This window comes from Antechinus flavipes, chromosome 4 (genome assembly GCF_016432865.1).
Source record: "Antechinus flavipes isolate AdamAnt ecotype Samford, QLD, Australia chromosome 4, AdamAnt_v2, whole genome shotgun sequence".
In the NCBI taxonomy this organism is placed as follows: domain Eukaryota; kingdom Metazoa; phylum Chordata; class Mammalia; order Dasyuromorphia; family Dasyuridae; genus Antechinus; species Antechinus flavipes.
In genome coordinates, this window is record NC_067401.1 from 28,633,428 (window position 1) to 28,698,784 (window position 65,357).

Here is a 65,357-nt window from a genome sequence, read left to right on the forward strand (position 1 = left end):
CTCTTTTACCTTGACCTCTTGAAAGCCTAGTCCACTTTAATGCTCAGCTCAAAGACCACTTCCTTCAAGAGGCTTTTCCTGACTTCCAAAGCAGTAAGTTCTGCTCCTCTCCCTTCCAAATATTTTGTTTTCATTTTGTAGCTATTCTGTACTTACCTACTGTTTTTCCCAAGGAAAAAGTAAGCTCCTTAAGGGCTTTTCTCACTCTTGTACTTGTGTCCAGTGGTTAGCACAACATCTGGCACTTAGCAAATGTTGGCTGCCTCATCAGAGTCAGCATCCAAAATGGCCTGGATAGGCTAGAATACTGGGCTGAATCCAGGACAGGGATAGCTACCATACCTGTGAATTCACTGGCATTTCAGGCTTGAAAGAAGAAATTCCCTCTGCCAATACAGATCAGTATCCTGAGAATTGCCTACGCCACCAGTAGGAAGATTTGCCCAGGGTCATTCAACTGGGATGTGCCAGAATTAGGATTTAAATTCAGGTATCCTTTCTCAGAGATCAGTTCTCTATCCATAAATCCATGCTGCCTTTCACGGGGGCTAAAGCTAATGAGATGAAATTTAAAGGGACAAATCAATGTTAAGGCTTAGGAGCAGTTGAAGAATTGGCATTTATATAGCACTGTGTATCAGGCCCTAGGCTAAGCACTTTAAAAATATCTCATGTGATTCTTACAACAATCCTGTGCTATTATTATTGCCATTTTACAGTTGAGGAAAATGAAGTAGATAAGAGATGAAATGATTTGCCCAGGGTCACACAATTACTAAGTGTCTAAGGATGAATTTGAATTTAAGTCTTCCTCATTCCAGGTTCAGCTCTCTATCCATTTTACCAACTAGTTATTCTTACACTGGATCAAAATAGCACCACAAATACAATATGGGGAAGATATGACTAGTCTAGAAAGATCTGGTGGATTAATGGACTGAAAGGTCAATAGTTTAAAAATATAGGATGGCATACCCCTATAATAGGGTATGATGGTATACCCCTATAATAATGTATAATAGGATACTCCTATAATAATGTAGGATGGTGTGCCCCTATAATAATGTAGGATGGTATACCCCTATAATAATGTATGCTGGTATATCCCTATAATAATGTACGATGGTATACTCCTATAATATATGATGGTATACTCCTATAATAATGTAAGATGATATACCCCATAATAATGTAAGACGATATACCCCTATAATAGTGTGTGATGGTATACCCCTATAATCAATTCCTTATGCTAGAAAAGACTGGAATAGGCTTGATCTTAGGAGTTCAGAGCCGCAGTCAAGCTAAATGCAATTGTGTATCCAAACCAAGTCCCGGGGAGATAGGGGAAGGCCACTAAGAGGCATGAACCAGTCAGATAAGAAAGGGGCAGGCCAAAGTTTGAGTGTTTATCAACAGGGAGAGGGGCTCAGATTCATGAGTGGACATTGCATTTCCAGCTGGGTGATAAAAGGAGACTTGTGTATGAGGGTGTAGTTCGTATATATTTGTGCATTTATATATATGTATATATATATGCATATATATGTATATGTATACATATACACAGACACAAATAAATGAATGAAAGCTAATGTGATCTCAGGCTAGACTGAAAGACACAGCTTCCGGGAATCAAGAGGTGATCAACCATTTGTAATTTGCCCCAGCCATGTCATTCTGGAGAGCTGTGTTAGTTCTGGGCTCCACAGCTTTAGAGCTAGCTAGCATCCAAGTAGGGTGACTAATTTGGTGAAGAGTCTTGAGTGAAGGGGTAGAGATGTTTAGCCTGCAAAAGAGATGACTCAAGGGAGAAAAGAGCAATTTTCAAATATTTGTATGGTCAGGAACATAGAATTATCTCTACTTTATCCAGGGCAAAATTGGGAACCATGAGTGGATTTGGACAGAGTAAAATTTAGGCTTGATCTCAGGAGAAACTTCATAATTGTGTGAGCCATCTAAAAGCAAAGGGACTGTCTGGGAGAATGGTAGGTTCCTTCTGAGTGAAAGGCTTCAAGCAGAAGCTGGATCATGAGTTGGAACTATTGTTCAGAAATGACTTGGACTGTACGATCACCAAGGCCCCTTCCAACTCAGAGACAGAGTCTGTGGTACTGCTAAATAATGTCTACACAAATAAGCCAGCCTACAGAATGAAGGTCATAAGATATTGGTTCTAAAGCTGGTAGTTATCTAATCCCATCTCCTATCCCCACCCTCCTGAGAACTGGCTTCAAATATGGATTACACTTATTAGTTGTTTGATCTTGGGCAAATCTCAACCTTTCTGAGCCTTATATTGTCTATTAATTGAGGATAATACTATACTCCCTCCCTCAAAATATACAAGTTCTGTATGAGAACCAAATGAGATGATAACTATAAAAGTCTTGAGTGCTATATAAATGTCAGTTGTTAATAAAATGTAAATAGACATTATTACAGGGTTGTGTTTCTGGTAGTCAGATAAAAGCTATTAGTTTGAAAAAAAAAAAAAAGATCATTAAATAGTGAGTAAAATGAGATCAAATGGACCAGAAAACATACTATGTATCTGGAATCTCCTCTTCCCATCCTTCTCCAAGGAAGATTTTGATTCCCGCCAAGAGGAAAGCAGAAGACTGGGCCCATGAAGCTGGCTATGCTGCTCCCTTCAGAAAATTAAATGTATTTGGAAATCTTGGGACAGAAGAAGGACAAGGTAGAGACAAGTTTATAGTATCACAGGATTCTGAGCTAGAGAAGATTTGGGGAGTATTTCCCCTGGGCCTCATAGATCAAAAACTGAAAATTGACTCAAAAATCATCAACTCTTTTATTGTATAGATGAGAAAACTGAGATCCAAAGAAGAGGGTTAAGATTCACTTAAGGGAAAAAGTTGGATTATAGTGGTATAGAGTATTCCCATTTGGATTAAGGATGATCTGAATTCAAAACATGTCTCAGATGCTTAATAGCTGGACAAATCTCGATCTATTTCTTCAAAATGGAACCTATTAATCCCATTCCTATAAAATAGGGATAGCAGTAGCTAGTGGTGCAGTGGGTAGAGCACCAGCCCTGAAGTCAGGAGGACCCGAGTTCAAATCTGACCTCAGACACTTAAAACTTCCTGGCTGTGTGACTATGGGCACATTACTTAACCCCAATTGCCTCAGCAAAATAAAATTTAAAAAAAAAGTAAAATTAAAAAATGAAGAGCTAAAATGGGGATAATGGCACCTGCTTTCTAGAGGTATTATGAGAATCAAACAAGCTCATATATGTAAGGCACTTTACAAGTCTTAAGTAGTTATGTAAATGTTTATTGAATAATCATGTCTGACTCTTAGTAACCCCATTTGGCGTTTTCTTTGCAGAGACATTGGAATGGTTGGCTCATTTGACAGATGAGGAAACTGAGGCAAACAGGGTTAAGTGACTTGCCCAAAGTCACCAGATTTGAATTCAGGTTTTCCAGATTCCAGAGCAGGCACATGTAAATATCGGCTATCATGTTTTGCTGATGGAGAATCATCAGTCCCCTTGAGCCCTGCCCTCCACATTTCACTGATAGGAGCCCAGGCCTCCTGAGGAGCCTTGGTTTTGTAGCTTAGTTCAGTGACAAGAGGGCTGAATTTGGAGGCTGACGAACACAGATTCAGCTCATGGCTCTGTCACTATATAAGCTCTGTGACCCTGAGCAAGGCCTCTTCTGTAAAATGAGAAGGTTGGATTAAACGAGTTTTTAGCTCTCTCCACCTCTAGTTCTATGCCCCTTAAAGGACTAAAAAACCAACTGAGATGGGCAAGTGTTATTTCAGGAGGCTTCCTGCCAGGAGTGTGCTAGTAAATATTTAACAAGTGGGTTCTCAAAAAAAAAAAAAAAAAAAGCATGCTGGAACACACTTTTAATTGAATCTTTTTTTTCTCCATCAGTTTAAGTTTTGATAATCAACAGTTAACCAAACCTTTTAAAGATGTAATCAACAAATATAAAAATCTAAATCCAGTCTGTTCTCTGTCTCTACACTTTGTTGTAGTTGTGCCCAACTTTGTGACCCCATTAGGAACTTTCGTGGTGATCTGTCAGTGCTCTTCCTCAGCTCATTTTACATATGAAGAAACTGAGGCATACAGGATTAAGTTACTTGTCCAGGGTCACAGCTACTAAGTGTCTGAGGCTGGATTTAGACTTATGAAGATGAGTCTTCCTGATTTCAAGCTCAGTGCTCTAGCCACTGCACCACCAAGCTGCCCCATATACCACCTGTCCTGTAAAATTAAGAAACCAATTTAACAATCATTAAATGACTTCTGTGTGCTTGGCATTAAAGATACAAAGATATAACAACACAGCTGAAGATGAGTTCCTTGTTATAAAAACAACACAGCTGAAGATGAGTGAGTCCCTTGTCATTTCAAATCTTCAAGGAGAGGCTGAGTGACTGATCCTTATCAGGGAGAATCACAAAAGGAATATTTATTCAGGTGTGGAATGGATTTAGAGGCTTCCGAGGTCCTCAAAAATGCTGGAATTTTGTGATAAACCTAAGTTTGCTCACAATGAGGGGAAATGGGAGAGAATTTAGTAGCTCAGGACAAATTTTGAAGGATTTCATTTGGCCTACAGTGGGCTCTAATTACCAGTTATCTCCAACTTTTATTGACATTATTCAGTTTTTATAGCACCTTCATGCTCAAATATATGCCTGACAGATCACTTGTGCAAGTGTAGCTTAGTCTAGGTGGAGCCTCTGAGATCCTTCCAACTCGGAGATTCTCTAATTTGCAGATCTGGTCCATACACTTCTTTTTACAGATAAGGGAATGGAGGAACCAGGAAAGATCATTGCTTTGCTCAAAGTAATAGAGAGACTAAACAGCAGAGCTGACATTCAAGGCCAAGTCTCCCGTCCACAATTCTAGGGTTTCTAAGGGACCCCTTGAAAAGTCAGTCTCAGAATCATACATAGAGCTAGAAATGACCTTAAGAGACCATTGGGTCCAAACTTCTCATTTTAGAGATGAGGAAATTGACTAAGGTCACAGAGCTAGTAGCAGAACCATGTTTTGAACCCAGGTCATCAGGTTACAAATGCCTCATAGTTTCCTATTTCACCTTCCCTGGGTAGGTTATCTGTTCCAGATGAGACTTGCCCCATTTGGGGGCAATGATGAGAAGAGAGATTGGGTGGCTCACTGGGTAGGGCTTCTGGGGTAGACCCAACAGGAAAACATCTGTCTTCAGCACCTGGCTTACGAGAAGGCAAAGACGGGCGTGTGCTATTCAGTGTCAGATTTCTTCTGAGGGTGCCACCCTCTGAATGAGGGCAAAGTAGGAGAGAAATATGACAAGGTCCAGGTGATAGGAATCTGGGCATTGGGTGGAGAGATATGAGAACAGAGGAATGAAAAGGGTGGCAGGGTGTAGGGCTGCCCAAGGATGACTGATCTGGGAATCATTTTATTTTTGGTTTTGATTTGATTTTTTGTTTTTGACATCACATTCCTTTCTGAATAAGCCATCCTTTTCCCTACCAATCTAGCCTTCCTTCTTAACAAAGATTAAAAAAAGGTGAAGCCTCAGCAAAACAAACTGACTTCTTGACCTTTTGGCAGCATAAGCAACCACACCCATGGTTTCCTACCCCTGAGATGAAGGGAGGGAGAATTTTCTCAACTCTTCTCCAAGGCCAAGTTAGATCATCACAATTATACAAGGCTCCATTTTGGGGGAGGTCTTTGTACTTATATACTGTTGTTGCCGTGTATATTGTTCTCTTGGAATCTGGTGCTCTACATCAGTTCAATGTTTCGCTAAATTTTTCATCTTCATTTCTGATAGCACAGTGATATTCCATTATATTCATTTATCATAATTTTACTAGCCACATCTCAAACTATGGGCACCTTTATTTGATTTTGTTTTTGTTAACATTAAAAAGTGTTGCAATTAATATTTTGATATATATAAAACCTTCCTTTCTGCCCTTAATTTCTTTGGAGACAAACAATGGGATCTCTAGATCCACGGATGTGGACATTTTACTCACCTCCTCCCCATCCATTTTTAAACATTTGTATTTAAAACTTTGAGTTCCAAACTTAATCTCTCCCTCCCTCACTTTTCCCCCCTCTCTAAGAAAGTAAGCAATCAGATATAGATTATACATGTGTGCAAAACATGTCCTCATTAGTTATTTTGTACAAGAAAATTCAAATAAAAAAATGAAAAAAAAAAAAAGCAAGTGAAAATAGCTTACTTCAGTCTGTATTCAATCAACATCAGTTCTTTTTCTGAAGAAGGATAGGGTGCTTCATCATTAGTCTTTGAAGACTGTTTTGGATCATTGTATTGTTGAGAATAGCTAAGTCATTCATGGTTTTTCATTGGACAGTATTACTTTTATTGGGTACAAAAAGACTCTAAATCACTACTGACTAGATAAATGCAAATTAAAACAATTCTGAGATACTACTTTACACCTATCAGATCCACAAAAAAGGAAAATGACAAAATCTCTTGCTCTTGTTCACTTCACTATGCATCAGTTCATATAAGTCTTTGGGGGTTTTTCTGAATATATCCTGCTTGTCATTTCTTTTTTTTTTAATAACTTTTTATTGACAGAACCCATGCCAGGGTAATTTTTTACAGCATTATCCCTTGCACTCACTTCTGTTCCGATTTTTCCCCTCCCTCCTTCCACCCCCTCCCCCAGATGGCAAGCAGTCCTTTACATGTTAAATATGTTGCAGTATATCCTAGATACAATATATGTTTGCAGAACTGAATCTCTTGTTGCACAGGGAGAATTGGATTCAGAAGGTATAAATAACCCGGGAAGAAAAACAAAAATGCACTGTTTGTCATTTCTTAACACAACAATATTTCATTATAATCATATACCACAGCTTGTTTAATTATTCCCCAATAGATGGGCATCCTGTTGATTTTCAATTTTTAGCCACTACAAAAAGAGCTGCTATAAATATTTTTGTACAAATTAAGTTCTTTCCCCTTTTTTGGGATGTCTTTGGGATATAGACCTAGCAATGATTTCTGGATCAAAGCACGCACTTTCTTGTTTTTAATAGGAAAGGGTCCTGTATTTTGTCAAAGGCTTTTTTTCTGCATCTACTAAGGTAATCATATGATTTCTGTTGACTTTGTTATTGATATGGTCAATTATGCTGATAGTTTTCCTAATACTGAACCAGCTCTACATTCCTAATATAAATCCCACTTGGTCATAGTATATGATCCCTGTAATCTCTTTGCTGGTATTTTAAAGTTTTTGTATCAATATTCATTAGGAAAAATTGGTCTATTATTTTCTTTCTGCTTTATTTTTTCCTTGTTTGGGTATCAGCACCATGTTTGTATTGTAAAAGGAATTGGTAGGACTTCTTTGTCTATTTTTTCAAATAGCTTATCTAGTGTTGGGATTAATTATACGTTAAGTGTGTGGTAGACAATCAGACTCCCAAGAAACTATTTTAATGACCTAGAAAAAAATAACAAAATTCATCTGAAGAACAAAAGGTCAAGAATTTCAAGAGAACTAATAGAAAAAAAAATCAAATGAAGGTGGTCTAGCTATACCTGATCTAAAACTATAGTATAAAGCAGCTGTCACCAAAACCATTTGATATTGGCTAAGAAATAGAGTAATTGATCAGTGGGATAGGTTAAGTTCACAGAACAAAATAGTCAATAACGATAGCAATCTAGTGTTTGACAAACCCAATGACCCCAGCTTTTGGGATAAGAATTCACGATTTGACAAAAACTGCTAGAAAAATTGGAAATTAGTATGGCATAAACTAGGCATGGACCCACACAACACTGTACACCAAGATAAGATCAAAATGGGTTCATGATTTAGGCATAAAGAATGAGATTATAAATAAAATAGGATAGTTTACTTCTCAGATCTGTGAAAAGGGAAGGAATTTGTGACCAAAGAAGAACTAGAGATTACTGATCACAAAATAGAAAATTTTGATGATATGAAGTTAAAAAGCTTTTGTATAAATAAAACTAAAGCAGACAAGATTAGAAGGGAAGAAATAAATTGGGAAAACATCTTTACAGCTAAAGTTAGAGGTTCTGATAAAGGCCTCATTTCCAAAATATATAAGAGACTGATGGAAGTGGATTTCTTTGACAAAGAGACCTAACTCAGTTTCAATTGATAAATGATGGACAGAAGCAGCTACATCCAAAAAAAGAACACTGGGAAATGAATGTGAACTATTTGCATTTTTGTTTTTCTTTCTAGGTTATTTTTACCTTCTGAATCCAATTCTCCCTGTGCAACAAGAGAACTGTTCGGTTCTGCAAACATATATTGTATCTAGGATATACTGCAACATATCTAACATATATAGGACTGCTTGCCATCTGGGGGAGGGGATGGAGGGAAGGAGGAGAAAAATCGGAACAGAAATGAGTGCAAGGGAAAATGTTGTAAAAAAAATTATCCTGGCATGGATTCTGTCAATATAAAGTTATTATAAAATAAAATAAAATATTTAATAAAATATATACATAAGAGAATTGTATCAAATTTATAAGAAACCAAGCCATTCTCCAATTGATAAAATGGTCAAAGGATATGAACAATTTTCAGATGATGAAATTAAAACTATTACTACCCATGTTTCCAAATCATCATTGACCAGAGAAATGCAAATTAAGACAACTTTGAGATACATCTACACATCTCTCAGATTGGCTAAGATGACAGGAAAAGATAATGCTGAATGTTGGAGGGGATGTGGGAAAACTGGGACACTGACACATTGTTGGTGGAGTTGTAAATACATCCAAGCCATTCTGGAGAGCAATTTGGAACTATACTCAAAAAGTTGTCAAACTATGCATACTCTTTAATCCAGCAGTGTTATTACCGGACTTATATCCCAAAGAAATACTAAAGAAGGGAAAGGGACCTGCATGTCCCAAAATGTTTGTGGCAGTTCTTTTTGTAGTGCCTAGAAACTAGAAATTGAATGGATGCTCATCAGTGGGAGAATGGTCGGGTAAATTGTGGTATATGAATGTTATGGAATATTATTGTTCTATAAGGAATGACCAGCAGGATGAATACAGAGAGACTTACATGAACTGATGCTGAGTGAAATGAGCAGAACTAGGAGATCATTATACATTTCAACAACAATACTATATGAGGATCAATTCTGATGGACATGGCGGATTCAAATCAGTTCCAATTGATCAGTGATGAACAGAATCAGCTACACGCAGTGAGAGAACACTGGGAAATGAGTGTGGACCACAACATAGCATCTATACTATTATTGTTTGCTTGCATTTTTGTCTTTCTTTCCAGGTTATTTTTACCTTCTTTCTAAATTCAATTTTTCTTGTGTAGCAAGACAACTGTATAAATATCTATACATATATTGAATTTAACATATACTTTAACATATTTAACATGTATGGGACGACTACCTGCCTGCCATCTTCGGGAGGGAAGGAAGGGAAAAGTTGGTACAAGTTTTTGCAAGGGTCAATAATGAAAAATTGCCCATGCATGTGTTTTGTCAATAAAAAGCTATAATTTTTTTTTTAATGTGTGGTAGAATTTGCTTGTGAATTCATCTCATCCTGGGGATTTTTTCTAAGGAAACTGATTATTTGGTCAATTTCTTTTTCTAAGATTGGATTACTTATTTCTTGTCCTATTAAACAGGGTGATTTTTTTTTAATCAATATCCATTTCATTTAGATCATCAAATTTGTTGGAATATCATTGAGAAACATTGCTTCTCTCACAGTTGTTTTGATTTGCACTTTATTGGTAGTAAATTCACTTCTTAATACTGATATTTTTCTTCTTTGCTTTTAAAAATCAAATTAACCAATGGCTTGTCTAATTTTTTTTGTTTTTTCCCCATAAAGTTAGCTTATTTTATTAGTTCAATTTTTTTTTCACTTCAAATTTTCTCTTCTTTGATTTTCAGGATTTTTAATTTGGTGTTTAACTAGTATTTTTAATGGTTTTTTTTTTTAATTGTGTGCCCAATTCATTGATTTTTTGTTTTATTGATGTAAGCAACTGGAAGATATAAATTTTCCTCTCTTTACTGCTTTGGCTACACACCATAAATTCTGATATATTGTCTCATTGTAATTTTCTTTAATGAAATTGTTCCTATGATTTGTCCTATGTAATTTTTATTACATTATGATCTGAAAAGTTGTGTTTACTATTTCTGCTTTTTTGCATTTGTGAGGTTTTTATGTTCTAATGTATGGTGAATTTTTGTATAGATGACATATAATGCTGAGTAAAAAGTATAATACTTTCTATTCCCATTCAATTTTCTGCAGAGATCTATCATATCTAACTTTTCAAGAATTTTATTCACCTCTAACTTCTTTCTTGATTACTTTTTGGTGAGATTTATCTAATTTTGGGAGGTTAAAGTTGAAGTCCTGTACTAGTAGAGTTTTATTATCTATTCCCTCCTGTAACTCATTCAACTTCTCTTTCAAAAATTTATGTCATACCATTTGATGTGACTTAATTATCTATGGTACCTCATCAATATAGTTTCCATATCTCTTTTAATTTTTGATTCTTCTTTGTCTGAGATCATGAATGTTACCCCCTCCCCTTCACTTTCTTTCCTTCTGCTGAAACATACTGGATTCTGTTCCAACTCCTTACTTTTACCCTGTGTGTATCTCTCTGCTTCAAATGTGTTTCCTGTAAATATATTCTGTTTTCTTTTCTGTTTTTTAAATTCATTCTGCTACTTGTTTCCATTTTCTAGGTGAGTTAAGCAATTCACATTTAAAGTTATGATAACTGAGTATTTTTCCCTCCATGCTATTTTACCTGCCCTGTCCCCAAGACAGCAATATGTGATATTATACATATACAATCATTTTAAAATATAGTTCTATATTATGTTATGAAAGAAAAATCAGAAAGGGGTAAAACCCCAAAAAAAGTAAACAAACAAAAAAGGTGAAAATAGTATGCTTTTATCTGAATTCAGTCTCCATAGTTTTCTCTCAAGATGTGGGTGGCATTTTTTTGTCATAAGTCTATTGGAATTGTCTTGGATCATTGTATTGCTGAGAAGAGCTAAGTCTATCATAGTTGATTCATCACAAGATCTTGCTGTATAATGTTTTCCTACTTCTGCTCACTTCATTCAGCAACAGTTCATTTAAGTCTTTCCAGGATTTTCTGAAATCAACCTGTTCATCATTTCTTACAAAACAATGGTATTCCATTCTGTTCATATACCACAACTTATTCAGCCATTCCCCAATTTATGGGCATCCACTCAATTTCCAATTCCTTGCCACCCTCCCCCCATACACACAAAGCTGTTACATTTTTGCACCTATGGGTCCTTTTCTCTTTTACAGATGCAGTAGTGACATTAATGGATCGAAGGGTATACACAATTTTATAGCCCTTTGCACATAGTTCCAAATTGTTCTCCATAATGACTGGATTAGTTCACAATTCCAACAATGAAGTTTTCCCTCAACATGTATCTATTCTTGTCATTTTAGTTAATCTGATAGGTGTAAAGTGGTACTTCAGAATTGTTTTAATTGGCATTTGTCTAATCAGGAATGATTTAGAGCATTTTTTTCCATGACTACAAATGGCTCCAATTTCTTCGTCTGAAAATTGTTCATATCTTTTGACCACTTAGCAATTGGGGAATGAATTGTATTCTTATAAATTTGACTTGAAATCTGTACATATTTGGGAAAAGAAGCCTTTATCAGAAACACTGGCTATAAAAATTCTTTCCTAGCTTTCTGCTTCCCTTCAAATTCTGGCTGCATTGGTTTTGTGAAAATCCTTTTTAATTTAATCAAAATTATCCATTTTGCATTTCATGCTTTCTCTTTCTTGTTAAGTCAAATTCTTCTCTTCCCCAACGATCTAAGAGATAAGCTATCCCTTGCTTTCCTAATTTGCTTATAGCATCACCATTTTTGTCTAAATCATGAAGTCATTTCTATCTTATCTTGGTACAGGGTGTGAAATATTGGTCTATGCTTAGTTTCTGCCATACCGTTTTCCAGTTTTCCCAGAAATTTTTGTCAAATAATAATAATGAGTTCTTATCCCAGAAATTAGATCTTAGATTTATCAAACACTAGATTACTAAAGTCATTGACTATTGTATCTCGTGTACCTAACCTATTCCACTGATCCACCACTATTTCTTAGGCAGTACCAAATGGTTTTGATGACTGTGGCTTTATAATAATATAATTTTAGGTATGATATGGCTAGGCCACCTTCCTTTGCATTTTTCATTAATTCTCTTGGTATTCTTGCTATTTTGTTCTTCCAAATAAATTGCTATTTTCCCCAGCCCTATGAAATAGTTTGACAGTTTTATTAATAGTCTCAATTTTCCCACTTCCCCACCAACATTTCTTATTTTCCTCTTCTGTCATAGCTAATCTGATAGGTATGAGTTGGTATGAGATTTATTTTAATTGGCATTTTTCCTAATCAATTGTCAGGGCATTTTTATATGATTATAGATATCTTTGATTAATTACTTTGTTTGAAAACTGCCTGTTTTATCTTTTCATCACTTATCAACTGGGGAATAACATGTGTGTTCTTATAAATTTGACTCAGTTTTTTGTGTTTTTGAAAAATGAGGCCGTCATCAGAAAAACAGGTAAAAAAAAATTATTTCACACGTATGATTACAAAAGTGTTTTGCTTCTGACCATTGCCTCTCCCAATCAGCCCTTCCTGCTTATCTATCCCCTTCCCTTTCTTCTTCCCAGTAAGGATAAGATAGACTTTTATCTCCATCAGTGTGTATATTGTTGCCTCTTTGGGTCAATTCTCATGAGAGAAAGTTCACTCACTCCCTAACCCCAACCTTTTCCATCTTCCCTTCCATGCTAAAAATTCTTTAATGTGAAATGTTATAACTTTTCCTCTCCATTTCCCATGCATTGCTCTCACCTATTAATTTTTTTTAACATAATCTCATCAAATTCAACTCACATCTATGTTCCCTAAGTATATTTCTTCTACCTGCTCCAATAATGAGAAAGTTAATGAGAAGTTAGGAGTTACAAGTATCAACTTCCCATTTAGGAATGTAAACAGTTTAATCTTTTTGAATTTCTTATACTTTCTCTTTCCTTCTCCCAGATTTTGTATTTGAAAGTCAAATTTTCTATTTACCTCTGGGATTTTCATTACTTTTCCTAACTCTTTCTCACTTTTTTCCTCCACTCCCAGCAGTTGGTGACCTTTTCACCTCTAGTAATACGCGTATTTACTTTGCATATATATTCTATTCATTTATACAGAATGTCCTAGAAGTCTTAGTCCAAGATGTAAGCTTATTTTAATAGTTTAAAGCTTTAATAAGGTTTTGTTCTAGTGGGGGGAAACATATAGAGTATCCTAAAAGCTTAGTGAAGTTCTAAACTAGCTTAAAACTGAAGCTAGTTTATAGCTGGGGCAGCTATATGTTATGGTAGAGGGAGTACTGAAACTGAAAAACTTGAGTTTAAAGACAAAACTTGAGTTTAAAGACACTGTGTAACCCTGGTTAAGTAAACCAGCTTGCCTCTGTTTTCTCATCTATAAATGAGCTGGAGAAGAAAATGGCAAATCATTCCAGTTTCTTTGCCAAGAAAACTCCAAATAGGGATGACAATAAGTTAGACACAAGTGAATAACAAATTTTTAACTAGCTTAAACTGTGCTTAAGACTTTGGGGACACCCAATACTTCTTGTTTTCTCACTAGAACAACAAAAAGCTCTTTGCAGGCATGAATATTTTAATTTTGCCTCAGTGGCTTATTGGTAGCCTCTAGCACAGAGCACAGGCTCCTAACAGATGTTTAATAAATGCTTCTTGAATAAATGAACAAATGAATAAATGAGAACATTAGGTCTAGAAGACATGAGTGTATTGGTTCTGAATTATAGCTGTTACTTTGGAACAAAAAGTGTCAGTTTTCTCATGTGTAAATAGGAACAATTTCTTGTACTATATTTAACAAGGAGTTGTTGTGAAGATCAAAGGAGAGAAACTCATGTTAAGATGTTTGATAAACAGGAAATTTTTATATGACTTTATTGCCCACGTGGTCAGTTATTGTCAATTAGAGTAGGCATCCCAGGCTTCTGCAGACCTGTTCTTAGCCTAAATCTTTTCCTTTGTCCAAGTCAAATATCATTGGGGTAATGGGAAGAAATTCTGCATTCCAGGGACAGCCAGACGCTGCTCCAGATTTTATGACACTCCTTAATTCTAGGACAGGGATTGCCCATTTTGATCCCACTGTAGGTACGTACAGTCAATACTAAATGTCCACTCCTTAATTCTAGGACAGGGATTGCCCATTTTGATCCCACTGTAGGTACAGTCAATACTAAATATCAGAAACAGTTCGACTTTTTTTCCTAAGGTTTTATAGGGCACATTATAAAGGACACTCTAGATTGGAAATCAAAGGATCTTTGATCCAAATGACAATTTGACTTCTTGTTTGATGGATGACACTGGGTATGCTAGCCTGATACCTTCTCTTTGTTTCTGTTTGTTTCCTCCTTCACAATCTAAGGTCCAATTTCTAAGATCTCTTCCAATTCTGAGTTATATGAACTTGGAACTTAGAAGGGTCTGATAATTATAATTGGATGGCCATGCTGAGGCCCTATGGGAAAATAGTTTAAGTCTCAGGATAAATTACAAGACCCTGGCAGCCCAAATCATCCCCTTCTTTTGCAGATGATTCAACTTCAGTGACATTAACCTTCACTTCAAGTTCTCTTCAAGTTCATCAAAAAGTTTTGAAGGATCATTTCCATTTCACCAGATCAGATTTGGGCCCATTAGAGCAAAAACCTAAGAGACCCTTCTTGGAGAAGACTGGGTATATGTAAGCAAAAGTCCCAGCAACCCTTTTTTTTTTTGGGGGGGGGGGGAGGGCATCTTAGAGAGATCATCACAAGTAACTATCTCATTTTACAGATGTGGAAACCCAAATATAGCAAAGTTCACACAGGGAACCTCAAAGTAAATTTGAGCCAAGTCCCCTGATTCCAAAGCCATTATTTTTTTAATCAATTTTTTTTTTCAATTAACAAGCATTTCAAGTGGGATTCAGATGGAGAGATATATAAGAAGGCACTCCCAACCTACCCCTTCATACAGGTGGTCATATTCAGTCCTGACTCTTCAGGACCCCATTTGGGGTTTTCTGGGCAAAGATCCTGAACGGTTTGTCATTCCTTCTCCTGTGGATTAAGACAAACAGAGTTTAAGTTACTTGCCCACAGTGTGTGAATAGCTGAGGCGAACTATGAACTCAGGTCTTGACTTCAGGCTCCACTGAGCCAGGCAGCCTCAGGTGCTACACAATGCATATGCTTCTGGACTTTTAAAAAAGGTAACACAGTTAAAAGCGGGAGAGGAAAAGGAACACAAATTGTGTTCTATCTGAATGAAAAGGAGGGGGAGAAAGAAAAAGAACAATTAAGGAGGGGGAAGAAAAGAAAGAAGAGAGGGAGGGAAGAAAGAAAGGGAGGAAGAAAGTTAAGAGGAAGAGAAAGGAAGGAAAGAGGAAAGGAGGGAAGGAGGAAAGAAGGGGGAAAGAGGAAGGGAGAAAGGAAGGAATGAAAGGGAGAGAGGGAGAAGAAGGAAGGGAAAGAGGAATAGAAGGAAGGAGGAAAAGAAGGGAGGAAAGGAAGGGGGAAGGGAGAGAGGGAGGAAGAAGGAAGGGGGGAGAGGTAGCTAAGAAGAAAAGGAAGAAGGGAGGAAGAAGGAGCACACGGCCCGTAGTGCCTATATCGCTTATAGCATGTGGTGTGTATTAAAGGGAACCCTCACATTTTCCATGTCCAGTGGGTGCGGGTCTGGAGTCCATCCCCTGGGTCGGGAGATCCCTCTTTCCCCGGGCCCTCAGGGCTGCCCCGGATCAGCAGCTGGGCCAGAGCCGGATTCCCCGTGGGGGGCTCTCCCCCTCCCCTGCCCCGTAATGGGTGTCCCCAAAGTCTTGGTGCAGTTCGAAGGGGGCGGGGAGGAGGGATCTCGGCACTGTGGGGTCACAATGTGACCTTGGGCAAATCAGCCCCGAGCGTTCCTCCTCGGTAAAACGTGGGGGTGGGAGCGGCAGGGCTCTGGGGCCCCGTCCAGCCCTCCATCCAAGGGCTTTCTTGGGACCCGTTCCCTCGGGCACACAGTAGGCGCTTAATGCTTCCTGGCCGGGGGGATGGGTTGATAACGGAGTGAGTGACCGTTGCGGCCTCGCTCCCTCAGCAGCCCGGGACCCGGGTGGTTTGGGAGACGGGGTGGGGGTAAAAGGAGAGGTGGGGGTGGGGGTAAAGGGAGGGGTTGGGGTGGGGAGGGGCCCTGGAAGCACCGCCGCCGCCGGCGTCGTCGTCGTCACGGAGCCGGCCTGCCCCGCCCCCAGGCGGGGCCAGCTCCCCCGACGGCGCTGACTCAGCAACGCGAGGGGCGAGGTTTGTCCCTCGGCGGACCCCGTTTATCCCTCCCGGCCTCGCCGGGGCCGAGTCCGTTTCCTCTTTCCGGCGCTCCAGGTGTCCGCGAGCCCTATTCCGCCGCTACCCCCGCTCGCCCCGGCCCTGCCTCACTCGACCCCGGCAGCTGCCCCCGCCCGCCGGACCCAGACCCAGACCGGACCCGGATTCGGCCCGGCCGTCGCCAGCGCCGCCCCCGACCCTTTTTCGGACCCCAAACAGCAACCGTTACGAGGCCGCGCGCGCGCCGCCGTCGCCATGAACGACGCGAGTGAGAGCCGGGAAGGGGGAGCGTTGTGTGGAGGGGAGGGGGTCGGGACCTCGCGTGCGCGCGCACCCCGCTGCGTACGCGTGCTCAGCGCCCCCCCACCCCGGAAGTAAGGGAGGAAGGACCCCCCCTCCTCCCGGGCTCCGGCCCTGCTAAGACTGGACGGGGAAACTGAGGCCCGGGGTGGAGTTGGGGGACATGAGATCCCAGCTTCAGAGCTGGGAGAGTCCGCTGAGGCAATCGAATCTCCCCACTTCAATGGACAAGACTGGGAAACTGAGCCGGGAAGGGAGGGGAGAAGCGTCTCACAATCACCTAGCAGACAAGTGGTTGGGCCGGGCTCGTTGGATCAGAGATCCACAGGTAGAAGGGACTTTGGACGTTGTCTCGTCTCACCCCCTTATTTGACAAGACAGGGAAACTGAGGCAAGGGGGGGCGCCCTAGGTCATCTGGCTAGATGAGTGACCTTTGGGGGAGGGTCCTAGGTCAGAGGTCTCGAGTTGTGCCCTCTACTATTTCGGTGATGAAGGGGCTAGGTGGTTGGGAGACCCCAGAGGGAACAGCCCCTGACTGCGGTCCGTGTCTGTTGCAGTGTGTGACCGGCCTGTGGGCCTGAACCTCAAGAAGGTGGCCGCTGTGATCCAGAAGCTGAACAACGACCCCCTGTTCTCCCTGGCCCAGAATGTGGGCAGTACCCACGACCTGCTGGACGTGTGCCTGCGGCGCTCCACCGTGCAGGACACACAGCACGTCTTCCAGCACGCCGTGCCCCAGGAGGGCAAGCCCGTCACCAACCAGAAGAACTCAGGTACGGGCACTTCGGCCTCCGAGGGGGCCGCGGGAGAGGGTCCGGACGGGGCCGCGGGGGCCCGGCGGCAGTGCTGCTGTGGTTCCTGCTGCCGCTGTTCTCTCCCCCCTCAGACACTGGTCTGCCGGGGCCCACCCGGAGACCATCCGCTTGGGGGGGGGATCCTGGGGAAGAGACCGAGGTCGGGGCCTTGGACGCTGGCCTTTTGAGATGGGAAAAATGTCTCAAATATATGGCTGGGGGCGGTTTTATTTCCAGCAAATTCATTTGAGAAAGGGGCTTAGGGTTAAGGCAGGAGTTCTAATTCAAGATCAGAACCTGGGGGGGAGGGGAGGAGAAATTACATCTTTATTTTCACCTTTAACATAATCTTAACATGACTTTTCAACTGTGAATTAAAGAAAACCAAATCATATCGATTCCATGGCGCACAAGTCTAAGGTACGGCCAGAGGTACGTACGTGAAGTAGACTGGAGCCAGAAGTCCTGGAGTTGGGGAGGGCCGGCACCTGGAGCCCAAGGTTTCTGAGGGGTTGTAGGTTGGATGGGAGGTGGCTGATCTGGAGATTAAACTTAATCGGGATTAGGGAGATGGCCAGAACAAGGTAGAGCAGCTGTAAAGGAAGAGAGGCGATGGCTGAGTGATGGTGTCCAAGGGAGGGCCTGAGCGAGGCCTTGGGAGGTGAGGGGTAAACACCAGCCTTGGGGAGGAGCCAAGAGATGTGGTGTCTTCATGGGAACGTGAGGTTTCCGTGAGCTCCAGAATGGGGAAGGAGATGTGTGAGAGGAAGGGGCTTCAGAATGAGTTCCGAGGGCATCATGGCACGGGAGAGCGGGGGATAGGAGGGGTTAGAGAGGGATGAGGGCGGTTTGTGTCCCACTTTTGCCCGTGACTTCCCCCTACGCCTCCCCAGGGAGTCTGAGTATCCTGAGTGATTTAGATCAGGGCTTCTTAAAACTCTGCACTCGCAACCCCGTTTTGTCCGAGAAATTTTTTCATGACCCCAAGTATATAGTATATGAATGAGGCATAAAAATCAACATTTATTGATAATCTTAATTTTACAACCCTCACATTCAGCTTTGAGACATCCATCTGGGGTTGTGAACCGCAGTTTGAGAAGCTGGGATTTTGATCAATTGTCCTCCTGGAAATACAAAGAAAGCCAGTGAGCTTAGATTCTCATGGTGAGATGGGCATAGAACACCATCCAGCCTAACTGACTATAAAGTAAAACAGTTCAGATGTCTACAAAGTCGCTAAATACTAGGCGGGTCGGTGGGGTGGGAAGGGACTCGGTGCAGAAGGTGGTACTTGGATGGCATCCGAGAGGCAGAGAGGGACCCCGAGGCAGCGTAAGGAGGGGTATTGGGGAACAGTGAAAGGGCTGTGCACAGGCCCAGAGGTGGAGGAACAGCAAGGTCAGTTTGGCCAGATTGGAGAGTAAAGGGCTCTAAGTGCTGAAGAGTGGAGTTTATATTTGATTCCAAGCAGTAGGAAGCTACTGAAGTTTGAGTCATAAGAGGTTACATGGTAAGTTCTCTGCTAAAGGAAAATTACTTTGGCAGCAAATGAATGCTGGACTGGGGTAGGGAGAGGCTGAAGGCAGGGAGACCAATAAGGAGGCTGCTGGAATGCCCTGGAGAAGAGGTGATGGGGCACTGAACGCAGGTGATGGATGTGGGAGTGGAGAGGAGGGGTTGGGTGCAAGAAATGGGAAGGGAGCAACAGGATGTGGCAGCTGATTGCTTTGTGGGTTATTGGGGTGGGAAAGGCAGGAGAACACCTGTGGCAGAGAGTAAAAGGTTTGGAAGTGGGGAAGTATTTGCAGGGCAAGATATGGGGGCACTCCCACACAAAGGAGGAACCCAGGAGAGGAGAGATGCCAAGGGACTAGGGGGCATGGGAGGGAGAGGCAGCCTGAAGGCTCTGGCTGACTTCCAGTGCTGGCCTGGTTTCTGGAAGTAGGAAGGCCCCAGGTGCATTTGCATTAAAATGTTACATTTTGGGGCTTAAGTGAGCCAAGATTTGGCTTCAGTTGTCACATGCGCCAGTTAACTTCCAACAGAGCAAACTATTGAAAGCTCCCAATCAGAGCTAGAACTATTTGGTTGCTTAATTGGTGTCTCTCATTCCCATATGGAAAAAATAAAGACACTTGGACTCAGGTTCCCTAGACTGTTCCATGTATTCTCAAGTAATTTTAAAGTTTGTATTACTTACCCTTAAGATAAGCAGGATTAATTTTTGTTTTGGTTTTCTTACCCATCTCCCAACCCCATCAACATTTGAGGGATCCAGGTCTACAAAGTAAAATTATACAATAAAGAGAAAGACCACCAGATATACACACACAGACACACTCTGCTAGGGACAGATAGAAAACATTTAGAAATGTACTGGTTCCCAGACCATGGTTTATGGGAATTATGTTTTTATAATTGTTGGTTCTTATAACACAATAATAATGTTCAATTACATTTACTTGTCATTTATTTAGCTGTTTCCCCATAAATGGGAATATATTTTTAGTTCTTTCTTATTACAAAAAGTGGTGATATGCATATTCAAGTATAGATAAGATCTTTCTGGTTGAAACTTCCTTGAGGTAAATGCTTAGCAGAAGGTCTTGGTCAAAGGTATGGATGTTTTAGTCACTTATTATTACTACAGATTGCTTTCCAGATTTATTGGAACCAATCCATAGCTTCACTAGTAATGCCCTAGAGTGCCTGCCTCTCTTTGCACAAAGCTCTTCAACTCGTGATTTTTACAATTTTTTTGATATTTTACAATTTGCTGGGAATGATGTAAAACTTTAGAGGGGTCTCCATGCACATTTCTCTCATTGATAATTTAAAACAGCTTTCATATGGATGTTAATAGTTTTCAGATCTTTTGAGGAGCTGTGTATGTGGTCATTTTGATCTGCTTCTGTCTCTTTTCTTAAGCTAAGACTGTGATGTGATGCCCATCAGAGTGCAATTATGTGTTATACAATCAGACAACTACAATGACTTCGGGTTTCTGTTTCCTTTTGTTTTTATAGGGAGATGCTGGATCTTTTCATGTTTGAACGTTATGAGACTTCCTTTCATGAAAAAGTTAAATATTGAAGAATTTGAATTCAGTCAGTCTTATCTGTTTTTCTGGGACAAGGTACGGAAGTGAACTCCTTTCAGTCTCGTTTCCCTTGCATTGTCACCCACAGCTTCTTGGCAGGGACCTCCTCTTCAGAGCTTGCGTTTCCAGTCCAAGGTCACCCCTAGTCCTGTAGGTGACACCCCATTGTTGTGCTCTCTGAGGTATTATACATCCTCCTCCTACAAAGGCACAGTCATTAGCAGGTGGCAGGGTAGTCCCCTCATTGTACCATTGCCTGCCTCCTCTTTACCTGTTGGTAAAGGATCCTGCTGCTAGATTATTTAGATTCCTTAGCCTTTGTAAGACTACATCCCCAACTCCATCCATGGAGCACTTGACTAAGAAACAAGCTTGGTCTGTGTCCTCAGGGAAAAGAGTAATGCTTCAAAAGCTCACCTCCTGGGTTGGAAGCCGTCTCATTCAACTTTTACCTGAAGTAAAAAAATAGAATCAACTAGAATGTATTACAGTGGGACTAAGGCCTCCCTTGTTCTTGTGTCTGTACTTCTATTAATGTAGTGCAGAATCGATCATTATATGAATACTCCTATTCAGTCTGTACTCAAGTACATGAAGAAATAGTTAACCAGTGTTAGATTCTTGAAAGCATTCAGGAACCAGACTAAATGAGAAATAAAATATTTTTATTTGGTTGCTTAATTGGTGTCTCTTGACTAACTTCATATAGCATATCTACTGGATTTTCTCTTCACCTTTGTCTGACTTGCCTTATTATGTTCCAGGTTGAACGCTGTTATTTCTTTTTGAATGCATTTGTTGAAACGGCCGAGGAACCCGAGGATGGAAGACTGGTGCAGTACTTACTTACTAATCCTGCAAACGATGGTGGACAATGGGATATGTTAGTCAATATTGTTGGTAAGATATTATTTCCTAGAGTGTTGATTGATTAAAGGCACAGAAATTAAAGGCCCAGGGCTCACATGTTCAACACTTAATTAGTAACTAATTCAAGACATACATTTGATCTGACAGAAGGCTCGGGAAACTTAATTCAGCTTTGTTCTTCACCTTCCTTCATTCCTTCCTCACATACCTTCTATTTTGTTGATGATCTTCACTTCTATTAATTAATGCAACACAGGATAAATCATTTTGTTTTGGATAGGCTATTAAATTTGTACCCGTGTTTAGGAAGAAGAGGCAGTTAAACAAATGATAGGGTCTTGAAAGCCATGTTGACTTCAATCACAGATGAGTTACTATCTGAGGAGGGAGGTGAAGATGTGTGTAGGCAGAAACAGAATGGATGATGGTACAGAGCCATCTTTCTGGACAGAAAGAGGAGGTAGATAAAGCCAGAAAGCAATTCACTAACTTGATAAGGGAGAGCATGATAGAGTATCATAGGAGACATTATTCACTTATCTCTCTGCCCAAGACAGAATCACTTCTAACTTTTCGGTTTTCCTTAATAATAAGTATTTATTATTATTAAAATAAAAAGTAGAGAAACCAACGAGGGGAAGTTCTGTTAGGTTAACTCTCACCCACAAGGTGGAACTAGTTGCAGAGACAGAAACAGTAAGGAGAAGCCAAATCCTCGGGTCTTTATGAGGCACCTGTTGTGGGCCAGGCACTGTGCCAAGCACTGCCCACCCAGCTAGCATACAAAAGGAAGGCAGTTCCGCCCTCGAGAGAAGCTCATGGGATAATGGGAAGGACAATGTGAACATCTGGGTATGGACAAGTTATTACTAGGCCCACATTTAGGAAGTTGAAATTGAATAGGGGTAAATGTGAAATTTTACGTTTGAATTAAAAAAAAATCAGCCTCCCCAAGTACAAGATGGGGGGTGGAGGGGGAGACATGGTATTGTGTAGCAGCTCATTTGAAAAAATATCTGGTTGTTTGGATGGACCACCAGCTAAATGTACTCTGCCAGGATGATTTGATAATAGTTGTGCTCTTTGTCCTGGCCGACTCCATCTGAATAAATGGATTTGACTCCAGGCTTCCCTTTTAGGAAGGATATTGATAAATGGGAGAACTTCGTGGGTGTGGAGGTTCGAGATTATGCAGAAAGAACAAGAGTTATAGGCCCAGGGGCTCGCCTTTGTCCACTAACCTTGTGGTGAGAGACAAGGAAATACCCTTTTTTCATTGTGTCCTCAGGCCGTGACTAGGAACAGTGGGTGGGCTCAAAGAGGTAAAGGTAGGTTTCTCCTCATGACAATTAGTGTAGGGACCTTCTGGTGAAAAAAGTCGTTCTGCCAACGCAGAGTGAGAGAGCCTGGCACACTGGGAGAGGGAGCAGCATGCCCAGGATGCAGCAGAGTAGGGCTTGAACCCGGCCCAGCTCTTTTGAGGTGGCATTCTGTCCCCTAGGCCACGGTGCTTGGCTCCCCCTCTCAAGAAGTCTTCCGATTGAGGTGCAGGGGCATCACCTGGAGCTGTTGTCGAGAAGATTCTTGCACAGGTGTCCCTGATGAGCTCCGAGTCTGTTCTACCTTAGGGGAGGTCTTGGCTCTTCTCTCCCTATCTCCCTTCTATCCAAGTTCTAGAGTCAGGCTGGACAGGTGATGGGATGTATCTAGTTCAACCTGTGGCCTGAGGGTACCTGGCCTGCTCCTTTTATAGGTCAAGACAAGTCAAGAGCATGATGGGCTAAGGATTCAGCCCAACATTGGGGTTTAATCAGAAAGGTGAGCAAGCTCAGGAAAGTTCAGAGGCCCAAAGAAGGAGGAAAGCTTTCCTGCTTTCTGACTTGTGTCCCTTCCCATAGTAGTCATCAAGAGACAGGCTGTGACTGGAGGCTCTTGTCACGACTCGGTCTCGAGTTTGTGTGGGCCTTTCCTCTCAAATGGCATAGCCTCGCTGTGGACCTCACCGTTCTGCTCAGGTTCTGCTTCTCCCTCTGGAGTCTAACTTTTGGAACTTTAGCTGTTGACTTAGATAGCCCCAGAGTCAGAGCAGAGAGTCCATCACATGAACCTGCACTGAATTCTTCCTTTTTTTTCTGGCAAGCATTTTTTGGGAAATACACAGGATAAGCAGCAGAAAGCAGTTTATTGTCTGATCTGGCTTAGGGCAAGGTGACGCTTTTCAAAATAGTTTGCGATGTAACTTGTACGCATTAATTGAGTGATTGGTTATTTTTGACTCTTGCTCTGTAATTGTAGCTCGCATTACTCTTTCCCCCCAATTTCAGGAAGCCTGACTTTTCTTTGACACACAAGGGCATATGTTAAAAGCCCATATTCAGTGCCTAGGCCTGAACCATTCAACATGTGTTTAGTTAAAGATGGAGCTCACTAAGGGCAGGGCTGCTTTTCCTGGTTCGGTGGGTTTGGCAGTCTCTAAATACCCAAAGTCATTCTCCTCGGGCTTCTCGTTGTTGTAGTTTTCTTGCCTGATAATTTGTGGAGGGTGATTTATAGACTGACAACACCTTTAAAGCTGAGTGATTGGTTTCTAACAGTTGGATCAGCTTATTCCAAGGACCTGTCAGTTAATCACATAGACACCTAATTGGTGATTGGGATAGAGCCTCGGCCTCTGATGGCACCAGGCCAGAGGGCTGCCTCGGTGAGGAGATTCCCTTCACCAAGACAGGTTGGCACTACCTCGAGACTTGACAGTGGAGGGATTTGCCCAGACCTCTATGGCCAGGATGGCTCAGAGAGGCGGGTGTTATATCCTGCTTTCTAGAGCTCCCTGTTGGGGTGAAAAACGTACTTTCTAGAGTCCCCACGCCGGGGTGATTAGAATATCCTGTATTCTAGAGCCCCCAAGTTGGGGTGACAAAAATGTACCATTGCTTTCTAGAGCTCCCACATCGGGGTAATTATATTTTAATCATTTAATCAATTTAATTTATAATATGTTAAATATATAATAAATTAATATTTAATCAATTTAAAATATACTTTCCTAGTGGAGAAGTGATGAGACAGGACTCCTGAGGAGGGTGGAAAAAAGGGCTTTCTCTTTTTGATAATGTGACAAAAACAACACTGAGCACATGGGACCACATAAACAACTTGATATTGTATGTAGTTTGCCATATATACTCTTGTACCTGCCATCACTCTGCCTCAATCTCAACACAGGTGGTCACTGCCCCCTGACTTCTCAGGAAGGCCGAGAGCCCTTAGGGGAGATGGGGAGCCGAACCAGGCATTGTCAGCAGGTTCCCTCTGGCTGAAGGGTCTTAAACCTCACCCAGAGTTCCCTCACTGGCTGTGACCCTCTACAGGTGGGACTAGAACCTGGGTCTTTGCCGTCTACTAAGTCATGCTGCCTCTTAGGAGGCTTATATTTTCCTAGAAGCTCCTTAATTTTCTCCAGAAGCAAATCAGAATCACAGATTGATCTGAAAATGTTGCTTATATAGCCCAACTAGAAAGGGTTTTCTTAAAAAAATCACCAGTCACTTTACTCAGTTATCTTTGGGGACTTTGTGAAGTGAGTTAAAACAAATTGACCTCCCTCTCATCATCATCTAATGTGAGACTGAAAAATATACAGCTGAATCATCTACATGTTGGAAAATGCCCCTGACTTGTTAACTCTTCTGAAGACGAATGGCTGGGGGAATGGACAAGAGGGAGATGTGGAGTCAGGAAGTCTGCTTTCTACTGCTTGTACTTCTCCTTAGATACTGCTTAATCTGAAGAAAGTCCCCTAATTGCTGAGCCTATTTCATCAGCTCTAAAATGGGGGTACCAGTGCTTTCACCACCTCCCCTGAAGAGTCCTTGTTCCGGTGGTTTACAAAATGTTCGGTAGGGCTTCTTTGGGGGTGCAACATCCTTAATTCTGGATTGATTGTGTTGGAATTTTTTTGAAGAATAGACTTTTTTTTTATTTTTAGAAAAATATGGGGTTGTCCCCAAGAAGTGTTTCCCTGAGTCTCATACAACAGAAGCATCTAGAAGAATGAATGACATTCTGAATCACAAGGTAAGAGATGTGGGGAGATGTGTTCATGTATGTGTCCCTCAGTGTCCATATATCTTCCTGACTGAAGTGCCCATGGGCAGCTGTTCTCAGGCCTAGGACCTTTAGCCTCAGTATCCCAGAGTCCCGTGAGGGCAGCGCATCTCATGCTTAACTCCCTGGCTTGCAATGTCCTTAGGGCCAGCATTTTTTTCCATTTTCCATTTTTGGGCAAAATGATCTTTTTTCTTAGCATATTTCATGACTGATGTTGCTTTTTTGTGTTTCTGATGTGCATGCATACAAATATTAGAGTGTTTTTGCTCATTTCTTTCTTGATCTCTTTCTTAACTAGAAAGCTTATGATTTCCTTAGTGTAAGGAGCTCCCCTCTACCAAAATGGATTTGTTACTTTCTGCTCTGCAACTTGTAGTTTTGGAGAGTGGCCTGGGGCACTGAGAGAGGAAGAAGTAATTTGTCCAGGTTCCCACGGCCAGGATGGATTCGAGGCGGGACTCTACCCAGCTGACTCTGAAGCTAGCTTTCGTTCCCTTTTGCCCGGCTCTCATTTCATTAATGTCATGAAATAAACTGCTGGGTGACTGATCCCAGGTTGACTTCTGTGGACTGGGATAGATGTGGGTTAGAATTTCTGAAGGAAGTTGTAGGTCAGGCCACTGTTATTAACCTGTCTTTCAAGCTGACCTGCCTGAGGAGAAGCTGCTTTGTCAATCTGAGGCCTTGGGCCTCAGAGTTACAAGGCTATAATTTGCTGCAGTAAACCAAAGGATTCTACTTGGCTTTGCTATTCACTGGAGATAGACTTAAAATTTAAATGGCTTACCATTAGATGAGTTTCTCATCAGTGGAAGTGAGCCAGAACTTTTCATCTGTGGACAGCACAGTGCCCTGTACTTCAATATAATCAGGGTATCTCCCGTGTTTCTGCCCCAGAGGTCTATGATAAGCAAGCCCATGATTCAGTCATTTCCAAAGTGGCAGTGCTTTGGAAAAAAGCTTTTTCTGTGCTACTTGAAACAATGTGACCCACCCCTGTATTTGCCCATAAATGGGACCACTTTCTTTCCTTAGGTATTAGCAGTGTTTTTCATAACTGTTCAAGGGAAGAAGTTACTAACAAGTAAAATTAAGAAGAGATCAGATTTATGTCGGTGGTCCTTAGAAATGTGGGTCCCTGGCCATAGGGTAGGAAGTGTCATGGAGTCACCCATGTCTGTTGGTTTCTTCCGCACCCAGTTTGTTTTTAAAGCAGCTTTTTCCTTAGCACGTTTTAGTTGCAGTCATGGTTAATTCTCATGAAAAGATTAAATTTAAATGGATCCATTGGGAGAAGAGTTAAGTAGAGTCAGGAGCAAGTTTATGCATGTTGCTTTCAGCACTATGTTGCATGAGTTAGTGGACCACTGACAGTTGAAGTTGATTTAGGACATGCTCTCATGATCAACATTTTCTTTTTACAGATGAGAGAATATTGTATACGACTAAGAAATTTGGTAAAAAGTGGAGCAACAGAAGAAGACATCTGTTTCACCCAGGACACCATGATGGAAGAGGTAATAATAGTGATTTGATTGTCATTAACACTCTCTTTCACAAAAAGCTCCAAGGACATTGACATTTGTTTCATTGTTTTTTCCATTTTACAACTGGAGAGACTGATACAAAATGTAATCCTGGATTTGGGACTAAAATCCGGATCTCCAGATCTTGGATCTCCCACTACAGTATTTACTTGTACTTTATGTATACATTTTCTCTGTGGCCTTGGTCACTGTGACCAGATCAAATTCAAGATCCCTGTTATTCTAAAGACAAGATTATTTGATTAAAAATAACATTAATGTGAAGGATGAAAAGTTTGATTATACTGAAAAAAGCATTTTCTCATATTTATGTTGTTTCCATTCTCAAGATACACTACTAAATCACCATTTTATGGTGCTCAATTTAGAGCATATGCTTAATGAAAAAGAGGTAAAATTATGTTTGAATTCTGTTGGCCCTTCACTTAAGAACACCTACCATGGCACATGGATGTCTAAGATTTAATCAGTTAAACACAATATTAGCTTTTTTGCTTCTAGATCGTTATTTAATTTACACTGGTGTTGTCTGCCTCTGATTTTGGTCTGACAAATAGATGAACAGGTTTGCTGCCTTCCTTGGGAGGTAGTGTGAAGACTGAGCATTGGAAAAGCATTTTAAACCTTGAATAGTTAGAAGGATGTGTGGATACCATATTGGGTTTGCTTGCCCATCCATTAAGAGATTTATCATTTTGTGTTGTATTGTTTTGAAAATCCAAGTGACGTGACCTTTGATTCTTGTTATCATTTCCATTACCAACTCTGCTTTGTAGCAAGGCGTTCTGTGAAACTAAACCAACCCACTGACCACATCTGACACTGTTTCTTTGCTTACTTGCTGTCATCCATCCTCTGGGAGTCTCCAGTGATCTCACACTGCTTCAGGCTCTTTGCCTTTTGCTGTGTTTCTCTTTACATTATTGTGGTCGTGCTGCTAAGAGATGATAGTTGTGAGTGTTCGGGATATACAGAGTGACCTCTGGCCTGAGACTCAGGATCTGTCCAGCCCAGTCTTGTCTCTAACAGTGGCTCCAGGTGACACTCTTGGCTGCCGTGACATCTGGATGGTGTCACTGCTTTTCTTCTGACTCTAGTTTTCTGTAAAGTGGGCAAGAGCTAGTCTCTGGAGGTACCTTTTTGTTCTGGTTTGATGGTTCTCCAAATCCTTCCATTCAATTCAGCAAATACTAGACATCTGTACCTGCCGTGAGTCAGTGTTCTGGGTGTGGGCCATTCAAACTCAGGAGTGAATTAGGCTCCGTGTTCAACTTTTACCATCTCATGTGCTCATGACAGTCTTGGAAACGCTAATGAGACTCCCCCAAGAGTCTCTGGGGTGAATTACTTCCATCCAACCTCCATGCTGATTCCTTCTCTTCCCTCTTGAGCTGGTTTAAATTTAAAAAAATTTTAAAACCCCCAGGGTTCTGTGCAGCCTCTGGCAACCGCAATTATCTGTGAGTGCCTGTGGTGGTCTGTAGGATCAGAGGTGGTGCTGTGAACCCTTTTATTTTGTGGATTGAGGTGTGTGTGTGTGTGTGTGTGTGTGTGTGCTGGTCACTTCCAGCTTGTAGGAAGGATCTGTTCAAGCTCGCTCTTAGGGGTTAGGTTTAGGATATGGTTAAAAAATAGGCGTACCATATGACCTAGCCATTAGTGGATCTTAACTTGAAGATGCAGAAGTCACTTTGGAGCCTTGAAAGGGCCTCAAGATTGTCATGAATTTTCCTTTTTATCCTTGTAAATACAATAATAGTATCATAAACTGTGCAGAGAAGTTGATTGATAGTTTTTGGTTGATAACAAAATGACATTTGTAAAGCACATAACAGTTCTTGGCATGTAGTAGGAACTTAATAAATGCTTGTTCCCTTCCCCTTTGAGAAGAAAGGCAGAAAATATTTTTATTTCTTATTTAAAAAAAAAAAAATTACTCTGTTCAAGCTTTAGAGGGCACTCTCTCATTGATCTATTCTGAGACATAGTGAACAAAATAATGTTTATTATGCATTTCTTTTAGGCTGGATCAACTTCTATGTCCCACTTTCTTTTTTATTTTATGAAAAATTTAAAAATGTTAATAGTAAATAGAATCTTGTTTTCTTTTAGCATTTGGGTAATAAAACAACCTTGGGGAGAGGTCCAAAGTACACTTCACACTGAATTCGCCTCGTGGCAAATAATGTAATAGCAAATTCCCATAATAGTTCTCTTTTCCTAAGATAGGACTTGTTTCCATGTTCTCTGCCCCTGGTAGCTTTTTGAAATTTAAATATTTTGCAATTCAAAGTCTACTTTCTCTCTTTTTCTTTCTCCCATGCCCTCCCCTCCCCATTTAAAAGAAAAAAAGGAAAACAAAACTCTTATGACAGACTTTCATATTCAAGCAAAACAGATTGCTCCACTGTCTACATCCCAGAACTGTTTGTCATCCTCACCTTTGTCAGGAGTTGGTAGCATGTTGCGTCATGGATTCTCTGGAGCTGTGATGGGTCACTTCATTGTCTTTCCACATGGGCTGCCTCCCTTTGTTCCACAGAAGTCATTCTTGTTCCAAATGCCATCTCCTCACCACAACTTCCTGCCTGCACTGTCCAGGTATCTTGATAAGGTGTCTTCTCCTCCTCCCCATCATTACAGTGCTAGTTAAAGGAAATGCCTTTCCCCAGCAAACACCAGATTCTTCTTTCTGTGCTTATGTAGCTCAGTTCTGTGAAGATTGGTTACGTCCTGATCTGGTTGGATTGCAAGCTTCTTGGGAGTTTGCATCGTTTCTGTATTCCCATGCTTGGCACCTTGCACTGAATACTAGTGGATTCATTGATCCTGCCCTTTTGCTGATTCTTTTCTGTCTTTTGGGAAAATACCACTTCTGGGTACCAACAACGCTGCCCATTCATTGGGATGACTAAACCAGAAGCCACCTGTAATACCTTCCAACTAATCCTTCTCACAAACCAGGGCTTCCTCTGTTCTGGGTCTGCCAACAGTATTCCCAATTGCTTTTTAACATCTTTTTTACTTCTTGATATTTCTAAGTACCTGCAGTGCTTGTTCCCGGACTGTTCTAAGTCCCTAAGGAGCAGCTCCCTCTGATGTTGCTTATGAAAAGACTGTCCTTGTTGACTTCAACACAATTTCCCTCCCTCTCTTCACAACTGTCTCTCTGAATATTCTCATTTTCTGCCCTCCTCCCATATTGCACAGTTCTCCAGCTCAGATTTTGGCAATTTGTGGACTGAAGAAGGCGAGGGATAGAGAGGGGAAAGATAGAAAGGAGTTAAAAGGTCAGGCATCTTATTTATGATCCTGACCCTGGGGAAGAAGTCTTACTTAACTCTCATCCTGCTTTTTCACTGTGTAATTATGTTTTGAGGTATGTGACCTGACTCTTTGCATAAGATACTATGTGTAGTTGTGTTCCATTAGGATTGTGTTTTATTTTTCCCTCAAGCTTGTTTAGACCATCTTGGAAAAAGCAAGTGATGCTACAACAGTTGCCCACAAGAGAGCAGAGTAGGATAACAAAAATATTCCAGGCTTTGGCTTATTATGTTCTTAGCTTAGGGACACAGTATATCATAATCTCTTCTCCAAAAAAAAAAGGAAACCTTTTCTAAAAGTCAGCTGGTTGGTTCAGTGGATAAAACCGTGAACCTGAGTTAAAACAGCTTCATATACTTACTCACCATGTGCCTCTGATTAAGTCACTTAGTCTTGCTGCCTTCCTCAGTTTCCTCATCTGTAAAATGAGTATAATAAGAACACCTAATTTCTCAGGTCATCATAATGATAAAATGAGATAGTATTTGTGTAATGCTTTGTAAACCTTAAAACATTATCTAAATGCTGGTGATGATGGTGGTGGTTGTTTGTGGTGTAAATGTGTATTTTAGAAAGCTGAATTCTAAGTCCATTCTTTTACTAAAACAAGCACTTGTCTTAAACCCAAATGACCCCTGTTATATATAGTTAATAATTTGGATAAGAAGAGAGTAGTATAAAATGAAATTGGCACCTCTGAAATCAGAGGATGTCTCAAACTCTCCTCTCCAAGGGTCAGTGGAAGTGAGTTTTATTCCCTCTCTGGCTGTACTTTACTGAAAGGAAGGTATTCTTGGAGGGGGGGGGGGGGGGGATCAAGTTTAGAAGTCCTGTGGAGAGGTAGCTCTTTGTTTTGCAAGCAGGGTCACCATATGATTCATCAGATTGAAAGATTTTACTGTTCACTGAAGGTGTGATTGAATTGCTAGAAACTTAATTTCTGCCCAGTATAGCCAAGCATGAGCCCAAGTGCTAATCTTCGAGAATGGTTTGTGACTGTCATGGGTAGTTGCTAGGGTAAGGTCCATGTTTCTGTTTGGCCAGGGTCAGCTGTGTCATTCTCTCTCACCAGGGACTGCAAACTTTTAGGCCTTAGAAATTGGCTCTTTGTCTAAGAGCTGGAGGTAGTTAGGTCTCTCACCAGCCCGTAGAATTGGGGGGGCTGGTGAAGTATCTTCTTTGCACAGCCTTTAAATGGCAGTGTCAGCAGATTGGATACGTGGGTGGCTGTAAATAGATACTGTGTCCAAGTAACATGGTGTTGGTTCCAGCAGGCAGGGCGCCAATGGACAAACGCCAGGCTCAGTAAAACTTAGCAATAGAAATCAGTCTATTTACCTCTTCCCTGATTTCTCCATCTCTTCCTCTTCTACATCCTCCCCTCCCTAGTGCACCCAAATTGAAAATAGGAGGGTGTGGTTTCCAGCTTAATTTGAGGAGGGCTGATGGTGCTAACCTTTTAGCAGCCCTCTCGATTCACCCCAAAGCCTCCAGCCCAATAGTTAATTTTTGTCCTTTTTTTTTTCTCCTCCCCTTCTTTCTCTCCCCTCATCTTACCTCATCCTGCACTGTACACAGGGTTTCCTGCTACACTGGTGCTAGGCCCAACTTCTTTCTAGGGAGAGAAAATTTGTGCTCAGAGACAAGAATCAAAAGTGGAAAAACAAAACAACCTGGAGTCGTCTTAGCAGCTCTTCCCCTATCTCTGCCCAGGTCCGTCCCTCCACTCACTCTCACTCCATGTGGACCTGATTGTCCACACGGAGGATGCAGTGGAGTGTGCCCTGCATTTGGAGGTATAGTTCTGGCTTCTTTGCTGTGGGTGACCCCAGGCAAATCATTGCAGTGGTCTAAGCCTCCACCTCCCCGTTTATGAGATAATGGATACTTGCATGGCCCAACTACAGGGTCTTGAGAAGATTGCTTTGTAAACCTGCTGTATAAACATGAGGCCCAAGCATTGTCTCGGTGCATGATGCCAAATAAACCATGCTTGTCGTTGGAATATTGTCCCAGAAGGCCACAACTCTGTGATCTTTTGGACCATCCCTCTCTGGGCTTACCAAACTGAGCCCAAGCCACAGAATCCTAGATCCAGGCCTGCAAGGGCCCTCCGAGTCTAGATCTGATTCAGAGCCAGGCCTGGAAGGGCCCTCTGAGTCTAGATCTGATCTAGCCCTTGCAGAGGAGGAGACCGAAGCCCCAGGGCATTTGCGTAGGGTCACATAGGAAGCAGGAGAGGTGGGATTTGGAGTCACATCCTCAGTGATTCAGCCCCATTGCTACAAGAAAGTCCTTGAGGATAATTGAAAGCCGTCTGTCCATATCCTACTGACGTGGGGCTGGTGGCAAGTTGTTGAGTGAAATAATCCCTTTTATTCCACACCACCCTAATTTATAGGGACTCTCTAACACACGCATTCTAATGAATACCCTAAATTGTTGTTTCCTCGTCCAAAGTTTCCAGGTGGCAGTGTCCCATCACCATTATCTCTTTCAGCTTCGCCAATCTCCTTGGCTCCTCTTGCCTTCGCACCTCTCTGCCTCCAGCTGCCTTGCTTCTGTTTGTATGTATCTCTATAGAGGGTGTCCTAAGTCCTGGCTTATTTTCCCTCACAAGGCATCAAGCTCCCCCGAGGCTGTGACTTGACTCTTTTCCTTTGTGTCCGCATTGTCGGGCACTGAGGACCGTGGTCCATGCTTGCTGACTGATTTTAGCCATGCCTTAGACTAAAGACATCTAATCTGTCCCATGCTGATACTAAGCAAGGTTCATTATGTACAGTGATCCCAGCTGAGCCAGAGGGATACCCCCCACACCCATCTTTACCTATAAGATTTGTTCTTTTAAAGCCAGCTGGGGGTGGTCTGGCTCAATATCAAAGCAGACATGGTTTAAAGGCCATCTGTAATGGCTCATAAAGTAGGCAGCCAAACCTTGTAAAGAAGGAAGACCCAGAGAAAAGGAGAACAAAATGCAAGGAAAGACAAAGACAATGGTTTCTCTGGACTTTAATCTTTCTTTCTAGGATATGTGAATACCCCTAAGCTGGGGGCATACAAAACCTATCTTTTTGTGAGGTTTCTGAATGATGTTGGGGGTCTCTGGGTGCAGTGACCTTCCTGACATCCCCCACTTAATCACAAAGTGCCTTTAATCCTGGCCCCTGCTGTCTATGGCTGCTCTCGGGTGCTTCCATGACAATGGATATAGAACAGAAAGAGCTCTTCTTGCATGTCTCTAAGAAGTTCCATGCCTTTGACCCCATCCATCCATGCATTGTGCATGCATGTTGGGTTCATGGATCAAATAGCTTTTCTCTTGTATTGTAATTCAAGCCCAGGCAAGCATATAGTTTTTACAGAATGACATTTAAGTGTGGTGTTTCACACACAGGCCTCTGGAACAACAAAAGAGATTGATTTTTAATGTCTCTCTTTCACCAGGAAGCTAGTTTATAAAAACCATAGTGCAGGGAATTGGAGGCACCTCTTTTATCTGGGATAATTTAGGTTAGTGCTGGTTGGAGCCAACAGATTCCCTCTTCAACATCCCACAAGCACTATAAAAGTCACCTGACTGTTTTGGTTTGTCATAGGATTTCTGGGAGTGCTGGGTAGGTGTGATTGGGGGTAGGAAGAAAGTTGGAAAAAAAAAAAACAAAAACAAAAGAAAGGTGATTTGTTCACTCAATCTTAGAATTCACCAGCTGCTACTAGTTACTTTTTTAGAGTTTTTTTTTTTTTTAAGAGAGAAAAATGTTGGTTTGTTTTGGACACCACCATTCTCTTTAACTGCTCCCAGAGAGAAGAGAGAAGGATGGAATTGATATGTCTAACCAAGCCAGTCTGATTTTTTTGGTACAGGAAGGGCCGAGGAGGAGATCTCTGACAGTGCTGATGAGCACGTTCCTTGCAGTGTCCTCTTAAAGGCTAGACCACTGGGAGAGTTAATGACTTAGCAGAGATCTCATGTCTTTCCTCCCCAGGAGTTCCCTGTTCCAGAAATCCCTTCATCCCAACATGGATCCAGAGAATTCCCACATTGAGGGTACACTCTCCCCGACTCCCAGAGCCTTTATTTAAGGAGGGTCTCCAGGCTAGCTGTCTTGTCCCTCTCTAGGCTCTGCTCTGGACTTCTCTACCATGCCTTTGTGAGGGCTCCCTTCCTCCCCTTGCTCCCTTCCCCCACCCTCCAGCTTCCTGTTTGAAGTTGTCCTTCCTCCTTGGAATGAGAGCTCTTAGAGGGTAGAGACTGTTTTTCTTTCTGCTTAAGTTTGTCTCTTACAGCAATGCTTAATAAATGTTTGTTGACTGATCCGGTCTGGGTCAGACAGGTTTTGAATCCAGGTTTTCCAGATTTTGAAGTTGGCACTTTCTATTCTAGCCCACTGCTTCTCAGTTTTATACGGCCAACGCTGTGTTGGCCCCAAGTCATGTAGGCCCAACTCCATGTTATTTAGTCAAAAATTTATCAATTAGGCAGTTGGGCAGTCAGCAGCCATTCATTTAGCATTAATGCCTAAACACTGAGGATAGGAGGCAGTCTTTGCTTTTGTTCCAGGAGCTTTATGCTATAAATTTTCTAACTACCAGGTACCTTCCAGGTGGGTAGAGAAGGTGAAGCTGCCCCTCTGGCCTTAGGTGATGTGTCTTTGGATTCAAGCAAGTTGCCAATTTTGTAGAATGAGTGTTAATGCATGAAGATGCTAGCAAAAGTCCCTGTGTAGGTCCCCTGCTCCAGGGGATATTGTAAACATGGGCTGCTGGAGCAAGATCCACTCTGCCTGACTGTCAGGTACTGACTGGACCCCTGCTTTGGCCCCAGCGTTGGGCCAGGGGTGAGATCTCAGAGGGCTCACATCTAGTTAGAGAAGAGAGTTGGGCCAGCCGTTCCTTGGGTTCCTGAATGTAAGAGCTCTGGGTTTGCTCTTTTTGGGGCTGCAGTAGTAGATAGGATTCTGGGAGCAAGAGGGACTTCAACTGGGCCTCAAACTGGAGGGGAAGAGAGATTGAGAAAAGCAAATGTGTGCAAGTGAGAAAAAACTTGGTTTTTTTACTGGAGAGGTAGCCGGCCTAGGTCACAGCGAGGGGTTGTTCGTGTTCCATCACATCTAGGAAGGTGGGATCAACCAGGTAGGGCAGTTTGCTTTTTAAAATATAATATAACTTATATGTATAATATATATTTTAATATAATATAATAATAATTGCTTTTGGTTATATTTTTAAGTTCCTCCCCACCCCTCACTAGAGAAGGGCCACCCTTTGGCGCAGCTCCCTAACGACGTCTCCATTTACCTCTCTTCCCTGTGTGTGTATATATCTGCATGTAAAGCCATACTCCGCACATTTCTGCTATCAGTCCCTTCTCTGGGTGGGCAGCGTATCACTCCTGGGCCCTTTGCAGTTAATTTGAGAATTTATAACACTCAGAAGAGCTTAGTCATTCACCATGGATCTTTGCACTGTTGCTATTACGGTGTCGGCGTTCTCTTGGCTCTCTGCTCATTTTATTCTTTGTTATTTTGAATGGGGCAGTTTAGACCAGAGGAGAGGATAGATAGGACAGAAGTGATTGTTTCTCCTGGTGTGCTGGAAGTAAAAAGGGAAGCACTGAGGTCCTGGGCACTTTCAGTTGTTGAAAAAAATATTAAGGGCTTGCCATGGCCCCCATGTTGTGAGGTAAATGCAGAGATGGAGTCCTGTCCTCAGGGAGAGAGTAGTCTCATTGGAGAAGGAAGACCCATAGTACAGAAAATAGTAAGCACCATACATGGTGAGTGCAGGATTTATGGCACGGCCAGGAGCAAGGGAGCCCAGACGAGGAGGGCGGCGGTACCTTGGAGAGAGCAATTGGAGCAAGAGACAACAGAATGTAGTGTTCAGATCTGGGGGTTAAGGATTGTCTTATTAGGGGCTGTTAGATTGAAGATACGACACTTGGTTTACCTCCTAGTACGTGGAGGAAAAGTTACTATGGATGGAGCTGAGGGGGGGCCTGGGCAGGGAAGCAGGGATCATCTTCTCGATTCTGGTCCAGTTTGTTGCCACTCAGAAGCAGCGTGAACAAGCCCTTGTCACCAGGCCTCTACTCCTCCCTTTCTAGGAAGGAAGAGGACGCGGGCTAGTTAGGTCCTGAGGAGAGGGCAAAGGCCACCTGTCTTCATCGGAAACACAGGGCTCATCTGCTCCAGACCAGCCTTGGGACATGCCTTGGCCGGCAGGCGCCACCCGAGCCGATAGAGAACTGTTTAGAATTCCCAAGACCGGAGGACCCTGGGACAATCACAGGGAACCTGATGTTTAGGGGGAAGGAAGTAATTTATAAAACACATGTTATTTATCATTTACAGAGGCAGGGACACAATTCTGGGCAGGCGTCAGTTTTTTTGGCTTAGGAAACATCAGCAGGGCGAACTCTGGGAGTCACGAGTTTGACATTTCAGCCTATTTATTGAAAATGGCAGGGGTCGGTTCATGCCCTGTGGGGACCCTGGCCTTTTGGAGCAAAATTGACTTTCCTTGAAAATGTCTGGCTGTGAATGTTTAATTTTAAATTCCTTGAGCCCCCAGGGTGAGGACGGGTGCTGCCTTCTTGTTGTTGCTCATTTCTTCTTTTCCCCCCCACTAGGTCTTCCGAGTGGTCAGCATCTGCTTGGGCACCCCCCCAGACAAATTCACCTGGGAGTACCGAGACAAGGATAAGACCTACCATAAGATTGGACCCATCTCACCCTTGGAGTTCTACAGGGAACACGTCAAGCCTTTCTTCAACATGCAGGACAAGGTTGGGGACTGTTGTTCGCCGTGGCTGGCAGTCGGCTAGAGGGCAGGTCCAGGACTCTGCTTGTCCCTGTATAACCTGCAGATTGGAAGCTCAGTCCCCCAAGCGGGCACTCTAGGGCCTGGTCCTCCCTCAGCCCATGTCAAGGTCTGTCTCCTTGGGCTCCTTTGACCTGGACAGGCTGAGTCCTAGTATTATGAGTGGGTGGGCTGAGAGAGGCCTCCCTTTTCTATCCTAGATCTTTTCCACCTCCTTAGTAAGAAGATCTCCCCCATCTGTCCCCGTTCTCGGTGCTCTGCCTCCTGTGCCCCTTTTTTTAGAGCCTCCGCACTTTGAAGTCACATTCTGCAATCACCCCCTTATTGCAATTAGTGCACGTTTGGAAGAATGATGTTGGGGGGGGCCATTACCCAAAACAAATGGATGGAACTCTCACAAGAGTCAGTTTGAAAAGAGTAGACTCATATCCCTTTACCTGAATTGCCAGTCTCTCTGGGACCTCTCCAGGCTCTTTATGTTGCCTTTTGTTGGTTTGTGTTGTTGTGTCACGTGGTTGTGGTCTCGGTGTACTTTGGGGTACACTCCCAGAGCAGTGAATTGCTTGCAGCTCGCCCCAAATCTGTGGGCCGGGCCAGCCACGCTGCCGTAATCTAGTCTGTGTCATGACGGACATTGCCTTGGTCTCCTCAGATCTGTCTGGTGAACGACCCTCGGAGTCAGCATAAGTACAACAAGCTGTACACTGTGGAATACTTGAGCAACATGGTTGGCGGGAGGAAAACCCTGTACAACAACCAGCCCATTGACTTCTTGAAAAAGATGGTCGCCACCTCCATTAAAGAAGGAGAGGTGGGTGCGGGCCTTGCACAGATCCCTCTGGACTAACTCCTTTGGGCCGGGGATCTGGGGACCGTCTGTGCTGAGCGTCCCCTTTCTCTCTCTCTAGGCCGTGTGGTTTGGCTGTGATGTTGGAAAACACTTCAATGGCAAGCTGGGCATCAGCGACATGCACATGTGAGTGCCCGGGGCCTCCATCTTCTGGGTCGGGGCTCTTTGCCCTTAGTGTGGGTGTCATGGACCCCCCGAGCAGGCAGCCTGGGAAGCTTGTGGATCTTCTCAGTTGTATCTTTAAACATGTAAAATAAAATACATAGAATTACAAAGAAAACACTTATATTAAAATATGGATACCCAGACCAAGCCCTGAGTTCATGGACCCTTTGTCCTTGAGAGCCTGGAAGATCCGAGCCAGCGCTCAGGCTGCCGAGGTGGGGGAGGCGGGAGGCTGGAGTTCCCACCTCGCTTCTCAGAGTTGTTGGCACTGGGACATCTCTAAACCACTTGCTCCTGTGTAAAATGGTGGGAGTCCCTCGTGAGGTGACGTAAAGCAAAGCACTTGGCAGCTCGTGGCAGTCTCAGAAGCCGCTTGTTGGGGCTCAGAGGAGGAAACTGAGACCCAGGCCGCTGACGTGTCTAGCAGGGCCCAGGAACTAGCAGACCCAGCATCTGACCCCTCGACCTTCTGAGTCCACAGCTAGGGCTCCTTAGGTTGGAGCAAGCCCGTCTCTGATCCTTTGGCTTGAGATTTAGAGGAATTTGTGTCTTGGGTTTGGGGCAGACCCCCCCACGTGGCATAGGGAAGAACGTTTTGGTGATGAGCTGCGTTCTGCCTCCCGCGTGTGCTCGGGCAGAGCCCAGAACAGCTCCAGGTCCCATTAGGTTCTGCGTGCCCCTCACAAGGGACAGCCGGGCTTTTCCGGGGGAGGCTGCTTTCCTCTTGGCCCTAATTTTTTTTTCCTAACACACCTTGTTTGCAGCTATGACCATGAGCTGGTGTTTGGGGTCTCCTTGAAGAACATGAACAAAGCAGAGAGGTTGACTTTTGGTGAATCTCTGATGACCCACGCCATGACCTTCACGGCCGTCACGGAGGTAGGCCTCCCCCCGCTGCCGGCAGTGTTTGCACAGATGGGTCTGAACTCTCCCTCAGCCCGCTTGTCTGGGCCAGCTTCATTACCAGTGTGTGCGCCGTTTGGAAAGGTCGGCTTCCAGACAGGATGTCCCACCTGCGTCACTTGGGGCGGGCTGGGTCCTCCGAGACGGACCAAGTGGGAACGTTGCAGTGAAGTGAGGAGCGGAATCTGGGCCAGAGGGAGCTAGGGCGGCCCCCAGCCCAGCCTGCAGACTTTTGTGGTTTGCAAGAGTGAATTTGGAGGCGATTTTTGTTTTCAAAGAGTTAAAATAGGCCTTGGATAGAGTGTGCAGGAAGTCTCTGCTTAGTGGTCCTTGTCTCCTCCCACCCACCCTGCTTTTATTAGGGCTTCAGGGTTTTTCTAAAATAGTCCAGGGAGAAGGGTAGCGTGTCCTTTGTGTACATCCCCAGTTCCTTGGTGGCATTCAGGGGAGTGAAGCACTCGGACGTCTCCACCACGGATGCTGGGCTGCCATCCACAAGGCTCGGCTTGTTTCTAGAGTCCGTAGTTCTGATGAACCTGGTGAGAAGTGGTCATGAGGAAGCCTTCTCGTGACCAGCCTGGGCTAGACTTGCTAGACAGAGGCCGTAGGCTTTGTTAGCCTCTTTTGTTCCTTGGTCTGTTATTAGAGAAGCAGTGAAGTGGGCACAAAGACCCCTGGCTTCAGATCCTCCTCAGACTGAGAGCTGAGGTCCTGGGCAAGTCACTGGGGGAAGGGGCTTGGACCCAACCCTCTTGACTTCTGAGGTCGTTTCCAGCTTCGAGCCTGATGTGTGATCTTACCTAAAAGTATGTTGGAAGTAGGAGAATGGAGAAGTGGCTCTTTTCCTTGGAGGGATCTCTTGGGTTGATTGATTCCAGGCATATTTGTGAGGGCTGGTACCCTTCCCCTCTCTCCCCCTCACCCCCCACATACAAAATACTAGGGGAGCTTGTGCCCCGGTGGGATCCCCACCTGCTCCCAGGGAGTTTAGACAGGAGGAGGAGCTTGGACCACGTGGTCTCCAAGGCCTCTAGGATGCTGGGATCCCATTCCTGCTGAGCCAGCCAGTTGGGGGTGGTAGTATGGGGTGCAGTTAGAAAGGGACTTGCTATCTAAGGAAAGTTTTTAATTGTTCATTGGAATCTCACCCAGTGAACCTTGGGCAGCTTCTGGCATGGCTGTGTCACATCCATCTTGGGGATAGATTGAGGCAATACCTTCTCTTTCCACCTTTTTCCCCCTAGGGCTGCAGGCCCACCCTTTTGCTCCTTGGTTTTCATCTTCTTGCTTAGAATTATAAAACTGAAAAACTTTAGAGCTGCCTCCATCCTCTTCCCCTCATTTGTGTACAAGACATTTGAGGCCCAGGGAGAAGGAAGTGACTTGGCCAAGATGGCCCAGCTTCCTAGTGACAGAATGAAGCAAGCTCTAGGTGCTCCCTCTGCTCCACGGAGCTAGAAAGGACCTGGATGAAGCCTGCGGCATCGGACTGAGCCACTTTTGGGATGAGGTTCAGTTGTGGAAAGGGAGGCCTCAGGGAACAGTGAAAAGAGGCGAGTTTGGGGGGAAGGAGGTCTTCATGGTGACCCTGGACTCCAACCCCGTCCTCAAGCATTTCTTCATTGCTTTCCAAGAGAAGACAAAGAATGCCCTTTTTTCGTGTTGTTCTGTGCATGTCCCTGGGGGAAATCCTTCCCTGATGTGCTGTTTCCCCTCAAGGCAAGAGTAACCAGATTGCCAGTGAACTGATCAGATTACTCCAAGGATTACTTTTTTTAAAAGAACAAATCTCCTAATGTAACTAACTACTGGTAGCCTGGTATGGTAACAAATTGGTCCTAAAAAGATGTAGGCTGGAGGATTTTCCTGTTGCTTTGTAAGGTCACAGATTGCAAACCTGTGAGCTGTCGGGACAGAAACAATTGGAAAAAGTCACATTTTTCTTCAGTATTAACTTGTTACCGGGTAGCCAAACAATCAAATAGCGATATTGACCTCCAAGCTGGGGGTAGCGTCACTGGCTATAGTTTTGCACAGATCTGAGAAGACAAGCGCTTTCCGGCTTGGAGTGGATTTTTTCCCCCTTAAAAGAAAATGAAAGCTCCATCCCCCCAGACTGATGGGGAGTGCTTTGCTCACAAATGTGTTTCCCTGCTGAGTGATGGATACTGCTGGACCTCACACAGCTTCAGAAACAAGGACAAAAGTTGGAGCCTGAAGCCCCAAAGGCATGGGGCTCAGTGTGTGTGTGTGTGTGTGTGTGTGTGTGTGTGTGTGTGTGTGTGTGTGTGTGTGACAGATTAAATCACATAACTTAAACAGAAGATGAACATTTGGGTTACACAAAAGAACATAGAACTCAGCACTGAGAAGAGGTTTTAAGTAAGAGCTGTCTTTTGCCATTAGAAGTAAGGAGTTAAAAGGGATTTTTCATGAATAAAATATTGGATAAGTTGCTCACGTTTACATGTTTGGACACACACAGTCTTATAAAATTCACTGGATTCATGAGGATTTTTGTTTAAAAACTGTGAGTGTGTGTATGGGTGTGTGAGTGTGTACATCCAAATATCATAGGGTTTTTTACAATTTGCTTTACTTTTCAAGGGCTTTTCTACTGTGCCTGGTTTTTTCGTTGCTTTAGAGCCTGGGTATTTTTACTTTTCAGAGCTGAAAACCACCCAGCTCCATGTCTACATCTCTCCAGTCCAGCTTTGCTCAGGGAAGTTTTTATTCCAGCCGGGTCTGATGAGTTTCTGGGTCAACTGCACACACATAATGCTGGGTGGCTGCTGTGAGACTTACAGTTGAATGGAGGGATGGATCCCAGTTCATCTTCCGCATTTGTAGTTTGTGATCATAAAAGGAGGAAAAAATGGAACAACATGATGCAGAAGGGAGCGTGTGTGCCAGGAGCTCAGCTTATATGGCCCAGATTTCTTCTGAAGAGCTCGTGGGGTTTTAACTCTACTTTCCTTTTATCTCATGATCTCCTTGTGAGAGAGTTTGGCTCAGAAATATTCATGGCATCATCAGCTTAAAGCTGGAAGAAATCTTCCTTCCTCCCTCCCTCCTGCTCTCTCCCTACTCCTTCCTCCTTTCTTTCATCCCCCTCTCTTTCTTCCTTTTTTCCTTCTTCCTTCCTTTCCTTCCTCCTGGTTCAATGACTTGTTCCAAGTTAGTGGTTAGTTACTTAGTTAATCATTCACAAAGGAAAGGTAGAGGTTTTTAGTCTTTAATTGATATCTCAATGTTTCAGTTGTTGACTCTTATAGAAATGCTTAAAGAAGGTAAAAATGGATTACTGAGCTTGAGGAGTAATGAGGGAGTTGGCCCCTGGCACCCTATAACCACCCTTTGTGCCATTCTTGGGTGATTCGGGCAGTTTTTAATGAGCATCATTGGTTCTAAGGATAAATGTGAGTGATGAGCATTTACTGAGGGCCTTTAGCGCAGGACCCCTCTACCTAGAGGATTATTGGCTGTTGTTGATCCTGGAGCAGTGTGTGGTGCTTGAAAAGGCCACGAAGTCGTGCTAGCCAAAGGAAAGTCACAAGCTCAAGAAAGAAACCTGTCCCTAAGTAGGTGTTGATGGATGAGGGAGTCAGGAACTGTGCCTCCTGCTAACATGTCTGAGTTTCTGAGCATGGGTGGACTGTGCCCTATGGGAGCCTCCCACTTGTTCTCTGCCATCATGTGTCAGTCAGTGTGGAGGAGAGAGTAAGTGACCAGTGCCAGGCTGACGGTGCTTTGTCTTCTGAGAAGATGAAAGGCCAAGTTTCTTTAAGAGAAATCTGTAGGACTAAACATTATTCTCTTTGATTTTTTTGTTGAGTTATATTCAATGTTGGTATAAATGCCACCAAGGAAGGAAGGGGTTGGAGACTGGTGGCATTCAGCTCCCCGAGGAGGAAGGCAGAGCCCGCCAGGATGCCTGCAGGAGGCGAGCCCATTACCTCCCCAGAGCCCGGGGCAGGAATTCAGCAGGGCACAGTCTGAAATCCAATCCTTGGGAAGACTGAACACATAAGGTTTCCCTTACTGCACCTTCACTGCCCGTGCAGACCAATTCTGGCTTCCTGTGACTTACCCAGCTTCCTCCCAGGGACATGGGATTGGGATGGGGGCGATGCTTGGGATTTCCCTGGTATAGTAGATGAGGAGAGTCCTTCTGCCAAGAGAGATTGGCCCCTTCCTTGCAAAAATTACTCAGAGAATTACCTGGAACTCTTAGAGCTTAAATGATATGTCCAGGGTCACAGAGCCAGGATGTGTCTGAGGCAGAACTCGAACCCAGGTCTTTGCTTGCTTTAAGACCAGCCCCCGTGTAAAGGCACAAATTACATTTGGTACATGACTAAGAATTTCTTAGTTGGGGGATGGGGTTTTTCCCTCCAGGGAATCTAGAGCATTTCCCGGATAACTTTTATTTTCAATCATCACCTGATGTCAGCTGGCTCTGGCACATCCTCAAGCCCATGCAGAACAGCCTGTAGGTACACGGGGAGCCCAGAGGCTGACTGCCCCAGCTGCCCAGCTAGAGAAGTCAGTTGTGGCAGTCATGAAATGTCCCCGATATACAGAGACGTTGGTGGGTAGGAGGACATACACTTTTCTCCAGTAGTTTCCACTTGTCTTGGGGAGCAGAGTTATTTCTAGAAATATGTGCCATATTTAAATGCTCTTTCCTCTAGAACAAGGTAGTAGAGCAGGTGTCTGGGAAGAGTGTTGGAAGTCAGAGGAGGAAGAGCACGTCCTGTCAGCTTGGGCTCCCTGAAGGCAGGCGCTGGTCTGGGCTTTGTATCTCCTGTGCTTAGCCCAGGGCCGGGCACCTAGCACACTTGGTATGTTCTTGTTGACTCAGAAGCATTTCTGGAGTTGGTTCTGTGCTTTGTGTGCTTTGAATCCAGTGTAGAAATGGGAGGGCTGCGCCCACTGGGGCTGGAAGAGGCCCTGGGTGGTGACCTTGGACTGAGAATGGGCCTGGAGGTCAGGTCTCCAACACCTTGGGATTTGGCCAAGGCTTAGACTCAGGTCGGGCCATGTCAAGTATTTTGAGTTGGGAGCAAGCACTCAGTGGATCAGCAACAGTCGTTACATGGCATTTGAGGACTGTTCACCATATTTACATTTTGGGTTTTTTTCAGGATGTTCATGAGGGAGCGTATGAAAAATGGAGAGTGGAGAATTCCTGGGGTGAAGACCATGGCCACAAAGGTAAGCTAACATGTTCCTTGTTGGCCACTTGACTGGTAACTACCGGATCCCTCCATGGGGTGGGATGTCTGGCCCGGTTCTAGGTCCTCAGATTGTGAAGGAGACATTCAGGAGGTTGATACAACGTCGAGAACAACCTAGGAGTCTGGGGTGGGGGTTGGGGTGCACTTTTTCTGTCATCCTGCTCTCACTTGGCCGAACCCCGAGAACCTCCTCAGCCTTTCTGATTGAGAGCCAGCATGTGCTGGCTTGTGTTGATTCCTTTGGTCAGTCACATCAGGGCAAACCTGTCCCCAAACTGATTTCCCGTGGCCCTTGGAGCTTAGCCAGACAAATAATCAGCCTCCTTCAGATAGTCAGGTTTTCTGAGAGGGAAAAGAGAGGTTGGCAAAGGGACTTGTTTCAAGTCACCAGCAACGATCACTCAATTTTCTGAAAGAACGAGTAATCAGGAGCTAATACAGCTTTCTGTTGAAAAGCATAGTGGAAGTCATGAGTAAGCAACAGGAAATATGCTTTCAATGTATATTTTAAATAATAGATAAGAGCTTTTTAAAAATGCTCATTACTTAGTTTCTAGGGACTCAACCAAGAGACCATGAATTCCAAGGAAGCCTGTGGTGTTAGTCTGTCCAGCACTTGGCCCATCATGGGCTGGGAACCAGACCTTCCCCAAGGCCGACATCCCTCCACGGTGTCAGTTTTCCACTTAGAGAAGCCATGTCACTTTTCTGCTGTTGTGCGTGATCAGAAAGGCAGGACACGTGGGCATTTGAGCAGTGCCATGGCGGACCCCCTGCCGAGAGGCAGTGGGATGAGATGTCCTGGCCCTGGGACGAAGCAGCATTCTTTCACTCAACCAGGAGCCAAGAGTCAAGGGGAAAAAATGAACCAGAAGATAGAAATGCCATGGCTCTTCTCAGTCAGGTTTTTCTATCGTTTCCTTCACTTTCTTCTGGAAGGGCCTGACCTTTGTGCCCCATAGAACTCGAGAGCTCTGGTTTGGGTTGTGCCCACTGAGGTAGCGGCAGCGCCTGCCTCACGGGCTGGGGAGGGGGCCAGACACGAGCCCACGCTCGGTGGCTCTCTGGCTCTTGGGGTCGGAGGCCCCAGAGGGCACCTGGTTCAACCCTGATCCATTCCTACCAGTGGCCATCCAGCAGCTGCACAGTCGGGCCTTTCTTATCCGGGCCCGCTTGGGCTCCTTCCTTTATTAACCAGCCGTGAGGGCAGTGGGGAGATGGGGGTGCTCACCGCAGCTCTGCTGGCCATCCCTCCCCAGAGCCTCTCAGCAGTCGTGGGGCCTCCCTCTGGTTTTCTCTGGGAGAGAAGGCAGGGCGCTAAATGGTCTCCGGGGCCCCTTCCGGCTCTGCCCTCCTCAGATCTCCACAACCTCAAGGCCACACGGGACTTTTTTCCTGCAGCTTTTGGCTTCTTGGCATCCCAGGTCTTTTCATCTCCCCGTGAAACTTATCTTCAGCAATTCTTGGATTCCTGTCCCTTGGCTCTGCTGTGAAGGCCAGTGGCCTCATTTCTGTCCAAACACACGCGAGAGCTCTCACGGCCTTTCTGTTCCTCATCAGATTGTTGTAACTCCCCCTCGGAGAGAGCTTCATTGATTTCTCCGATTGTCGTGTGATTATGAAGCGACTCGCTGCAGCGCCTGCTGCGGATCCGGGCAGCATGAGGCTGGAATAGGGGCCCCGCTGAGCCGCGCGGTTTTTAATGGCCATTTCCTGTTAGATGGCTTTGCTTTCCTTTGAGGCAGCGATTTGGGGCAGGCTAGGGAGGCTTCCTAAGGAAAGGCAAGCACGGCTTCACAGATTTCCAGACAGTTCACTGAAAAGGAATCTGAAAAAACATTCACGGCTCTGAGATGGAGACAGAAACAGTGTGTGTGTGTGTGTGTGTGTGTGTGTGTGTGTGTGTGTGTGCATGTGCCCCTCAGGACAGTCGCTAGCTGATGGTACCCACTGGAGAACAGCATTTGAAAGATAGAATTATTCGCAGGATGTTTTAAAACTTTTTTTCTAAGGGTGAATTTAAAAGGCATTCAGTTCTGCTTTGTTTGGTTTCTTAATCTATTTTCCCATCATTGCTGATGCTTTGGTTAATCCTCCAGTGGTACCCTATTAACTTTTGATCTATCCTGAAATTAGGCGAACCCAGGTTTCTTGGGTAATTTGTCATAGATGCAAGTGATTGACTTGATGGGTGTAGGTCAGTGGGCTCACACGAGGCTGTAAGCTGTGGCTCTAGTAACAGCAAGGATAAAGGTTTCTTTTTATTTCTCCTTAATTCTTTTTATTTATTTTGTTAAATATTTCCCAATTACATGTGAACAATTTTAAAACAATTATCTTTAAAAGTTTTGAATTCCAAATTCTCTCCCAGCTCCCTCCCAGGAGGACATCAGTGATACACGTGAAGTTGGGCCAAATATTGTCATGTTAATAATATTGCAAAGAAAACCAGCAAAATTGTAAAAATAAAGTAAGTGTTTTTTTAAAAGCCCACTTCAGTCTACATTCAGAGGTCATCTGTTGTCTACCTGGAGGTGGAGAGCATTGTTCATCCTGGGTCAGCGACAGTGCTGTTTTCTAAGCTGGGTGACTTAGTGAAGCTGATTGTCCTTATGGCCTCCCTGCACATTCTGAGCTCAGCTCCCTGGCCATATGGTCAACTCTGATTTAAAAAGCAAAACAAAAAAATACAAAATTTTGGAACCAGCTTCATGCTTCTTTGCTAATCTCCTTCCCCCAGTCTCCCGGCCCTCTACCCAACCCCAGCTGTTCACTCGTGATGAACACAAATCTTGTCTCCCTCCTTACCTCATCCCTCTGTTGAGCTGAGAGCAGGGACTATGTTCCTGCTGTTCTGCCTATAATCTTTTGTTCTAGAGTCTCTGTCTAACTAGAGGTTAAACTAACTTTTGTTATTGTTCTCAAATAATTGAAATGCCAGAGATTATGTAAAGCAAAACATTTCCTCAGGGAGCCAAAAGATAACTGGGCTTGGGGGAGGTTCAGGGAGCCACATCCAAAATAAATTCTTCCCATGGGCTGATTTACCGGAAGGAAGGCAGGAACATGTGACTCATTTGCTTGGCATCTTTGAGAGTCTTCTGAGGAGAATTTGTAGGTAGGGGGTTGTGTTCTCTGGGCGTGTGTTTACCCCCCATTGTCCGTTAGGTGACACGGCCCAGGAGACTTTGCAGAGAGGACGCCACTTCTGTAGAGAACAGCGCCCCTACTTTTATCTCTCTTTTCTTTGGGTGTATCAGGTGAGACTGATTGCTCCTAAATAAACAACCTTGATAAAACTCAGTGGAGACAGGCAGTCTAAAGACTGGGCCAGTGGTCCACCCACTTCTCGTTGGTGGTGGCTGGGGCTCCACTCAGGTTCATGTTCAGGATCCTCTGCCCATAGACAGCCACATGCCACAGTTTGAAGGCTTGAAGTGACCTGACACTTTGTTCTGATCACAGACCTCCTGGGTTTGTCATCGGAAGAAGGAGCCCTTGTCTCCTTTCCCTAATTGGGCTTCTCCTGCTGGTGACACTGGTGTCCATCGTCAGTGTGCTCTGATGTTGGATTGCATTTGACATCTGGCCAGACATCTGGGCTTGTTCGCTGTCCTGTTCCTTGGAGGGATTTACATTAAGTTCTTGATCCTGTTTATGGATGATTCCAAAAGCAAAATTTTCATTTTCATGAGGTTGACCTTGGAGCCTGAGGTAGCATTTTGTGTTTTGAAGAGCAGTGCAACTTGTTTAGCTGTGAACTAGCCAAGATGGGGGATAAGCAGCCATTCTCAGAGAAGAGATGGGTTAACAAAAAAGACAAGGGCTGCTTTTTACACAGGAAAATATAATCTGAATGAATTCCAGTTCCCTCATATGCAAAATGTGAGTTATATTCCTCACAGTAGCCCATCATTCTTCACTCACTCCTAGACTGTCTGTTCCTCCTTAGCCCTCACCCCATCCTCCAGAAAAGCCAAACAAACAGAAGATAAAACTCCCCAAAGTCAGCACTCTGCCCTGGAGGCCGCCTCTCTTGATTGGAAACTCTTTCTCTAGACCAACATCTTGGGAAGGGCACACTTCCTCTCATTCAGAGGAACTTTCCCCAGCATCTCTTTTCCCCCTCATTCCTCTTTTATGTTCTATTCCTTTTTATGTGTTGTCTTGGAAGGTGGGGGTTGTCACACTTTCCAAACATTTTGTGTTAGAGATTTTCCATGTATTATCTGATTTGATTTTCAAAACAACCTTCTGAATTGGGGGCTATTAATATCCCTGTTCCACATATGAGAAGATTGAGACACAGCAATATTGTGATGTTCCCAAGTCCACACTGCTGATGGGAACTAAGGTGGGATTTGAAATCAGGTCTTTCTTACTCCAGGTCCTGACCATGACAAAAATGCTGTCTATCTTCAGAAAAAGAACTGCTAAGCAATTTGATAGAAGTCACTCATGTGCACAGTCATACAAAAACATATTTCCCTCTTAGTGATATTGTGAAAGAAAACAAAAAAATCCCACACAAAAAAAAAAGAAATTGAAAAATGATATGTTTTGATTTGGATTCAGACTTGGTTCTTTCTCTGGAGGTGGTTGGCATTTTTCATCAGGAATCCTTTGGAATTGTTTTAAGTCAAAAGATAATGATAAATGTTGGAGGGAATGTGGAAAAAAACTGGAACACCATTGCATTGTTGGTGGAATTGTGAAATATTCTAACCATTCTGGAGAGCAATCTGGTAAAAGGACTATCAAACTGTGCACACCCTTTGACCCAACAGTGTCATTACTAGGTCTGTATCCCACGGAAATCATAAAGGAGGGAAAAAGACAGACCCACAAGTACAAAAATGTTTGTAGCAGCTCTTTTGTGGTAGCAAAGAATTGGAAAAGGAGTGGATGTCCATTACTTGGGGAATGTCTGAATAAGCTGTGTTACATGAAGGTAATGGAATGTTACCATTTCATAAAAAATGATGAACAAGGTGATGAATGGAACAAGCAGAACCAGGAATACATTGTACACTTTAACAGCAAAAATGTACAATGATCAACTGTGAAGGACTTGGTTCTTCTCAGTGGTTGGTTCATTGATCCAAAGCAATCCCAATTGACTTTGGACTGAAAATGCCATCTGCATCAGAAAAAGAACTAAGGAAATTGAATGTGAATCGACACATGCTATTTCACTTCTTTTTGTTTGTTTGTTTTTCCTCCCATGGTTTTTCCTTTTTTGCTCTGATTTTTCTCTCTCAGCATGATTCATAAAGCAATGTGTTTTAAAATTAAATAAATTTACTAGGAATTGTCCAGGGTGATTCTTTTGCAAAGAAGAGCTAAGTCATTCATAGTTGATCATCATATAATATTGCTGTTATTGTGTATAAGGTTCTCCTGGTTTCGCTCACTTTGTTTTGCATCAGTTTGTGTCTTTCAGATTTTTCTGAAAGTGTTGTCCTCGTCATTTCTTATAGCACAATAGTATTCTATCACAATCATATACCATAGCTTCTTTAGCTATTCCTCAGTTGATGAGCACCCCCTCCATTTCTAGTTCTTTGCCACCATAAGAATAGGTCCTTCCATCTTACCCCACTCCATTTTCTCCCTCACTCTTTTTTCTCCTTCCCTGCCCTTTTTCTTCTTAACCTCCTTGCTTCTCTCCCTCCTTCTGTTGTTTTCTCTCTTTTTTATCTCTTTGAGATACTGATCTAGGGGCAGCTAGATGATGCAGTGGATAGAGCACCAGCCCTGAACTCAAGAGTACCTGAGTTCAAATCTAGTCTCAGACACTTAACACTTCCTAGCTGTGTGACCTGGGCAAGCCACTTAACCCCAATTGCCTGGGGGGTGGGGAGAGGGGGTGTGAAGGGGAGGAGATACAGATCTAGTAGTGGTTTTGCTGGTCAAAGAGTATGCACAGTTTGATTGCCCTTTGAACTTAGTTTCAAACTGCTCACCACAATAGTTGAATCAGTTCATGACTCCATCAACAGCCTGTTAAGGCCCCTGTTCTCCCACATCCTCGCCAACATTTATCATTTTCTTTTTCTATCGTTTTAGCCAATCTGATGTGTCTGAGAGGTGGTGCTGTGTGTTATGTATCTAATCTAGTCCACTGATCCACCACTCAGTTTAAGAAACTGTACTAGATAATTAAGAAGCTAATACCAGCTGATGACTGCTTTATAATACAGTTTGAGATCTGGTACATAAACCAGATTCCTTCAGTTTTTTTTGTTTTTTTCATTCGTTCCCTTCATGTTCTTGACCTTTTGTTCTTTCAGATAAATTCTATTTTTCTTAGCTCTATGAGATAATTTTTTGATAGTTTGGTTGATATGGAAGTCCAGTGTACTTTCAGATCTCCTGTGTGGCTATTTAGCTCACTTAATGAAAATTTCAGGTCAATCCATCATCACTGATGACTAAAAATTTAATCTGGTGGACTGATGAGCAGTGAGCATAGGACTCAGAGCTGGAGCTCATGCTTGCAGATGAAGGTGATCCACACCTGAGAAACCTCAGATCTGTCATTGCTGACAAGCTAAGTTTATGTGCCTGGGGCTAAGTGCTTTGGGGACAGCTTCTGTGCCTGAAAACTTGCTCTTTGTCCCTTGTAGAAAGATTCTAGTAGCCTCCCAGCTATTGAACATCGGCTTAGAATATCGGGTATCCCTTGTTGCGGGGCCCAAAGTTGTCATGTGGGGAAGGTAGGCAAGTGGAATTAGTGGGCATCAACCTTTCTTTGTGTTGCCAGGCTGTAATGTTTAGACCCATGCTGCATAGGGCTGTCTTAGGAGAGAGAGAGAGAGAGAGAGAGATACAGAGACATACCCAGAGACACAGAGAGAGGGAGAGAGAATGAATGAAGTTACACAGAAAGTTCAATTTCAGAAGTTTATCTGGTGAAGAGTATAGGATTAGTGAATGTTCTGCCTGCCACTTGTGGTAAGAAATGTGTGATAGGGACCAATGTGCAACAAGTGTGAAAAGAAAGGGGTTCTCCACAAGCTTCATAAAAGAGTGTGCCAAAAGATCAAGGTTTAAGGCCCTCAGGGCTAGGTGCTGATGATTCAAAGACAAAACCAAATAGTTCTTGCTTACATTCTTCTGGTAGAGACAAGTAAATGGAACATAGACTTGGAATTTGAATACAAGGTCTCCCCCAAACTCAGGCTTCACACAGATCAAGTCCAATCCTGGAGGCCTGGCCCAGAGAAAGGAATTTTCTTTCTTTGGCTCATTGTGTCCCCACCTCTAGTTCTATAGGCAGCCTACGTATAATATGAATAAAGGGTATGGGATATAATTTATTCGCCAGCCCACAAATGACTTATAGGAACCCATGAGTAGCTACGGCAGAGACTCATCCATGCTTAGCACTGTGCTTCGTACCTATTGGGTGCTCAATAAATGATTTTTGGTGAATAAATAGATCATTAGCCTTTACCTGGAAGGTAGACTCTTGGGTGGGTTGGGGGTCTGATGGACAAATGCTTCTCTCACCTTGGACTGTCACGAGTAACTCAGCGTTGGTCACATCCAGATCTCTTCTTGATTAGGCGAGAGATGAGGAAGACCTGGACTAGGATGGTGGCCAGTGACTAGAGAGAAGGGGATAAATGCCACAGATGCTGGAGGTTGAATTAACATGACTTGGCAACTGGTTGTCCGTGGAATGGAGAAAAAGGAAGAAGATCTGACCCTAAGGTTGTGATCTTGGGTGGTACCTTCATAAGAAGCAGGGACACGTTTCAATCCCTTTCTTCATCCCAGGCTTCCCAACTCCTCTCTCCTCTTGGCTCCTTGTGTTCCTCAGTCCCTTTCTGACTCATCTCTTCTCACAAGTTAGCCCCTCCATTCTGATCCTCCTTTATGGCTCTCTCCAGAAAGGGAGCCTCTTATTTTCAGTTTAAGAACTTTTTGGCAAATCAAAGTTTAGTCTGGAAAGAAACTTTATGTGAACCATTCATTATGCTGAACTTTGGCTGCTTTTTGAAAAACCAACATTTTGGTCATCTAATTGCCTCTCTGAGGTCAGTCCCCAAGTCGTCGTGGAGACAGTATGTTCCATGCATTTGGACACAGGAACAGAAGTCATCCTGCCTTTTGTAGTACTGCTGAGGGCTGAAACCCGACGTGGAGGAACTGGGGCGAGATCAGAAGCCATGCTGGCTCTGTGACTTAAATGGTTTATGATCCTGATGAATGGGCCGGTGTCCCCTGGAAGGTCTTGGCTGGGGACCTCAGGGCTCTCTGGGTTCAGCCACATGCTGTGAAATGGTTTATCAGTGACTTGGATAAAGGTGTCGAGCTTGCTTCTCTGACTAGCAGATGGAACAAAGCTGGGCAGGATGGCTGATGTTATTCCAAGTAGAGGGATCATCTAGCCAACGGGCTGGAATTTGTTTGGAGCTGGATAAGAGGAGAGAGTCGTACCTAAGCGAAGAGCCGGCAGTGTTCCCGGGGCCATCGTGAGCTGTAGTACTGACAGGGGGAGAGGCCCTCTGTGCTTGATGTGGGCCCGACCCATCAAGAACACAGGGTTAGTTCTGTGTGAAAGGCAGGAGAATGTCCTGAGCAGGACAGCTAGCCAGGTCATGCCTTATGAAGGTCATTTTGAAGAGGCTGGACTCCTTTGGCCCAGGCAAGAGAAGCCTCCAATAGTTTCCTGGGTGGAGTCAGGGAAACCCTAGTTTAGATCTAGTCTGTGTGACCCTGAGCAAGTTACTTCACCCTGTTTGTCTCAATTTCCTCATCTGTCAAATGGCAATCATAACAGCATCCACCTGACAGGGTTGTTGTGGTGATCACGTGAGAAAGTATTTGTAAAGTGCTTAGCACTTAGTAGGGGCTTCATAAATGCTTCTTCCCTTTCTACTTAACTGGACATGATTCTAACTTTTGAGTATTTGGAGAATTTCCAATTAGGAGAAGGAATAAATTTATTCTGTTTGACCCTAAGAGCAAAATTAGGAGCATTAGGCAAAAATAAGGAAGTTAATTTAGGGTTAACAAACGGGATGTCTTCCAAACAATTGGAACACTGTGAAAGTAGACTCAGTCACCCAAGGTCATCAGGCCAAGGCAGCCTGAGTATCTATCAGGTACTAGTTGGTCCTGAGACTCTTGGGGGTCTTGGCCAGCTCCAGTTCCATGTGAGTGTTTCCTGTTTTTCAGTAAGACTGATAACTGCTAATATCTGATGGAATCAGAGATCTCTCGTCTGTCATTGTTGCCTTGGTCACCCAATCTGATATTGCTTAAGTGTTTGCAGTTCTTAACATATTTCCATATTCATCATTCTAAACGAAACAAAACAAAACAAAGAATCAGATCAAAAGGGGAAAAATATGAGAAAGGAAAAAACCAAGCAAACACACCAAAAAGGTGAAAATACTATGTCCTGATTTACATTCCGTCCCCATAGTTCTGTTGATGTGGAGGACTCTCCATCACAAGTTGAAAAAAGCCACGTTGATCACCACATAATCTTATTACTATCCACAATGATCTCTTGGTCCTACTCACTTCACTCAGCATCAGTTCAACTAAGTCTCTCCAGGCCTTTTTGAAATCCTCCTGCTGGTCATTTCTTACAGAACAATAATATTCCATAGCATTCATATAGCACAATTTACTCAGCCATTCTCCAATTGATGGCATCCATTCATTTTCCAGTTTCTGGCCACTACAAAAAGAGCTGCCACAAACGTTTTGGCTCATACAGGTCCCTTTCCCTCCTTTAGTATCTCTTTGGGGTATAAGCCCAGTAGTAACACTGACGGATCAAAGGGTGTGCACAGTTTTAGGCATCCTTTGAGCATATTAGCCTTGATGTTTTGGGCCATGGAGTGTGAGGGCAGTGCCCTTGAGGGAAGAGGCTATGATGGGCCTTAAAGACCATTTAGGATTTTTGTGGTCATGTTTAAAACTGAACTCATCCTTCTTCCCCTAAGCCCTCCACTCTTCCAAACATCCTGTTTCTATTGAAGGCACCATTCTTTAAGGGGCTCAGCATCATGATCATGGTGTTCTCTTGGATCTGGCACTTTCCTGTCCCAGCTAACCAATCAGCTGTTTCTGCGCCCACTGCCCCCTGCTCTGCAGTCCCATCCCCACTTCCTTAGAGTACTGTGGCCACCTCTGGCCACCTCTCTGAGTCTCTACGCTGTCCCTTACCACCTCCAGGTCATTCTGCATTGCCAAAGTCATCCCCCTTCCCCATAGATCTATGTGACTCCCTACCACCTAGCCCCGTGGCCTCTCACTTCACACACACACACACACACACACTCACACACTTCCCAGGCCGGCCCCCGTCTGCCGTCTTCCTTTTTGCACGTCCCTTGTCCTTCCCTCCCCTCCTGGGCTCGCTCTCTCTTAAGAAGCAGGCCGTGTACCATCATCTTCATGACATCTTTGCTGCTCACCTCAGCTGCAGGAGCCCTTTGTCCCATTGCATCAACTTTGACTACTTCATATGGGGGTGTGGATAAAATTCATAGGCATTTATTAATTTTGTGAAGTAAATCTTTGATATGTACATCTTAACTCTACCATTAGAAGATGGATTAGTTGTAAGGTTGTTTCTTGCCTTTGTACCCCAGTGCCTAGCACAGTGTTGCTGATTCCTTGGGAGGCTGGGATGAGGCTCCAGACTCTGGCTGTGTCATGGCAACGAGTTTGTGCGGGAGCTTCAAATGAGTCATGAGGAGACAGAAACGGGGAAGCTGTGAGGGAAGGAGCTTACTTACTGTGATAGAAAATATAGGAGAGTAACATTAAGATTCATAGTAGGAGCAGATTCTTGTGGTGGAAAAACCCCCATTCTGCGGGGGAATGAGTAAGAATTCCTCCAGGGAGAACATAATTCAGGAAGACTTCACGGATGAAGGGAACTTTGAGGAAGTCTTTAAGGCAGGGAGGAACATGAATTAATGGAGAGGAAAAGGGCCCGGCCAAAAATGATAAAGCAGCTGCAGAGGCTTGTTATTTTTGGTATGTTGAGTATACTTTTGGGTCAAGTTAAAGGAGCGAGATTAGGAAATAACATGGCGCTGCCATCCATGAGGCTTTTGAGGAATGATAACAAACAGACCTTTTCTGAAACAATACAAAAGCAGGGAGAGTTTAGGGGTCAGAGTGAGGCCATTGGGTTTTGTTGAGAAAATAGGCCTCTGGATAATGACTGGATGTCTCGCCTTATTGGGGATCTCATGGGAGAGAGTGGGTTCTAGGACTGGCTGTGAGGAGTGAGAACAAATTAGCAGGGCACAATAATGCTATTACATGATTTAGGCAGAAGGTCTCAGTCTCCCACAATCCTGTCCCTGTCCCCCTCAATCCCGTCTGCATGTGTCTGAGGAGCACACACAGCCAGCGTTTGTCTCCTGGCTCTTGGGCTCGTATCTGCCTGAGGGAACAAGCTCATGGGTTGATTGAACTTTGATGTAGTTTGAAGAAAGAAAAATCTCATCTCTTCACCAGCCAATTCAAGCAGCTCCCTCTTCTAGCACGGTTCTCCCTCATGTGCCTCTGCAGTGCCCGGCGGGCCCCCGGGATAGTCTTCCTCAGCAGGGGCGGACTCTGCATTCCCTTGTCCCCACCAGCAGCCGGATCTGGGTGTTTACAGTGGCGGGGAGAGAAAAGGGGGGGAGAAGCTCTCCTTAGATCTTGGTCCAAAAGGCATGCACCCTGTGATATTCGTCTTCAAGTTTTCTTCATCATCCTTCCTCTCTGCTTTCCAGTCCTTCTTTCTTCCCTGCAAAACACACACACACACACACACACACACACTCTCACACTCACTCACTCACACAGCATTTTCTTGACCAACTGAAACCTGGAACTTCCCAAAGTGACGCAGAGTAGGCTGAGCTGTTCCTGTAGGAGTCCCTTGGATGGCCGTTGTCGTGGATTGTGGCAGCCCATGTGGAGCTGGATTCTAACGGCTAAGGAGAGCTTTAGACCGGGGGCCCTGTCTATTACCCAAGTCACAGTTGGTTCTTAGGTTCTTGGGAGCGTTTTTCCCGCTTTAGTACCTGTGGGGCAGCACTCGGGGATAGTGCTCAGCACATAGTAGGTGTTGGGCACGTGTCTCAGTGCCATCTCTGGGTGGGCCTCAGTTTTCTTATCTGTAAAATGAGGGAGTTGGATTCTGGCCTTGGTAGTTACTTCAAGCCCCATAAATCTGTGCTGCTCAGCAGAGATTTATTAATTACTGTGAAATTACTGAGAAATAGCCAGAGGGCCAAGAGTACAAAATCGTGGAGGGGGAAAAAGTTCTAACAGCTGAATGACAAACTTCTCTGCATACCTGAATCTGTTGGGTTTCATTTCCCGAGAGGATCTCACAGATTTATCCTTGATTCTCTCCGGTCAGAACTCTGCCCGACGACTCACTCCCACTGTGAGTGACGTTCTCTGTGGTTCTTGTTAGCCTCATTAATGTGGGGACAGCTAGGGCCCTAAGTGGATAGAGCAGAGTACAAGTCCGGCCTCAGACACTTAGCTGTGTGCCCCCGGCCGCCGCTGGGGAAAGAAAACCCATGGACAGTGCGATGCACACCAGGACGATGACAGCAGATTCTTTAGCATGGTCACTTTGGGCCGGGCCTTTTCTGGTGCAGGAACTCCTTTTCTAGCCCCTTCTCTGCTGCTGACAAAACGTGAGACTCCTTTAAAGACCCGGCCATTTGCTGATTTTTGTGCCTCATCTCTGTTTAATTTGATTACAGAGATGAAATATCATGGTCACAGTTCACATTAGAAACTTAAACCAATGGAAGTTTGGCCCCAGGTTCATGTGTCTCCCTCCTCAGAGGCTGCTGAGGTCTTGGGAAGGGCCCCCGGGTCCCCAGATTTCCCCCTCACCCCTTCGCTGCCCGGGCCTGGGGCTGCATGCTGCCTTCTGGTTTCAGACAGTGATCCTAATCAGCTCGGTCCAACTCCAAGACACTGCGTGTCAGCAGTTGGAGCAGCCGCAGCTCATTATCCGCCCGGGGCACAATTACTTGGCGGCGACCCTGTCTGGAAGGCTTCACTGAGCCCCAAAGAACTCATATCCTGAAGAGACACTCGGCAACCGGCCCTCCAGGAGCGGATCACAACTGATAGGAGTTCTAATTTATAAGCCCATAATCTGATCTCCTGCTTTTGAAAGGAGATGGGGTAGGTAGATACTTAGTGTCCATATTCCTTGGGCATTTGGGGAAGATTTATTTGTTTGTGAGATTGATAATATTTTATAAGGACACAGGACTTGATTACATAGACACGCTGCGGTCCCTCACCTGCCCAGCCCCCCTTCCTGCCAGGAGCAGGCTTAAGGATTGATTGACTCTGAATTCGGGTCTGGAGAAGGATGACTCATGTCTGGCCTGGTGTATTGTCTGGGAGCGCTCCCCCATCCTCAGAGGCTTAGGGACAGGCCCAGCCCAGCCCAGGCTCCTGAGATGCGTGTTCCAAAAAGTCTCCATTCCTGGTCCTGAGCTGGGCCGGGCCCCGGAACCCCGACCCCCAGCGGGCAGGAGCTGTCAGGCCGACAGCAGCCTTCCCTTCCAGGACAAGGGATGCTCTAATTGCATCGCCTCTTTGAGCAAGGAGGCGAGGTCACCAGAGGAGAGGGGAGAGCTCCGAGCACTGGCTCCGGCGCTTCCTCTGAGGATAGACATGCCGTGCTGTGTCAGACTGAGTGTCTTGCCATCCATCTGAAAGGAACGGTAGAATGGGCACCACTCAGCCTCTGTGGCCTGGAGGCGGCGTCTCGAGCGCCCCTCCCCCAGCTTTGGCATGGGTGCTGCTGTCTGCCGCCTGCTTTTCCCACAGGGTCCTGGACACGAGCGGGGCCTTCCATGAGAGCGCACGCAGTGCATTCTGGTCCTGACCTTCCCCGTGTGCCCTTCGCGTCACCCTCCAGCTTAGCTATGACCAGAGGGGCTACTTGGGCTTCCTGGGGGGAAGCCGGCCTAAGTGGGTCCGAACCAGAAGGCTCCAGGACATTTGGCCACGCCGGAGGGAGGCAGGAGTAGCGGCCCACTCTTGACTGTTTCTGTGGTCTTCATCACAGTGTGTCCCTGACCCAAGCCTATTACAAGGGGAAGCCTGGGACTCCGGGACCTTGTTCAGTCGGCAGCAGAGCCCCCAGAAGGCAGGGTTGTTTGGTGGCTGCAAAACGCCCCTGGCTCTCGCTTGCCCCTGCCGCTGGGGGCTGCTTCCCTACACCTTGCCAGTGCCCCCAGGTTTGGGACAGGGAGAAGGGCCGGGGCGGGCTCTCCCTTCAACCCCTGGGGCTCACCATACGTCTTCCCTCTTCCCGCAGGCTACCTGTGCATGACAGACCAGTGGTTCTCCGAGTACGTCTACGAGGTGGTGGTGGACAAGAAGCATGTGCCGGAGGATGTGCTGGCCGTCCTAAAGCAGGAGCCCATTGTGCTTCCGGCCTGGGACCCCATGGGGGCTTTGGCCAAATGACTGGCCGGCTCTCCAGTTCTCGCTTCCTGGAGCACGAAGGGGAGTTCTGGGGACTGAAGCCAAAGTGGAGGAGGCGGCTGTGATCTTGCCGGGCCCAGTCAGACTGCTGGTCTGCTGAGCCCCTCACTCCAGGAGCCTCTTGGGGAATTGTGCTTTATGCTGGACTGTGGAATCAACACTCTCTATTTCAGACAGGCTACTCTTTCCAAACGAATAGACCAGGTCATACTGTGTCCTCTCCTCCAGCCCTGTCACTCAGGCTCTAGGGAGGGGGGACAGGGGAATCTTAGTGTTCTAATCAAACTTAAAAAAAAGAAAACCTCCGTAGAGCAGAGAACTGTAGGAGACGGGCGGGGAGGAAGCCGGCTGCTTTTCACCCTTGCCTGCGGTTCTCGGGTTTCAGAAGGGAAATGTCACCCTAAGCTTTAGCTCCCAGGGCTGCATGCTGCCTGACTGAGGACGGGGGCTCTGCCATGCGGGTCGCTGAATTTCACCTTTGCCATTTTAGCTTTCTCTGCCTCTGCCGGCATGGGATGGGGGTGGGGCCGGGGGCCGCAGGGCCACCGCTTGGGCCCGACTCCCGTGGCTTGGAGCTACAAGGGTGGGGGGAGGGGAGAGGGCACACCACCAGTTGCTAAAATCCCATCCAAGTTTGGGCTCAGGAAGTTGAGATGAGACAGTGACCAAAATCATATCATGACCTGAATTGAAAAAAAAAAAAAATAGGGGAAATCTCTAGCCAAATGGTGTCATTTTAAACTTCTGCATCTGGAAGGGGTAGCGGGTGGGGGGACGGGGCTGCATTCTTTAAGACGACTAGATGGTGCTGTGAAGCTTTTGAATAAAACATTTTCTTAAATGAGAAGGAGTTGATGTGTTTGATCTGTATTGATGAGCCAGTGAGTCTCCGGGTGCCAAGGGACCTAAAGGACCTTTGCCCCCCTCCCCAGCCGGGAGTGGTGGCGCTTATTTGTGGGCCCGCTCTGCTTTCCTTTGACTCATAAGTGAACATCAAGAAAATGCTTTTCTGGAGAAGGAACTGAGAGGGGTCCTGACCCAGGGCTGCTCCGCCATGTTTGCGTCGGGGGATCCTGGGGCAGCCACTCTGATGAAGTCACTGGATCCTTTTTCAGAGCCCTCTTTTTTAAATGCATAAAATTCAGGATTCCCAAGCGTTCCAGGAGGGCCAGGACTAGATTTAAGGCTACATGCCCACAGACGTGACTGTGAAGGAGAGGAAGGTATAGAAAACCACCCTGAACCCTGCGGGGTATTGGTCAGTATGAGCAGAAGGGATTAAGTGTAGGAATCAGGACTTGTAAGCTTGGAGGATGTGGAGACAAAGACGGCTAATGCCTGAGATTTAGAATTGGGGGTGCCAGCAAGGAAACCAGGGAAGAGAGCAGGACGGGCGGGAAGGGAAGAGGATTATCTGGGTCGTGGAATGCCTGCAGGACCTCTAGGGGAGTCGGTGGCCAGCAGCAGGACGTGGGACTGGAGGGCGGGACCAGTGACAGCCAAAGCCATGGGAAAGATGAGATCTCCCGGAGATCCAGCCGCAGGAGGGGTTTCTCTAAAACTGCCCCCCTGTGGAGCCTGGCATCCCCTTCCCTTCCTGGGCCCTACGCACTGTGTGCGCTCATTCTCCATCACTACGACGACACTGGAAATAAAGTTTTGAAAGGCTCGCGATACTCTGATGGACACTGACCAACGACAGTTCCAGAGAGCTGATGGGGAAGGATGTCGCCCACCTCCTGGCGGAGAGGTGACGGGTTCAAGAGAAAGGACAAATGTAAACATTCAACGGCCAGGGTGGGAATTCGTTTTGTCCGACTCGATGTGTTTGTTACAAGGCTTGTTTGTCTTTTCCAGTGTGTGAGGTGGGATGGGAAAAAATAAATGTTTAATTGGGAAAATAAAATTTAATTTAGAAAGTTAGGCGAGAAGAATGGACGCAGGTCAAAGTCTTGGGGCTTCACAGCTGGTTAACATCTGTCCCGCTGCTCTAAACTTGTCTTCTGACACTGATGCTCTTTCAAGTGTGGGCTTAACTTGATTTTCAATTGTATGAATCTTGCCCACAGAGCTGGATTTTTTGGTGTTCAATAGAAAGGGCGGATCATAGACTCATAGACTTGAACCCGGAAACTAATTGGATCCCCTCATAAATGGATTAATGAATGAAAAAACATTTATTAAGTACCTACTATATGTAGGCACCGAGTGGTGGGGATACAAAGAAGGGCAAAAATACAAAGAGTTTCCAATCTAATGGAACATTTGAAAGGATTTGTAGCTTTATATTATAAATTATTTACCAAATGTGTATTATTTGGGGTCATGACTCGGTGATCCGCTGGTCTCTACATCAGAAGATCTGCATAGGAATCTCAGTTCTGATGGTTACTGGCTGTGTTCTGAACCTCTGTTTTCTCATCCACAAAATGGGAATAATAGTACTTGCAAGATCTCTACTCTGGTTGGTTTTAGGGAAATATGGGCCCAATTGCTTTTACCTGGTGATGTGAGGCTTTTGTGGGGTTCATTTATTCCACAAACATTTATTGAGCACTGTCTGTGTGCCAGCAACTATACTATGTTCTAGGGATACAAAGTCAAAAACTGGATCATTCCTGACCTCAAGGAGCTTATATTCTCTCTGTGGGGGAGGATAGGAACATGTATACAGGTAAGTATATACAAAGTATAAACCAGGTAAACACAGCAGAAAATAATTTATGGGGGAGAGGGAGGGCACAAGCAACTGAGAGGATCAGATGAGGATTCACAAAAACTGCCCTGCAGGGAAACTGAGATCAGAGCCCAGGAGAGCGCTCCAGGCTTGGAGAACAGCCTGGGCAAAGGCTCAGAGATGGGAGACTGGAGGGCCAGGAAGGAAGGCGGATTGGCTAGGATGGGTTATGTCTAGTAGCTGGATGGGTGGAATGAAGCCAGATTGAGACGGGCGATAAATGCCAAACACTAAATCGCTCTCTGATCCTAGAGATAAGGGGGAAACAAGAGAGTTTATTGACCCGGGGAATGGCAAGTGTTCAGTTCTGAACTTTTGAGATATCAATTTCTTTCCATTTAATAGAGACAAGATCTCTCTGCAAAGTTCTTTTCAGCTTTATCTCTACTAAGAATCAAGCAAATTGCAGAGAGGAAACGTCTGATAGGCCCAAGAACTTGCTAATAATATGGGTCATTATAATATAACATGAGTGTATGGCAGGGTTGCTTGAAGAGGACATGGAATTATTTTTCCCAGAGTTCTTTAATAGTATATAATTTTACTGATGGCTTTAAAAGAAACTTGTCATTTCTGGATATATTCTTCCACTCCTCCCCCTCCCCCACCATCAGTAAAACAACCTCTGTAATAAAGGAAAACAATTAAACAAAATCCACTAGTTCGACATCTGACCGTGTATGCAATGTTCTGCTTGTTTTCTTCTCCCTTTTCGTTGAAAGGAGGTAAATACATTTCATGATTTCTTCCCTAGGACTAAGTTTGGTTATTACTCCCAGTTCATCATTCTTTAAGAACTTTTTTCTTTTGCACTGCTGCAGTCATCGTTCCTGCTGGTTCCTTTATTTTACCCTGTTTTAATCAGCTCCCACGGTTCTTCTCACGGCTCTGAATGCTTCGTGGTTGTCACTTCCAATTGCACAATAACACTCATAACGCAGGTTGGTTGCAGTCGTTCCCCACACATGTGAGTCCGGCTGTGGCGATGTGAGTATTTTGGAAATTATTGCTACCTTTTGTGTCCTTGGGGTAATGGGGGTGGGGGGAGAGGGAATGTCTCCGAGCTCCTTAAGATTAGGGGGGATAAATAGCCCTGTCAGCTCCCTCTGTCTGGGAGTTTCTTCATTAGATTGTGAGCTCCTTGAGGGCGGGGACTTTTTGCTTATACCCTGGTGCTTTGCACAGTGCCTGGAACCTCAGCTGTCCACTCCGGGACAAAAAACATAAACAAGTTTTTGTGACATCAAGCCTACATCTGGTTCTGGGACCAAAAAGAAGACATCTTATCTTCTCTCCACATACGTGAAGGCAGCTGCTTTCTTTGTTTCTTTCATCCTTCTTTTTTTCCTTTATTTCTACTTTCCTCCCTTCCTTCCTACTTTTCTGTTAAGGGACAGGTCAATTCTCCGAGAGCCTCCACAGCTGTGGAGCATAGCGTCTGAAGGAGCTGCGGGGCAGCCTTTGCTGACAGAGGTGTTGGGGACTGGGAATGAGATAAATTGGAGGCAGAGGGAAGAGGAGAGAGGTCAGAGAACAGCAATGGCCTCTTGTTCTCCTTGTCTCATCCTCTCACACGAGGAGATCCGTTCTGGGCTGGATCTCCAGCAGCCACTGTCAGGTGGCTCCCGGGTATTCCAACACTTTCCTTCCTTCCTTTCTTTCTTCCTTCCCTCTCCCCCCTCCCCCCCCCCCTTTCTCTTTCTTTGTTCTTTCCAATTAACATGGTTAATGGTGTTTGCCTCATCTGGTTTGGGAGCAGCTCTGCCCGGAGGCCCAGGGAGCTCTGGCCGCTTCTTGCCAGGCCCAGAGTTCTTTCCAGAGGTAGCTTCCGTAAATGACTGACCACAAGAAAACAAGGCCAGGCCTGAGTCATGCTGCCCAACCTCAGGATGTGGTGGCGAGGGCCGCTCTCGCTTGGCCTCTCGTGGTCATTGAAGCTTTGATCCGCTGCCCTAGTGCCCGGAGCGGCCCCCTCCTCCTCCGGGTTTGGGGATTGCTGCTGCCAAAGTCCTTGGGACCGACCTGGCCACAGCAACGCAGCTGGGCACAGTCATCAACAAGGAGCCCAGAATTGCCATTTGCTCAGTATTTCATTATCATTACTATCGAGTTGTTGTTGTTTCCTCAGTCATTCTAACCTAGAATTGCCACCGTTCAGACAATTCGCACAGAACTGTCCAGGAGACGGACTGTGCAGCCTTTCCTCTCCCACAGAGGATGATGAGCCCTTCCTGAGTGTCTGGGATGAGGCAGAAACTGACTTTCTTCCACTTTGTGCTCTTTCCAGACTTACACAGAACTGAAGTTCTTGAATAGTCTTGAAAACGATTTTATTCCAGCCATTTGGAGTCTGATGACCTGCTGGCATCAAGTCCTAGTTCTGCCACTTGTAGGGAGTGAGTGACCTTAGAAAACCCCCTTCACCTCTCTCAGTCTCAATTTCCTCATCTGTAAAATGGGAATAATAATGGAGAAGGACTTGGGAGTCTTCACTGAATAAGAGTTTAGTGTTAGAGTTTGTAAACTTTCAAGAGTTGTCTCCCTTACATTTGTTATGGGTCATCTGCCCCTTCCCATCCTCAGGGGACCACAAAGCAAGGGCTGTGTTCTTTGGGGCACGGCTCCCTTCATGTGTGGTCGGGCAGGTGGGACTGTAGAGCTGTGGAGGAGGGAGGACGAGATCCTGGATGTGGAAGAATTGTTGCTGAAGGATTTGGGGTTTGCGGCTCCGAGGCCTTGTGCTTTTATTCCTGAGGCTGTGATACAAGAGACCGGAGGAAAGGCCGAGCTCAGTGGGGCAGAGGAGGCAGATGGGGCTGGGGCCTTGCTCCTGCCCCGTTCTGGAGTGAGACTGTGGCAGGCTCTGGATCTCCTTGGAAGTCCATTTTCCAGGAGGTGGCCGAGGATTAAATGTGACCTTTCCATCTCAGACCAAAAGGCTGAACGCGGCCCCGTTTAATTTGGTGTCTCACATCCTTAAACTGCATCAGAACTGGATTAAGGTGAATGAGCAGCAGAGGGCCTGGAGTCCAGTGCCAGTGGGCAGGAGATAAAACAAATACTCCACAGGTTTGGAACTGACTCATCATTTCCCTTCCCGGCAAGGATGACCCCCCATTTTCCATTTCCTCTCATAGGAAAGTATGATTTCTATATTTCTATTAATAGTCTTATGTTTGAAATCTTAGAATTATCCTTAATTCTTCTCTCTGTCCCCTCCTACAGAGCCATTTGTATATGAAAAACAATAACATGTATATGGGGAAGTACCAAATCCTGGGAGAAAAAGGAATCTGGTTTTTTCCTCAGGTTATAAAGCAGAAAGACAGATTCTAACCTCCAGGAAAACCTTCCTTCACCAATCCTGTTGGTTCTTTGTAAAGTTTTGGCAAAGTGAGCGTGCTGAATTACATATAGTACCTCACTTGAGCCTCAGAAATGGAACATAAGTGGTGTGGACAGGTCCCGGGCTCCCTCTTCTTGTTGGTCATCAGGCAACAGCTGAAGACCATCGTGGGCTGTTCTCCCGGGGACTCCTTTCACATATGGTTTGGC

General features: G+C 44.6%; 1 protein-coding gene and 1 long non-coding RNA gene across 2 annotated transcripts; one reads left to right on the plus strand and one right to left on the minus strand.

Moving 5' to 3' along the window:
- Positions 1-15,086: 15,086 nt before the first annotated feature.
- Positions 15,087-16,290, minus strand: LOC127558877 (uncharacterized). The gene is made up of 2 exons (XR_007952990.1): positions 15,876-16,290; positions 15,087-15,283 (listed from the first exon to the last, which is right to left on the minus strand). It is a non-coding gene; the product is annotated as an uncharacterized LOC127558877 (long non-coding RNA).
- Positions 16,291-16,485: 195 nt separating this feature from the next.
- On the plus strand, positions 16,486-59,912 carry BLMH (bleomycin hydrolase). The gene is made up of 12 exons (XM_051992238.1): positions 16,486-16,796; positions 17,387-17,602; positions 20,653-20,762; positions 21,491-21,626; positions 25,585-25,673; positions 27,131-27,223; positions 37,215-37,370; positions 38,058-38,216; positions 38,314-38,381; positions 39,185-39,299; positions 44,471-44,540; positions 58,896-59,912. Exons 1-12 carry the CDS (start codon positions 16,784-16,786, stop codon positions 59,045-59,047), a joined length of 1,377 nt encoding a protein of 458 aa, XP_051848198.1. The 5' UTR covers positions 16,486-16,783; the 3' UTR covers positions 59,048-59,912.
- Positions 59,913-65,357: the final 5,445 nt, after the last annotated feature.

Bases quoted from the DNA above. Each gene is read 5' to 3' on its own strand.
- BLMH (XM_051992238.1), top strand. The intron at 17,603-20,652 runs GTACGGGCACTT...TTGTTTTTATAG, and splicing joins CACCAACCAGAAGAACTCAG to GGAGATGCTGGATCTTTTCA. The intron at 38,217-38,313 runs GTGGGTGCGGGC...CTCTCTCTCTAG, and splicing joins CCTCCATTAAAGAAGGAGAG to GCCGTGTGGTTTGGCTGTGA.